Source organism: Homalodisca vitripennis, chromosome 4 (assembly GCF_021130785.1).
Source record: "Homalodisca vitripennis isolate AUS2020 chromosome 4, UT_GWSS_2.1, whole genome shotgun sequence".
Taxonomy (NCBI): Eukaryota; Metazoa; Arthropoda; class Insecta; order Hemiptera; family Cicadellidae; genus Homalodisca; species Homalodisca vitripennis.
This window is the reverse complement of record NC_060210.1, coordinates 52,343,235-52,415,323: the sequence shown is the minus strand read 5'-3', so window position 1 is coordinate 52,415,323 and position 72,089 is coordinate 52,343,235. Positions and strand designations below refer to the sequence as shown.

Here is a 72,089-nt window from a genome sequence, read left to right as displayed (position 1 = left end):
ATTGTTTATTCAAATTTTAAGAAATTGGAGAAGATTTAATAAATAAAGTTTGTTGTTAATGAGAAGAATTGTTTGCTGTATTGAGACAATTGCATAATAGCAGTTATCTGTTTTTAAAACTGCTTGCAATATGAAGATGGCTTGAGAGAATTGTGGTATCCGAACCAGAAGTTATTTTTGTAGTGGGTGGGGGGGGAGTCCTTTTGTAGAAATGAATAGCTATGAATGTGTGGAGTAGGAAAATATACATCCAAATATATTTTGTGTGGGAGTTTTAAACTTGGTATAGTACCCCTTTGGTTACACTGCTGATAAAGTCAAATAAAACTCTTGTCCTAAACATACATTTTCTTGAATTATTTTTGATATAGATAATCAAAGTTCACATAGGCCAAATTAATAAAAAACCCTTTGCCTTTTGTTTCCAGAAACCCATCCTTTGTTCCTATCCCACTCCGTATAACTTATCCCTGATCACGTGTGAGTATATTTTGCTGCTTCTACCTGGCTTTATCGGCTATTTTTTGGGTAACTACTGAAAACTCAGCTAAAGTTTAGTTGCACAATCTTCAATGCTTGTATGGTATGAATGTCAGATAGTTTGTATTTTTTTCTAATAGTTATGAATAAATAATGAATACTGTTAAAAAAAAACTTCAAATATTCTATTATAACGTCAGACTAGTGAATAAAATTATGAAAATTGGATTAAAAAAAATTGTACTATGTTAAAGGGGTTGGGAAAATTAAAAAACTTTTACCTGGGGATTAAAGATAAAATATCATTTTAATATTCAATTGGCAATTTAAAAAACTGATGAACAAGTTACTACCAAAAAAATCCTTATTTGAAAATAACAACCCCAAAGGTTTAAATTTGGAAAAAAGGGTTTACAATTTATTGCCAGTTATCAATGCTTGTTGGCAAGCTTGTCTTTTTGTCATAGGATCATTACAAAAAAACCCCTTTTTTTTTTGTCATTACATTAGCATTTGTTACAATCCAATAATTGGATGCTTTGTGATGTGTATAGTGTAAAAAACCCCCTTCATTGGTCGATCAAAGTGAGATTACAAACTCATAAATCAAGAAAATTTTGAATCCCCAAATAAAAATACATATTTGTTTTGATCGTAGTATTTTTACTATTTTTTAAAAATTGAATATCCCTTTCATGCTTCATTTCCTTCACGTACACATAAACTGAGCTAGAAACCCCGATATCCATTTTTCGGGATATCTGCAAACTTAGCCTATTACATAAAAATAGTTTTTGTAAACATGTTTAAAAAGAAATGATTTCCATAAAGAAAGTACAAATTTGACTATCCCTGGCAAAATTATTTAAGAAAGAAGTAAATACAATTTTTTGTAAAAAAAAATGATGAACTCTATAATTTATTGCTTTAATTTTTAGTCGTATTTTGTTTTATTATAATTTGAGACTGATTTAATAGACACATTTAATTTCTAATACATTTTTGGGAATAAATTTAAACAAATTTATTAATTTTTTTTATGAATAAATACACGTAATATTTTATTTAAAGGATTGAAAAAATTTAGAATTTGGCCTGATTTTTCTTCATACACATAACAAATTAGGGATTCTACATTTAAAGCAATGTTTTTGTGCTATAAGGCTTCCTAATGCTTTTTTTACTAATGATGATGAAAATTTAATGACTACAGTGTATTTTTTAAAACTGACACAATAGTTATATCTCAAACGGGCAAATGCCTTTTTTTTGGGCCCTTTAGGAGGTTTTAAAAACATGGCTATTTAAAAGGTGTCTGTATCGATTTCAGCACAAGCTTGGTTTCCCCTATTTCCAAACCCCGAAAAATTAGTTGAAACAAATTTTTGTAACTTTCTATTAAGAAAATTTTTAACTCCCAGGTACTGTGATTCTATTTGAAGACGTTAGAAAAATTGTTGTTTTTTGAAAGAAGCCTAAGAAAAACCATTTTAACTTTACCTAATATTCATTTGTAAAAGTCAAACATCCCAACCCTTTTTACAAAGATAGAATGTTTCTTGTATTTAACAAATTTAACAGTGAAATTATTGCTTCATTCAATTTTTTGAGTTCATCTTTAAAACAACTCAGTTTCTTGCTATATTTTAATACAATTTTTTTCAGTTATTAGGGGGGATATTGGGATAACCTACATTTTTGAACTCGATACAATAATCAAGTTAAGTAAGAATGAAACTTTTAGTGGGATTAACAGTAATTCCTTTGATGGTAAAGTCCAAAATAAAAACTAATATTAAAGCGTGTACACATACTTTTATTGTTAAATACTTTTTCCCCAAAAAAGTTCATTAAAACGTAAAATTAGGATTTTTTACCTATGCATAGGACGTAAATAATTATTTATTTATTATAATTTGCAACACCATGTTGGGGAAAACTTAAAAAAAAAAAAAATGTATTTATCCAAATTATTTCTTGGGTTTTATCACTCGTTAATAATCTGTTTATGGGGTATTTTCAGCTTTTTTTAAACCAGACTTGCCAAATATCAGTATGAAACTCAACTTTCTCTTTCCACTTTCTTTAACCATTGTGTGATATATATCTGTACTTTTATCAAAATTATTGTAAATTTTTGCATATAATTTTTATTATGTATAATTTTTATAATTGATTTAAGAAGCTCAAACATCTACCAGAAACTTATTTTTAAACATTCTGCAAGATGTTTTTCAATTTTATTAACTCTTTAATTTTCCATTTTGACTAAAAAGCACTGTCATATTTGCCTTGAAAGTTTTTAGAAATTAATATTATTCTATATTTTTTGGGTAAAATTTATTTTAACTGTGCATTATAATAATATTAAAAAAAAACGATGTGTTTTTTAAACCTTTTAAAAATTTATAATCAATGCAGTAAAATATAGGGGAAAAAAAGAAATCACCATAAATTTTTGCAATTTAACAACACTTGAACTATGTAGCTTTATTGAGTTATTGTCCACTTTTATATAATTATTTTGTTTTTATCCTCAACCCTGATGATGTAAGATTTTAATGAGATTTTTCAGAGTTGGCTATTGTGAAAAAACCCGAAAAATTTTTTTTTCTAAAAACAAAAATTAAACCCCATGCACTTACACCCTTATTTTTTTTTGTACGTTATTGGGCGTTTTATTTTAAAGATACTTCAAATACATCCAATAATTTTTAGTTTTTTGAAATGTATATTTTTTGAATAAAAAATGAAATACAGTAGGTTTGAGGTTTTTCCTGAAAAACATTTAAAAAATTTAAAAAACTAAAAAATGTTGTAAGTATTAAATTTTATCTTAAAATTAAACACTTTTTATATTCCCTACAACTAAAAATAATGTATTTTGAAAAGGTTGAAAAATAATGAGGAATAACATTTTTCTTGGGGGCAAAAAACCAAGGAGACAGCAGTTCCCAACTCTTAACTTTTATAAGTATTTTGTTTCTTGTTCTAAATTAAATTTAAAGACTTCATTATAAAATGTTTTTTTATTTTGGTTTATTTAAAATATAAAAAAAAATATTTTTGTCAAAGTTCATGACAAGGGTTATTTCCCGGGTTTGTTTTATTTGCCTAGAATTTTCAATAATGGAAAAAAAATCGAAATATTTTTTTTAAAAACTTTACTGTCTAAGTATAATAAAATGTTGTAGGCTTCAAAATTTTTCACCAAAAAATTAATTTGATATTTTTCCGTTACACCAATTGGCCCAAAATATTAATTTAACCCTAACAATTAACCCTTTCCGTCCCAGCGTCCTTTTCCGGACTTCGAAAACAACCAAAAATCCCAGGTCCGGTTTTTCCGGACGTTCGTAAAACCCCCGCAAAAAAACCCCGGGCGTCCGTTTTTCCGGACGTTACGAAAAAATTTTTTTTACATGTTTTTTTAAACTCAAATTTTTTATATAAATTATATAAAATGATCAAATAAATATACGTTATAAAAACATCGATCATTACGCTATTTTTTATTATTGCACAACAACTTATTTACTTCTTTCTCTTTTTTGCGTCTCAACTGTTTGACTTTTGTCAGCGATTTTTTTGGGGTTTTCATTCCAGCGTTTTTAGTTGTTGTTGAGAGGTTTTTTGTGTTTTGTTATGAATTTTTGTTTTTGTGTGTAAAAGGAATTGAAATGAAACTTGTGGTCACCAATTATGAAAACAATTAGTAATTGTATATTTGATGACGACTAAATGACTTGTTTGAAATAGTGGTAGTTCTTCTGATATCAGGGATGATTCAGATGCTGATCCTCATTGGAATCCAATCAGCCAGCACTTCATAAAATTTAGTTTTGCCTAATGTACCTAAAAGGCCACTATACCTCTTTTGGGGTAGTAGTAGTGATCTGAGGGGACATGAAAGGGATTGAACTTACAACACCTAACCTAAGACGCCCAAGAAGGCAAGATATTCCAGTCCCTAACCCTAATTCAGGACTCAGATAATGATGTACAAGGGTCCAATTAAATAAGATAATGATCCAGGGTGTATCCCTAATTTTAGTTTTCAAGAAATCCCGGGAGTAAAACTTTGCCCACCTCGCAACTAAAATGCAACTTCTTTTTTCAAACTTTTTTTTACCTTTACAATTGCTTAAAAGAATTGTCAATACACAAACCTAATGCTCAAAATGTTAACCCTGCCAAAATCCAACAAAACCCCAAACAGTCCAAATGCAAAACCCTGGCTAAAAGTTACAGTTGATAAAATTCGGGCCTTTATACTGTTTTAATCAACAGGGTGTCACACAAAAACCTAATTGCTGTTGGTGGACAACCCTAATCAAAGCACACCATGGTTTTTGGGAAACAATTTACAAGAAATAGGTTTCAGGGTATCTTAAGTTATTTTCATTGGTTGATACTTTAAATTTGCCCAAAACCAGAGACCCCAATTATGACCCATGTTCAAGATTTCAACCCCGATAACCACATGAAAACAGTTTCAAGACACCATTTTACACCTAAAAATTTTGTCTATTTTATGAGAGTATTTTTCCCAAAAATCACACAACCATGATGCAGTACATTCCGATAAGCCCACAGATTTGGGGTGAAACTATGGGTGATTTGCGATGCCAGACACATTTTTTTTAAGCTTTTTAGTTTATAAGGGGGGAAAGACTCTGACAGGCAACAGATACGTAAAATGGCCTAGCTACACAGTTGGATGAAGCCTTTTAAGCTAGGGAAAATACTTTAATAAGGGGGTATCACATTTTTGTTGATAATTTCTTTACATCCATCCACTTCTAAAAATTGTAGCTAACGCACTTTTTTTACTGGACTATCCAAATAATAAAAAGGTATTCCTGATGGACTAAAAACATCCTTAGGGAGGGGAAAAAAAATACACAGACAAAAAATATCTAATGCAAGGTTTTCAAAAAAAAATTTAAAAATTTTAAATTTTTTTTTATAAAAATTTTCCAAAAAAACCTTTATAAAAATTTTTTAAATTTAACCCCTTTTAAAAAATACATTTTAAAAACCCCAACCCTTAAAAAAATTTTTAAATTTTATACCCCAAAACCCCCCCCCAAATACAAACCTGGCCCAGATTTGGACAGGAAAATTAAAGGGAAATTTTTTTTTTGGGGAAAAACAAACCCCAAAAAAAAGTTTTGGGGGTTTAATTTTTTGCAAAAAATTTGAAAAAAAACCATTTTAAATTTTTTTTTAAAAATTTTAAAAATTATGCTAAGTTTTTATAAAAACCTTTTTAAAAAAATTTCCCCCTTTTTAAAAAAGGAAAAAAAAAAAGAGAAAAAATTTGGGGAAAAAAAAGAAAAAAAGTAAAAAAAGGTTTTTCCCCCCTGGGGGGAAAATTTGAAAAAAAGAAAATAAAAAAGGGGAAAAAAAAGAAAATTTTTTAAAAAAAAAAAAGGGTTAAAATTTTTTAAAAAAAAAATAATTTTTTATTAAATAAAAAAATTTTTGGGGTTAATTTTTAATTTTCAAAAACCCAAATTCTTAAAAAAACAAAAAACAAAAAACCCGGGTTTTAAATAATTTTAAAAAAAAATTTTAAAAAAAAAACCCGGGGTTTCCATAAAAGAAAAGTAAAAAAAAAAAAAAAAAGGGGGGAAAACCAAAAAAAAAAAAAAAATTTTTTAAAAAAAAAAATGTTTGGGAAAAAAAAAAAGGGGGGGAATTTTTTTTTTTTAAAAAAAAATTTTTCCCAAAAAATTTTTTTTTCCCAAATTTTTTTTAAAAAATTTTTTGAAGGGTTTTTTTTTATTTTTTTTTAGGGGGAAAATTAATTTTTTTTTTTAAAAAAACTTTTTTAAAATTTCCAATATTTTTTTTGTTAAAAAGGGTTTGGGAAAATTTTGTTTTTTTAAAAAAACCCAAAATTTTTTTTTAAAAAAAAAATTTTAAAAATTTTAATTTTTTTTAAGTTTTTTTTAAAAAAAAGGGGGTTTTTTTTAAAAATTATTTTAAATTTTTTAAAAAAAAAAAACAAAAAAAAATTAAAAAATTTTTTTTAAAAAAAAAATTTTTTTTTTTTTAAAAAAATTTAATTTTAAAAAAATAAATTTTTTTTTTTTTATAAAAAAAATTTTTTTTTTTTTAAAAAAAAAAAAATTTTTTAAAAATTTTTTTTGGGCATTTTAAAAAATTTTTTTTTTTTAAAAAAAAAAAATTTTTGGGGTAAATTTTAACCCCCCGGGGGGGAAAAAAAAAATTAAAAAAAAAAACCCCCAAAAAAAAATTTTTAAAACCCCAAAAATTTTTCCCCGGGAAAAAAATTTAAAATTTAAAAATTTGGAAAAGGGAAAATTCATTTCCGGGGGGGAAAAGGGTTTTTTTGGGAAAAAAAAAAAGGGGGGTGATTTTAAAAATTTTTTTTTAAAAAAATTTTTAAAATTTAAAAAAATTTATTTTTTTTTTTAAAAAAATTTTTGTTTTTTAAAAATTTTATTTTTTTTTAAAATTTAATTTTAATTTTTTGAAAATTTGGATTTTTTAAAATTTTTTTTTTTTTTTTAAAAAACTTTTTTTAATTTTTTTTTTCCTTTTTTTTTGTTTTTGGTTTTTGTTTTTTTTTAAAAAAATTTTTGTTTTTTCTTTTTTTGAAAAATTTTTTTTTCCAAATTTTAGGGTTTTTTATTAAATTTTATTAAAAATTTAAAAATTTAAAAAAAATTTTAAAAAAAGGAAACATTTTTTAAAGGGACTTTTTTTTTTTTAAAAATTTTTAAAAAAAACTTTTTTAATTTTTTTTTTTTTTATTTCAAAATTAAAATTTCTTAATAAATTTTTTTTTTTTTTTTTTTTTTTTTCCCCTTTTTTTTAAATTTTTTTTAAAAAAATTTTTTTTTTTAATTATTTTAAAATTATTTTAAAAATTTTTTAAAAAATTTTTTATTTTTTTTTAATTTTTAAATTTTTTTAAAAAATTTTTTAACTTTTTGTTTTTTTTTTTTAAAAATTCATATAAAAAATTTTTCTATGGGGGTAAATAAAAAAATTTTAAAAATTTTTATTAAAAAAAATTTTAATTTTAAAATCTTTAAAATTTTTTTTAAAAAAAAAAAAAATTTTTAATTTTTAAAAAAAAAAAAATTTTGGGGAATTTTAAAAATTAAAATTCTTTTAAAATTTGATTTTATTTAAAATTCCAAACAAAAAATTTTTTAAAAAAAACTTTTTTTTTTTTTTTAATTTAAAAATAACTTAAAAAAAATTTTTTAAAAATTTTTTTTAAACAAAATTTTTAAAAAATATGTTTTTTAAAACTTGAACCTTTAAAAAATTTAAAATGAAAAAAAACTTACCAATTTTTTAAAAAATTTTGCCAAAAAGGTAAAAAAAAAATTTTTATTAAAACGGGGAAAAAAACCCTTTTTGGGAAAACCGGGTAAAAAAAAAAATTTTTTTATGCCCCCCCCCCCCCCCCCCCCCCCCCCCCCCCCCCCCCCAAAAAACTGGGTTTAAAAAAATTTTTTTAAAACTTTAAAAAAAAATAATTTTTTTTATTCCAATTTTTGAAAAAATTTTTTTTTTCCCTTTTTTTTAAAAAGGGTTTTAAAAAGGGGGAAAAAATTTTAAAAAAAATTTAAAAAATTTAAATTAAAATTTTTTTCCTTTTTTAAAATTTTTTAATATTTTTTGGGAAAAACTTTTTTAAAAAATTTTTAAAGGCTGAACACCTTTTGCATTAAAAAAAAACCCCCCCTTTTTTTTTAAAAATTTTTTTAAAAAAATTTTTTTTTAAAAAAAACGGGTTTTTTACCCAAAAAAAAAGGGAAAATTTTCCCAAACCCCAAAAAAAAAAAGGGAAAAAACCCCCCAAAAAAAGGGTCACAAAAAGGGGTGACCCTCCAAAACTAAAGTTTTTCCGGCCCCCGGGGAAAAAATTTTTTTTTTGGGGGTTTTTTAAAATGTTTTTTAAATTGAAACCTAAAGTTTTTTTTACAAAAAAATTCCCCCAAAAATAATAAAAAAAAATTTAAAAAAAAAGGGGTTTTTTTAAATTTTGGGCCCCCTCTCCGAAAATTTAAAAAAGGAAAATTTTTTATTAAAAAAAACCAAAAAAAAAATTTTTAAAAAAAAATTTAAAAAAAAAAAATTTAAAAAAAAAATTTTTTTTTTTTAAAAAAGGTTGAAAAAATTTTTAAAAAATTAAAGCAAAAATTTAAATTTTTTTAAAAAAATTTTTGGCCAAATTTTGGAAAAAAAAAATTTTTAAAAAAATTAAAAAAAAAAATTTTTAAAAAACCCCCCTTTAAATTAAAAAATGAAAAAAAAAAATTATTTTTTTTTGGGGTTTTTTGGGAAAAAAAAAATTTTTTTATTTTTTAAATTTTAAAAAAAAATTTTTTAAAAAAAAAAAATTTTTCAAAATTTTAATTTTAAAATATAAAAATTATTTTAAAATATTTTTTATTTTAAAAAAACTATTAAAAATTTTTATTTATAAAAAATATTTTATTTAACAAAGCAAGTTTTAAAAATTTTTTTTTTGAAAAAAAAATTTTAAAATTTTCTTAAAAAAAAAAAAATTTTAAATTTAAAATTTTTTTAAATTTAAAAATTTTGTTTTTTTGGGGAAAAAGAATTTTAAAAGGGAGAAAAAAATTAAAAATTTAAAAATTTTTTATTTTTAAATTTAACGAAAATTAAATTTTAAAATTTTTAAAAAAAAAAAATTTTGGGTCTTTTTTGAAAAAAGAAATTTAAATTTTATTAAAGAGAAAAAAAAAAGGGATTTTTTAATTTAAAAATAATTTTTTTTAAAAAAAAAAGGGGAAATTTTTTTTAAAAAAAAGGGAAAATAAGTTTTTTAAAAATTTGAAATTTAAAGGGGTTTTAAAAATTTTTTTTAAAAAAAAATAATTTTTTAAAAAAATTTTAAAATTTTTTTTAAAAATGTTTTAATTTTTTTTTTTAAAATTTTGGGTAAAAAATAAAAAAAAAAAAAAAGGGAAGTTTTAAAAAAAAAAAATTGGGTTTAAGATTTTGGGTTTTTATTAAAACCCTTTAAAAAATTTTTTTTTAAATGTTTTTAAAGACTGTTTTTTTTTAAATTTTTTTAAATAATTTTTGAATTTTTTGAAAAAAAAAAATTTTTCCCTTTTTTTTAAAAAAATTTTAAATTTTTTCCCCAAATTTTTTTTCTTTTTTTAAAAAATTTTTTTTTTAAAAATAAAAATTAAAATTTTTAAACCCCTTTATAAAACAAAAAAAAAAAGGGTTTGGAAATTTTTTTTTGGGTTTTAAGGCTAAAAAAATTTTAATTTTTTTTTTGGGGTTTTTCTTTTCCCCCAAAATTTTTTTTTTCAAAAAAAACCCTTTTTAAAATTTAAAAAGGGGGAAATTTAAAGATTTTTTTCCCCTTTTTTTTTTAAAATTAATTTTTTTTTTTTTTTTAAAAATTTTTAAATTTTTAAATTTTAAGTTTTAAACCCCTTTTGGGGAAAAAATTTAATGGTTTTTTTAAAAAAACCCTTTTTACCCCAAAAAAATTTCCTTTAATTTTAAAAAAAAATTTTTTTTTTTAATTTTAAAAAAAAAAAAATTTTTTTAATTTTTTCAAAAATTTAAAAATTTTTTTTTAATTTTTAAAAATTTCATAAAATTAAAACAAATAGTTATTTTTTTTAAAAAAACAAAAAAAAAAATTTTTTTTGAAAACAAAAAAATTTTTTTAAAAATTTTTAAATTTTAAAAAAAAAGGGAATAATTTAATTAAAAACATTTTTTCAAAAAATTTTTGGGTTTTAAAAAAAATTTGAAAAAAAATAAATATTTTTTTTAAACAAAAAAAATTAAATTTTTAAAAAAACAAAAATTAAAAAAAAAGTAATTTATGAGAAAAAAATAAAATAAAATTAAAAAATTTTTTTTAAAAAAAAAATTTTTAAAAATTTTTAACAAAAGGACAATAAACCTTTTAAAACTAAAAAATGTTTAAAATTTAAAAAAAAAGGGGGGGAAATTAAAAAAAAACCGGGGGGGAAAAAAAATAAATTTTAAAAATTTTTTAAAAGAAATTTAATAAAATTTAATTTTTTTTTGTTAAACAAACCGGTAATTAAAAAATTCAAAAAAAAAAAACAAAGGGGGTTTTTCCCAAAAAAATAAATTTAAATTTAAAATTAAAAAAAACTTTTTAAAAATTAAGAAAATACGGGGGAAACAATTTTAAGAAATTTTAAAAAAATTCCTATTTTTTTGGAAAAATTTTTTTTTTAAAATTTGGGGGAAAAATTTTTAAATTTCCCAAAAATTAAGGAAAAAGGGGGAAAAAATTTTTAAAGTTAACTTTTTTTTTTCCCAAAAGGTTTTTCCCCCCAAATTTGGTTTTGGCCACTTTTGCTATTTACCCCCTTTAAAAAAAAAAATTTTTTTGGGGGGAAATTATTTTTTTTCTAAAATAAAATTTGGATTTTTTACCCGCCCAATGTCCCAAAAATTTTAAATTTTTGGGGGTTTTTGAAAAAACACCCCATTTCATTTTTTTTTTTTTTTAAAAAATTTTTTTTTAAATATTTTGTTTTTGGGGGGAAAGGGGGGGGATTTTTTTAAAAAAGGGGGTTTTTTAAAAACCCAAAAAAGGGTTTTCCCTTTTTAAATTTTTTAAAAACCCTTTTTTTTCCCCCTTTTTTTTTTAAAAAAAAGGGTTTTTTTTTAAAAAATTTGGGGGAAAAACAAAAATGGGGGGGGCCCAAAAAAATGGGGAAAGGAATTTTTTTAATTAAAGGGGGGGGGGAAAAAACAATTTTTAAAAAATTTGAAAAATTAAAAATTTTTTTAAACAAATATTATTAAAAACAGGAAAAAGGGAAAAGTTTCATGCCGGAGAAAAAAAAATTTTTTTTTTTTTTTTTTTTTTTGTTTTTTGGCCCGATTTTGTTTTTTTTTTTTTTTTTTTTTTTTTTTTTTTTTTTTTTTTTTTAAAATTTTTTTTTTTTTTTTTTTTTTTTTTTTTTTTTTTTTGTTTTAAAATTTTTTTTTTTTTTTTTTTTTTTTTTTATTTTTTTTTTAAATTTTTTTTTTTTTTTTTTTTTTTAAAAATTTTTTTTTTTTTTTTTTTTTTTTTTTTTTTTTTTTTTTTTAAAATTTTTTTTTAAACCCTTTTTTTTTTTTTTTTTTTTTTTTTTTTTTATTTTTTTTTTTTTTTTTGTTTTTTTTTTTGTTTTGTTTTTTTTTTTTTTTTTAAAAAATTTTTTTTTTTTAAAAAAAAAATTTTGGGGGGGGAAAAAGAAAAAAAACCCCCAAAATTTCTTTTTTTCCCCCCTTTTAAAATGAATTTTAAAAAAATTTTTTCAAAAATTTTAAAAAAAAAATTAAGTTTTGGGGAAAAAAATTTAATTTTTAAAAATTTCAAAAAAATTTTTTTCTTTTTTTAAAAATGTTTTAAAAAAGGGTCTTGAAATTAGTGCCAATAACAAAATCCCAGTCACCATAGGGTAATCCAACAAAAATTAAAGTCATTACTACAAGTAAAATCCTTATTAGTATTTTGTAAATCAATATAAGTTACAATTCAAGTGAATTATGGAGATAAAAATGTTGCAGAACTAGGTTGTTAGGTTCAAACAATTCATCAAAGAGAAACAATGACTAAAAAGGTTGTAAAGAAAACATTTATTTTAACACTTTTTGTCTTTGCTTGAAAGTTGGGTTGGTCTATTTGAACTGTGAGACTGTACAGTTTTGGAAAATTGAATCCCAAAGGGTTGATAATAGTAAAAGTTCAATAAGGTCATCTGTTTATCATAGTCCATAAAAAAGTTTTATCAATTTTGTCATAGTTATAGTATTAATATGGTTTGTTTCTTTTTCACTTTAACTGTCTGCTGCTTTCATTTGCTTAAATTGTGTTTGTAATCATTTTATCTAATGAAGCCATGCAGTTGTGAATGTATCATCATTATTTTGTCACACCCAATAATCAGGCATCTTCTTCTCTGTTGTAAAAAGGTTTAAACTGCACCCATACCGATGAAGCTGTCAGATACTATTCAAAGTCTTACAAGGGAACTGACAATAAAGCCACAGAAACTGATCAATGGCAAAATATGAAGACTTTAATTTGCTGTTTGCAGTTGTGTTGTTGAGTTCTTAAACAATATGAAAATCCATGCATTATTTACAAAAACATTGTTCTCTTGTGTTCAAACTTTTTTTTTTGAATACGTTTAGTGATGTAAGGCTCAGTGTGCTTTAGCAGTTCTTTTCCCATGTACATTGTTAATATGTCATTAAAATATATTTACTAATATATTGTTCCTTGTTAGTTTTTAACTTGTACCATTAGTTTTAGTTACATAATGAAATTATGTATTATACAGTGCTTCTTAAATAAATATACTATACGCAGTTGTAATAGTTCAATAAAGCTATTGAATGTTGTATCATTTTTGTTTGGTGTTTTGTGCAAATGTGGTCTTTGAGATTGTTTTATAAGTATTGTTACCCATTTTTATTAGTTTGCCATTATTGCCAGTAAATTAGTTTTAAAAACCCGTTATTAAAGTGGATACAAATATTTTACTTTTGTATGCATTAAGTTTGTTAAATTGTGATTGTGTTTAAATTAATTGTCACATGAAAGTCATTAAGTTCTTTACAAAAGTTCACTTACATTGAATATGTGATTAATTTTTCTTAGAATTTCTATTAAAGATCAAAATTATTGTTGTTGGTTCAAAATAATTTATTAAATTGATATTGTATGTTTTTGTGTATTATTGTTTGGCTGTATTAACTTTCTTGTACAAGCCAATTTTATGGTTAGTTTGTATAATAGATGCTCTATAATGTATTAATAAATCATATTTTTTTTATGAATGTTACAAATAGTTGATATGAGAAATCTATGGTATAAGATTCCAGTCAATTAGTTTTCGTTACTGTCAGATTATCTGCATCTGTGTTGTGAGGGCCACATTCCTTTGGAAAATATTAACTCTTTACTGAAGATATATATACATATTTATTTGTTCTTTTAAATTTATATAGTACTTTTAGCTGACACTCATCGTCTTCCATACAATGAAAACATTAAAACATTTAATTTAAAAAAGAATGCTTTAATTGTCATACAGCAAACATGGTATTGATATCAAAGAAATATCAACAGAAAAATGGAAAAATATGCACCTACTAGATGTGAGTAGTCTGTTTGCAATTTTTTCTCTAAATTACTGAATTTTTTTATACAAGGCCATAAAGTTATGTTTTACAAATATATTAGCTTTTTTGTAAATATGCATTCATTATAGACCATAAGGCTTGTAAGATATTAATTAATATTAGACTACCAATTAGACTTCAGGCATAAATGCAACAAACATTTTTACTGTAAACTTTGGAGTAAAATTATATGTTGTACAACATTTCTTAAGTAGTAGATCTAAGTAGTAAGTAAAAGCTTTACTTGGATTGAGTATTAATTTTATTTCCTTGTGCAGATTTATATAAAACATAGTGGACAGTAATTCAGTATAGGACAACAAAATATTTAAATTAAGTTGTCTAAAGTTCTAAAAACATTTTAACATGTTAGGCATACACTTACTTCCATTTTCAACAAACACTAAAACATTCTCATATAATATGTTATATTCACCATAAATTTAATTTCTATCCTAACATTTGTATATATTTACATGTTGTCAACATATTCATATGCTTGAAATACTACTTGAAATTTTGTTTTAAAACTTTATTTATTAAAAATTATATAATGTGAATGTGGCCTTTAAAGTAAAAGAATTAATTAATTAATAACATTTTGAGATAAAATATAGTTTTTCCATTTGTATGGTTATGTTATGAATCTGGATTATAATCTGGTGTAGTAAAGAATCGTCTTAATATTTTGTAAGGTATCTTCAATTGTACATTTTGTATTTATTGTTAATACTGTTGTTTGTAATGTGTGTGTATAATATTTTTGTTTGTGTTGGTTTCATTATTTTGTATTTAGGATTATAAATAGTTGTGTAAAAGTGAGATTCATTTCAAAATCCAATATACAAACAAAGAAGATGACATTTTAACCCTTTGGTTATTGATGGCCGAGTGTTAATGAGAATGGTAAATTTGTAAATCAGTCTAATCCTCATATCCCAGTGCACTGAGCCAAGAATTGTAATATGTTGTGTAAATAGAGTGAGGGGGTCTGTACAGTACAGTATGTACACTTAGTTAGGATCAAGTGATTTTTCTTAAAATAGAAAATATATATTTTTCACATTGAAAGAAAATTGAAATATTTATTTATCCTTGTAAATCTTTGTACAGGTAACTTTTATAAAGTGTAGAATGCAGTGCAGATGTGTATTGTGGCTTTTTGAATAATTATGAATACTATGATCTCAAAATAAGTGAAAATGATGAGTAATAAACCTCTGCAAAACAGAACCGGTGATTTATTTCTGTTACATTTGTAAAATATTTATCAAATAAATTTGTTGTTTTCAATTGCCTTTGTTTTATTTGTGTTTTCATACCTTAATTTCATTATTTGTGTTTTCATACCTTAATTTCATAATTTGTATCTTTTCTACATGTATCACCTCAGCTTAAAAAAGTTATTACAACGCATGAACTGGTTCAAATTGTTAATATAATTGTTTTAGTATTTTTAATAGTCAGACCAAGTTCTAGATATTTAACATTTTATTATTTTTATATGTAAATATGCCAATAAATGTATATACAAAGAATTATATAATAATTATTTAAAGTTATTTTGTTTTAAATTATTGATTAATGGTGGTATATGATGTGATACAAAAGAAAAGATATTAATTTTAGCAATTGTGGTGGATGGTATCATCTAAATGTTTTCATACAACAGCCTTTCATTAAACTTGGGGCATTGACTTACATAACCATTAATAAACGATAGTCAGGTTGAAGGCCATCGATTCAAAATCATGTAACGGTCACAAGATCACATCACTTGTTTGTTTCCTCAAATTGTGCTCACAGAAATAATGGTTTGTTAAAGTTAGTGAGTGACCTATCCATATTTGTCAAAGGAAGCCAATTTCAAGTACATTACCGCACACTTTCATAGTTTTGTTCATTAAATTAAATTCTGGAAAAAATTTAAATAAATAATATACTGAATGAATTAAATGGTTTGAACTTGTAACTGCTTCAATCTATAATAAAAGTTAGATAATATTATAATTACTATTTGTTCATGTCAATACAAGGTAGAAGTATGTCACACCATGTGACGTAACAGGCTTTGCCGAGGTTGCAGATTTTTAAATCTATAGCTCATTTCATTTTCTGGATGTCCTGTGAATAGATAGACAGACAATCATAAAAAGAAGTTGACATGAAAATGATGCATCATAGATCTCACTCTTGTAAAAATTAAGTTTTATGCAAAAATTTTAAGTTTACGTATAAAATCTTCTCAGCAAAACTTGCCACATGATAACTTCAGGTCTTGGTTCATTAAATTGGGTTTGATATCAATGTTTAAATAATTTATGTTTTACCACCAAATCACATTAAAATGATGTTGGATGTGTTGAGAGTTAGACTACATGTGTTAATATTCATGATTACCCGTAAGACCAATATAAAACTATTCGCTAACGATGAAACAAATCCCATAGAGTGACATACATGATAATCAAACTCAATATTCTTCATGTATGAATGAAGGATAGTTAATAGTAGTCTGATCATACAAATCTTGTACCGTAATTTGTGGGCCTAAATTCTTCAACATTTTTGCCTCTTACAAGTTTTTGAGATATTTAGCTTGAAAAAATAAAAAATGGCCACCATTTTAAAAATGAAATGTTGCTCAAAAATAAAACGTTTAAGGAAATAATTGTTTTTGAACTATCGAGACCATTCATACCAAGTTTCATGATTTTACTGTAAGTAACTTTTGAGGTATTCATTTTTTTTTTAAATCACATGCAAACAGATTGAAAACTAAGCTAGATTAGACCATATGTTCACATGATATTATTTGTTTGTTTTGACCTTTGGAATAACCTGAAGTTGGCTGCCCACATATGGGACACCCTGTGTGCAGGGACAGATACCAGTGTGTGCAGATCTCGGGTGTCATGTCGAGGAGAAATAAACTGGTTCATGGAGTCCCACAGGGATCTATTCTTGGGGCCGGTTCTTTTTCTTCTTTATGTAAATCGAATAAATTCATCGATCCAAAATGGAAAGATGATTCAATATGCCGATGATACGACTCTCTGCATAAAATCAACTTCGAAAGAAAATCTTGAAATTGAATCCTTCATTGCTGTCAATTGCTGCATTCAAAATTTTTCTGAGATCAAACTTAAGAACAAACAGTACAAAATCTAATGTCATCAACTTTTGTCTCCGACAAAATGAAGATGTATGCCACCCGGCAGTTTTTGTAGAGAATGAGCTCTTGGAGAATACTGACTCTACCAAGTTCCTAGGGATGTACCTCGACAAAGGTCTAACCTGGAACAATCATGTGGACTATATCTGTGCTCGTGTTACTTCAGGTATCTACGTCCTGCGTAACCTTGCCAACTATTGTTCACAAAAAGTCTTAAGAATGGCTTATTTTGGCCTGATTTATCCATAACTGACATATGGTTTAAGACTTTGGGGCAGCTGTGCCAAATACAATCTAGTAAGAGTATTCAGGACTACAAAAAAAAGCTGTCAGAATAATTTTCCAATTAAACATCAGAGAGTCGTGCAGGGATGCTTTCAGGGAGCTCGGATTTGCTGACTCTGCCCTGCCTCTATATATTGGAGGTTGCCCTGTATTGTCGATCGAAATGTGTTCTTATTCGGGGTAGTGACATTCACTCTTACGAAACTAGAGGCAGGGAGAGTTACCGTGCAGAACAGCATAGGACGGTGGCTTTCGAACGCTTGCCGTCACAGGCTGGAGTCAAATTTCTCAATCGGCTCCCTGAGGGTCTTATACAATCGGATAATTTAAACCAGTTTAAAGCTCTTCTGAAGCGCCTACTGGTGTCGAATGCGTTTTATTCTGTCGAAGAGTTCATGGCTGGCTGCTGGGAGAATTAGAATAACAATTTACAGAATCAAAATTTACATAAAAATTAATTAGTAGAGCCCCGAGTCTCATGTTGAATGAATGTTGGCGTGAAAGGACAAGAGATGTATGTTTGAATGAGTATTGTAAGTATGAATGTGTATAGTAGGGATTTTTACAAATACTTAAACCTGACTTTTGCAATGCAATGTATTATTGCCAAAATGCAATAAAAGAATTATTATTATTATTATTATTATGTAATTATGCTTTAGCTCACGGTTCCAACAGCACAGTAGAAGTGCAGTTACAAAGAACTGATGAGTGATGACCCTTCAATTAGCAGTCCAGTGTGCTAAGTATTGAGTTAGTATAGTCCACAAAACTTGAAAATTTTAATTTCATCCTTTTTAAGTACTGCAGAATTGCTTTTTTTCTTCAACTGCAAAATATGGTTATTTGTAATTGCTAAAAAAAGACCATTATACCATCGAGCAACGTGAAAAATACTACATTATTATAAATTAAAGGATTTAAGAAGAAAGTTTAAAGAATATTTTTTACATCACTTACAATTATTGGAGAATTGGGCTTAGAATTCTGTATAAATCATATATTTTTGAATGTGATAATATTATCGGAGAACACCATCAGCATCTATATAAATACAATACCAATAATCACATGATACTAGTAAAGATTTAATATTTGTCAGAAAAGACTGGCAATCTTTTTACTTATCTTATTCATTGGTGTACCAGGGGCGTTTGTAAGTAATCTAAATAAATAATTTTTGAATCCTACAGTTTATTGAGATATTTTAGTGTTACATAGGTTTTTACAATATTTGTTATGTCACTACTGTTTTAAAGAAAAGTTATTTTAATTTTGATCGCTACTCCTTAAATTTTATTATAATTTTCCTATTGGTAATAGAGGAGATTGTGATTTCGACTATCAGCAAAGTTTAATTTATTATCTTCATAAATCATGCCATCAATATTTGAGCGTAATCTATTGAACCAGTTTGAATTAGCACCTAATAGAACCTAAGTACAAAATCAGCTTTATTTAGAATTTTAATGTTGATTATTTAATGGCTTTGAAGTCACTCAATGTATATACAGACACAATTTCATCTGACATCTCAATTTCAAGATTTTATTGGGACCTTTACATGTTTCTATAGGATACAATTACAGAATCTTTAGAAACTAGTACAGAACTATATACTTGTACATTAGGGTGGTCCACATTTATATACGAAAAATAAAAAGTTTGAAATATGTATCTCCACATTGCTGCCTTTGTTCCAATATGCATGCTGAATCACCAGAAAAAAATTGGGTCCAATCGGAGGTCCCTATGAATTTAAAGTTCTAATATTGAATTTCAATTGGTATAAATTAACCTTTTAAAGGTTACATTTAAGGGGAGCACTTCGTAAAAAATCTCAAAAATTACAAAATTTTTTTTTTTTTTTTTTTTATTAAAGTTTGGAATTTCCCGATAACAATGGTTGGTATTAAATTTTTTTTATGATGACTAGAAGTGTCCGAAATATTTTTTTTTAAATAGGCCTGCAGGCAGTTTCGGGCCTGTAGCAGTCACACTTTTGAATGGTGCTGTTATAGTACTACTTCGTTGCAGTCATGTTCATGATTTGGTTGGCAGTGACAGTTTGTTATGTCAACAACTTACACTAACCAACAAAACATCTGTTTTATAACCATTGCTTATAACCTAGGTAGCATACATGTTTTGGTTACTGACATTTCTGTTTTAGAGAGTGAAAATTACGTAAATGATTATGGTTTTTTGTGAGTTTAGTGGAGAGTTCTGAGTATTTTTTTGTTATAAGTGTAGTGAATTTTATAATGCCACGTTCAAAGCCTGCTTTCAAGAAACGCGTTTTCAAAGGAAATCAACATAACCCTCCAAACTAGTCCTAGGCCTAGTTTCTCAGGATCAAGTAACAATCGAGGTACCAATACTCCAAATGTGGATAGGCCAAGACCTCAAAGTGCATCTTCTAAGAAGGTCAGTCCTTTTTTGAAACAGTACCAATTGAATGAAAATGATGAGTCTGAAAACTGTATAGTTAATATAGGATTGTTGAATGAGGCTCTTAGTAACGTTTCAGTGTGTAAAAATTGCCATGGCCAACTTGTTTACAAAGTAAAACACATTGTAGGCCTAGCATCAAAAATTATAGTCAGCTGTTCTGATTGTGAAAAACATATTACTGTGACAAACTCTGAATTAGTCAGGCCTAACACTAATCAGAATGAAGCAAAGTCTGATAGGCCTAACACATTTTATGACCTAAATCTTCGTTTTGGTTTATGCTATGCGTAACATAGGCAAAGGTAGAGTGGCTGTGGAGAAAATTTGCGCTTTTATGAATCTTACACCTCCGCTCTTTGTAGATATCATGAACATGAGCATTACTTGGGTTCAATTGCTGAGTTAGTGTGTAAGAAGTCAATGCAAAGTGCTGTGCAAGAAGCTGTATCGGATAATGATGGTTGCAGAGGACCTCGCTATAGCTGCTGATGGCTCATGGCAGAAGCGGGGGTCACCTTTCACTAAATGGAGTGGTATCAGTGACATCTTTATCAACCGGTAAGGTCCTAGACATCGAGATTTTATCTAAATATTGCAGATGCACTAATAGACTAAACAACACGCATGGTGATGGCTGTATCGCAAACTTTGAAGGTTCTAGTGGAGCCATGGAAGTTGCTGGAGCAGTCGCAATTTTTCAGCGCTCGCAGGCATTGTATGAGGCTCGTTACCTTGAATACCTTGGTGATGGAGACAGCAAGGCGTACTCCAGTGTATGCGAAGCCAAGCCCTATGGTGATACTGCCATAACAAAGATAGAATGCATAGGCCATGTCCAGAAACGGATGGGATCGAGATTAAAAAAATCTAAAAGCTAAGACTAAAACACTCACTCCCTGACGGCTCACGACTTGGCGGCAAGAACAAGCTAACAGATTCTGCCATTATTCAGCTCCAAAAAATACTTACGGGATTGGCAATTAGACGCAACACAAACTCTGTTGAAGACATGAAAAAAGCCATTTGGGCAGAGTTTTTCCATGTGATGTCTTCTAATGAAAGGCCTCAACATGGACTATGTCCAGATGATGAAGAAACCTGGTGTAAGTACCGCAAAGCCGTAAAATCCAATGAAAACTATGATCATGGCAGCCATTTTCACTTGCCTGAAAACCTAATGACATTTATTAAACCTATTTTTCAAGATCTAGCCAATCCAACTCTACTGGGCAAATGTACTAAAGGGAAAAACTCAAAATCCCAATGAGTCCCTCAACAATGTCATTTGGACCTACATACCTAAAAGAACATTTGTGGAGATTAAAACTTTGAAATTTGGCATATATGAAGCTGTTACAGCTTTTAATGATGGCTACATTGGCAAATGCAAAGTATTTCAAGAAATAGGGAGTGTCACCAGGGCAGCATTTTATTACAGCAATGAAAAAGCTTGACCGGCGGCGAATTTGGAAGGCAGAGAAAGCTCAAGAAGATATAGAGAAAAAAATTAGACAGAAGAAAAAACTTACTAAAAAGAAGTCTGGAGGATGAAAATTGATGAGGAGCAGGAAGGAGATCAGCCAGCCTATGCACCTGGAATGTACTGAAAAAGGTAATAAAGCAGTATTTTTTCCGTTTTTTGTGTTTTTCCGAAAGTTGCGGGTTTTCAATACAAAAGTACATTTTTCTCAAAAAACTACAAATGGTAGGAATATGAAATTTTTTTGTATGTTTGTAGCACTGTTTTTACATATGTGGAACCACTAAAAACATCACATTTCACTGAGTTCAATATTTATATACATACATATACACATATTTATATAGGTTTTTGACAAGCGTTTAAAACAAAAAATATATAACTTTTAGGGTATATGCCAAAAAAAATTTTTTTTTTTGGTTCCACGTGTTCCCCTAGAAGCCCTCTTTAAATGAAAAAAAGAATTATGAAGATACCTCAAGTAGTTCTTGAGATAAGTGTACCTATGTTAACATTACGAAGATAGGGCGAAGTGCTCCCCTTAAGCTATTCAGCTAACAATTGCAAACAACTTGCTTTTAATAGGTTTAATTAGTTGCACCAATTTCACATAATTTATATTCATTAACTTTCACTTGTGAAGATCCATTATTCTTACACTGAGATGGTAAATTACTCACAGACATTGCGGGGGGCACTAAAAAAAGTTGACAGAGTGGCTATTCTTGTTACTGGATACGGGGTCGAAAAACTGATAGAAGTCACAAAGATTGGTCATGGGACTGGACAGGAACAAGCTACAGTTTGTCTAATCACTCTGGATGATGGGAAACTGAGAAAAAATGTGCGTGCTTTAGTATTTGACACAACAGCTACCAATACAGGGTTGAAGAGTGGCGTATGTGCCATTCTTGAAGACAGTTTAAATTCTAGTCTTGTATGGATTCGATGCAGACACCATATACTTATAATTGTGCTCTCGTCCATTTTTTAGTACAGCTTTTGGAGTTATTGAGGGCCCTGATGTTGCCATACTTAAGCGTTTCAAGAAATATTTGCCTCAGATTGACAAGGAAATATTTTCGCCCAGTAGTAATGATTTGTTTGAAGCCAATGACTAAACAAAAAATCTCAGAAAAGATATGATGGACTGTTATAGTGCTATTTTAGAGGCCCCAAATCGAACAAAGCAGCCTCGAGATGACTACCTAGAGCTTCTATAGTTGTTTAATGTTTTTTTTAGTGATACAAGCTTGGAATCAAAAATAAGTTCTGCGGCCCAGGTGGTTTGCACAATACACGTTGGATGGCTAAGGTTATTTATTGTTTCAAAATATATTTATTTAAGGATCAGTTTACCCTTACATCTAAATAAAAGAAGGGAGTCACTGAGGTAAGCTTGTTTGCAGCACTAATTTATGGACGACATTGGAACAAGGCGCCCAAAGCTGAGAAGACAGTTATGAATGACATACTTCTTTTAAAGCAAGTTTGAAGCATATCCTAACTGTATTATTAGAAATGTCACTTTAGCACTGTGCCAGAATTGGCAACAAAGAAACATTTCAAAGCTCGATTAAGAGATCTTTTAATGTTGAATACGTTTTATTCCCTTCCAAACCGCTAGGATCAATAAAACTCTATTTTTTAATTCTGTTGCCGAAATGAATAACATTTTTGTGTTAACTATTGTTAAAAAATGTTTTAATCAAAGTAAAATTGGTCAAAACTGATGTTTTTAAAACTTCAACTTATATTAGAATAATTGTTTTGGAACAAGTTTTATTACCGACACATGCAATACAGGTGTAAAAATAGTCTACTGCAATAAAGAAAATTTAAATTTGGTTTTTATTTCATAACCATACAAACCTATCATTATGGTCGCTGATTATGACCCTCTGGAGCAATAATTGGGTCATTTCGGACAGAGTTCAACAGCTCATTAGCAATGGTAATGTGCTGCTGTTTTTGGTAAAAATTGCTCAATTTCGATACGAATTTCGCGGGGATCCGTTTCATGCCCAAATCATTGATAAAATCTAATGGCACGAGCCAATTGATATGTTTAGGTCTTTGGTAACTGCTCTAAAGGTGATTCGACAGTTGGTCAATACTAATTTCTTCACTTCATCAATTTTTTCATCTGTTCTCGATGTGCTCGGGCGCCTGGGACACGCTGTTTGTGGTTTACATCTTCTTGACCCTCTGAGAACGTTTTGTACCACCGATAAACGTTGCTTCGGCCCAAGGTAACTTCTCCATAAGCCACAGTCAACATTCAGAATTCATCCGCGCACTTCATTTAGTTTTTAAAACAAAATTTGTTACAGATTCTTTGATCCCTTTTTTTCGAATAGGAACAAATCGACGACAAGAATTGATACGTCAACAATTAACTGAACATTCAAGACGGCTGAACTTGAAGGCATACGTCAAGAGGCATGTGTACCAACATAATGCCACAAAAAAAATTAAAAACAAAATACATAATCCGCGGAAATCAAAAAGTCGCAATATTTTTTGAACAGACCTCATATAAGGATGGAAGCGCACAACTGGTGAGGCCAAGGCCTAACTAGGTTTGGAGTAGCCACAATGGTAAAAAGAGTAAGTAAATCAAATATTGTATTCACACTCAAAATTCTGATAACTAATATGCTTTAAAATTTATGTTCATTTTACAAGTTTCTTGTTGTTTCTTTGTTTAAAATTATATATCAATAATGGGTGATTTGAAAGGATATTACAAAAATATATAATACTATGTTTAAAAATTAAAATCCTTCCTTTTCCCCAGATGTAAAAAAATTCTGACAAGTTAAGCATACCGTACTATACAAATATATATTTTTTTGTCAAAATTTCTTGTGCTCAGAATCCTTAAAGATTAAAGTGTTAAGTTAAACTAGTAAATACATCAAGCTTCAACCTTTTCTGAAGCTAAAAAGAGACTAAACAAATTTGTATTTACTTTTTATCAGTTTGGATCAATCAATAATCTGAACAGCAGCAATAATAATAAATAATATCTAAACTTTAAAATTGATTTATTATTCTCATATATCCAGTCTCACATAGCCTATGGCATTTGTGTATATGGAACAACAAAAATGGAAAACCTCACGGAAATATTGAAAGTCCAAAAAAGAGCAGTCAGAGTCATGTTACATCTGAATTTTAATGATTCTGTCAAAGAAAAGTTCAAAGAATTAAAAATATTGACTGTTTATGGGCTATTTATTTATGAGTGCATAATGTTCCTAAGATACAACCCACTAAGGGATCAACATTATTTTATTCACTCGTACAATACACGACACAAAAATGAGTCTAATTTTCCAAGTTACCGTCTGGAGTTCTACAAAAAAAAAACAACATTTGCAGGAAATAAATTTTTGAAAAAGTTACCAGAAGAAATTAAAAAAGAGGACAATTGTAATATATTTAAGAAAAAGTTAAAAGCATTTTTGACAGGTTTAGCTTTGTACTCTATAGAGGAATTTGAAAAGGGTATTTTTTAATAATAACAATTGATTTTTAGATTTAGTTTTGGATGTAGTCTTTATTTTATATTATTGAAACTTGACACTATTCTAATGTAAGAAATGTACTATATGTTTTTGAATAAAGAATATTTGACTATTGACTATGAAAGGAAAGTGGCCGAGGTGGGTAATTTTATGCAAGACCATGAAAGTTGTTTAGTTTTACACATAACCTATTAATATTTGGAGAATATACGTTTGTCTGCTATGTGTAATAAAAAATTTTAATGAATCATTACAATATTGCCATATAGTCAGTCATGTTATGGAGTGATTTTTTGTTAATTGTACATTGTGGTTTATTCATATAAATTCAATTTCACTTTCTTGTTCATTATAGACTCCATTCCTCCTTTTAAAAATAACATTCTGTTTGCAACTTTTTACACTAACCTCCTACATCTTAAAAAAGATTTACAGTAATGCTTTCTTTAATGAAACAATATATCCATAAGGGTTTTTGAATTAAGAATTAATTCTTTAAAAGAAAGTACAGCAAAAATATATCAACTATCATAATGTTATTAAAATTTAATTTTTTAATTGTTACTTTAAAATGCATGTAAACCAGCAAATGTGATACAACATCTCTTTTAAGTGTTTTTACTATGAGTAGATTTTTATTACAGTAGTTATAAGAGGGATTCAAGGCCTTTTAAGTTCCAAGAACGTAATTTATTGGATTCCCATCTCTAAATTTTAATTATGACTTTTATAATGAATAAATGAATGTCTTGTCCAATGCAAACTTGTTGAAGAGATGAGATCAGTGAGTGACCTTGACCCTGCAGCTGGTATGGTGGGGAGGACATAGGTGGGGGAATCTTAGGTAGTTGTCCTGTCCACAAGCACATCTCTTGCTTATTGTAAAGATCATGTTTAAACTCTTAATCTTGCTGGTTGTGACACAACTTGGTTTTGGACAACAAATAGCCAAACAAAGTAAGTAGTTATTTTATAAATGTGCTATTTTAAGTGTATTGCAAAATAGTTAGATTTTGATTCATTCATTATTAGGATACTGTAATAATTATATGAAGTGTTACAAATAATAATATTGACAATAAACTAAAATTTTTATCAAACAATTTATTTGAATCCAAAATTATAATATTTTAAATATTGATTGATTTGATTTTAAATTTTGATTAAGTTGAAATGATGTGATTTATTTGAATGTTAACTTGAGCACTCTTCCATTAAAGACATACATTTTATTCCATGCCAAAGTTAAAACTGTAAACCTATAAGTATTTATTTATCTTAAAGTTATCTTATTATACAATGGCTTTTGCATTAGACACTGCAAAAATGTTCTAACTCTAAATCTTAGCAAATTTTCACTTCAATTTTGAATATAATGTTCATAACAAATTAAATGAAACAAAGGAGAATAAGATTGTTTGTTCTCATTCGCCAATGGATTTGTACTGAAATGTCAACAGAATGTGAAGAATACAAAGCCCTGGCCAGAGCTCACCAAGATTCTTTGCAATGCAAGGTCTTCAGTGATGACAAGACTGGAGTCATGATACAGGCTCATGAATTTCCTGCAACGGTACGTTTTTTGCACTCAGGTACTAAGTTATGTTGGCACTTCATGTAAATACCAGTACATTTGTGAAATACCATATCCAATCAACCCAGGGGAGAAACCAAGTCAATCTAAATTTATAGTAAAATATTTAATGTCAATGAATGTATATAACAGTATAAATTATTAAATTATATAAAATTATTAAAAATGTGTTTCACTCATATAAACAAATACTAACTGTATGATGAAATTCAGTGTAAAATAAAGGCTAATGTATTTCCAAACTAGTGCCACGGTTCTGTAGATATCCTCCATGAGTCTGTTTAAAACATGTTTTCACTACAAAAAGGACGATTTTGTATATTATTCTGAATTTTTGTTTTACCAAATTGCCATAAAATGTTATACAGATTGTGGTGTTATGAAGCAGCTAAAGTAAATATTATATTTATTTATTGTCTAAAACTTGACATTTTAGACAATAAATTTATTTAAATGTTGGAATTTATTTAATTCCAACATTTGATGTTACCTGAGAGTACTTAATAGCTAATATTACAGAACTTATACAAAGACAATATTTATTATTTAGTACTTTGAAGGATGGCAGAGCAGAGACTGATTTTTTTATGTGAGGGATGAGTCTTGGACACTGTACTTAGTCTTAAAAGGACCTTTCAGCCTTCCTTTCCAAACCAATTATATTTGTGGGCTCCTGTTCTCTAATATTCTTTGGGCTCAAGGAAAGCTCATAGGCACCTTTTCCTTGTTTTACAAACAGCAGGACAATTTAGCCATATGTTCTCCGCTGCATCTGCCTTTCCACAGAGTTTGTATTCATAGGTCGGGCTGGTTTAACCTCCCCTTCATAATAACTGAATAAAATATACAACATTTCAATTTTATAAATCAATTCATCCTCGAGATAGCACCAAGTTATAGGCTTTGCTAATGCACAGCCAAATCCTATGGAAGTACATGCACCATTATCCACTCACATAGAAATGTAGTTTCATGCAAAACTGCAAGTACATAGGTCAGTTAGCTCTCGAGGTACCGTGCAGACAGACAGAACAACAAAAATTAATTTTTTTCCAGCTCCTTAAGTGACGGGCTTCACTAACGCTCAGACGATTATATTTTTGTTCAGTTACAGGTTTGTGCCTCTGGGGCTGTTAAAATTATTGTTGGTCCCTAGAGGGTTAAAAGAGCACATGTACTTCAATAATAATAATATAATATAATAAAAAATTGCTCAAATAAAAAGATTTTTGAAAATTGCAATTAAAAATAACTGATCAGGGATGGATCATATTGTTAGGTCCTGGACAAAGGGCTGTGGGCAACTGAGCAGATCATAGCAGTGGCCATTTAGAAGCTGTGGCTGCCTCTGGTATTGCTCTAAAACACTTTATTCAAATTTTATTAACACAGTAACATTTTTGTATTATGTTCAATTCTTCCTTATCATGCAATATGTGAATTAAGCAAGACAACTACCAGTATAACATGCAGGCCAATTCAAAACCAAATGATTTAAAAAAAATACAGTTACCAAGATATGTAGCAAAAACTATTTATGAAAAGTACAAAACAAAGGGACAAAAAACACATAAGACAAAGACCAATCACAAGCTAATGAGTTAGGTTAAGAACATTAACAAAAAAGGAAAACCATAAGTGATTGGCAAAACAAGAAAAACAAAAACACATTAGGTCAATACCAGATAACCTAATACATATACTCTAGCGGATATTATAAAATCCCAATAACAATAATAAGACTGTCCAACAATGTGTTAATAAAAAGATTTGAAATTGAAATACTAATAAGACATGTAATATACATAGTAAATTCAGATTGAATTTAGTTAGCATTAATTGTCGCAATAGTCAGTATTGTGTGCTATAGGATATTTATTACTATTATTTGTAATTTATATGCATGTAGATTATTTTTATTTTGTAACATAGTATGAAGGAAAGTAAAAAGCGTAAACTTGAAGATGTGTTATTTAAGCGTTGATACTAGACGCTTCACTGAGATTGTTGACTATCTCTCTCTGTCCTCATGGAGTACAAGACGACTCGTGTTAGGAGCCAATTGCTTTACAGTACTCAGACTGCAACATATAAGTGACAAGGTCATTGAATCTTAGCCAATGACACTACTATTTCTTCTCTCCATCTTTTGTGCTATAAGGTAGGGTAAGTTGAGCTGTTAGTAAATCAAGTTCTACCTCTTACGAGTTGCACCAGGGTCCAGATAGATGCGTCTGGTCATAAAGAGCAAAACTTGAATTTTATAGCAATCAGTATTGATTAGCAGGGACAAGTATTCTTTGCAAACTATTGTACTTGTCCCTCAATTGCAGATGGATGCTATATCACACAGGTGAAGCAGTCAAACCAGGCAGGATCTCCTGGTGGGCCAATGATTGGTGGATCCATTGGCAGCCAGGGGTACAGTCCTGGTGGCTGGTATGAATCAGATCGGACACAGGATTGCTTAAACCCAAAAAGCAGGATATCTTAGGGAGAAAATGCATTTTATACTATTGCAAAAAGTCTGAAGGCAATGAATTTCCCAGTCTTATGTGAGGAGGTTGAGGATTATTTTTTCTAGAAACAGTAATATTAGAGGTCATAGTAATATAGGAAAACACTTTCATAATAATAAATAATACTCATTTAACTTCTAAATTACAGCTTTCTATGCTTCTCCCATTCAAGTAGTAAAACGTCAGTATATCCATTTTTCAAGCTCTTGTGATATGCCTTTCTTCAGGTATGTATATGATTAAGGCCATTTAAGGCAAATTATGCTTTGGCTCTTTTCACAAATGTTTGTATCACTTGACCTCTTGCTGTTGGAGTTAAAGATCTAGAACTAGTTGGCTGTAATAGCTATTCACTCTGCAGCTGGCGATCTGCGTCAAGCACATATAAGTGAATATTGATATATAGATGATAGTTACATTAACAAGTAGTTTATTTTTGTAATTCATCAATCATGAAATATTTGTACAGTGTTTGTTTATGAAAATTCTACCTGTTAGAATGATCTATACATCTGTAATAGGGGATGTTGGGGTTTGTGGCCCCCTCTGGTGAGGTGGTGTATCTGTGCGATGCCACACTCATCAGTGACGACACTCTGCTTGCAGCTGGCCACTGTCTGAAGCAGAAGAACTTGTGAGTACCTCTATATAACTACTTAAGTTTTTAACAGTTTCCATTTAATCACGATACCTTATACAACATACTTCGTCATAAATAAGAACAACCACCACGTAACATTTGGTTGGGATTAGACTCATACAACAAGAATGGACTAAGTACAAAGTTAGTGTTGTCCATATCTGACAAGAGCATTGCTTAAATCAGTTTAAATTTGGTATACTATGACACCAAACATTATTTTTAGTCTACTTCAGTAAAAAGAGCTGTAGTGGTAGATTAAAATAAATATACAAATAAAAATTTGAAAGCTGATTAAATATTTTAATTATCTCAACCAGAAATAATATAATTAAAATTGACTTACATGGCTTAGATAAACTACCAATAACAAACCAGTTATTCCAATACAAAAAAATTAAAAACTAGTCTTTCAGGTCCACACTTTTCCTACATGTCCCTTCAAATGATTTTTGTGTTTAATTATCTGTATATCCCAAACATTAAATCCAGTGTTTGTTACATTCTGGTAACACAGTGAGTCCACTTTGTCCAAGTCTAATGTTACATTATCAACCATATTTATACAATAGTTATAAAAATTTTACTGGTATCATAGGAATGTTAGCAACACTTCTTTGTTACAATCACGTAATCTTAAATTATATAATATGAAACATATCTGTTAAGTGATTACTCTTTATATTTATTTTATTTACATCTGTTCTTCAGTGGCAGACCAAAATGGGCTCGTTTGGGAGCGACACATGAAACTCTTGGCGTTGAGGTACAAGTGAAATCAGCTGAATGCCATGCCCAATATTACCCAGGCCATGATATAGCTATTATAAAGCTCCAAGAAAAGCTCAATTCGTCCTTTATCCCAGCTTGCTTGGACACAGAAGGGGTTCTGGAAGGAACACGCGGAGTTGGTGTGGGACGACCCATTGGTAGCGCTTATATTTCCTGTGAGTAGCATCAATTTACTTCTGACTCCTATTATTTATAACTTACCGTAGAACACATCTCTTAAATTAATTCTTAAACCAAATCTTTCAAACTACAACAACTTGTGGTATTGACTTTTAACCTTTTGCACTCATTTTATCTTTAACCTTTTGAAGAGTGCGAGCATGCCGGCACGTCCACTGTTGCCTGAAACAAAGGAGTGCGCCATTGTCTAACCCCAAAAGAATAGAGAAAACAAAGTGATCCGATTTTCATTATTTCTTTAATTATGCTTTATTCCTTCAAATAAGATCAAAATATATAAAACTGACTGAAAATTGTTATCAATGTCAAAACTCTTAAGTTTTTATGGTACGATAAATTTCAAAGTATGGGTCTATGCATTATAGGAAATACCCAGAAAATAGGATGTCATGCACTCCATTGAAAGGTCACTAGAAAGCAGCTTCATTCAGTCACAGGTGCTTACACTGCTCATGTGCCAAGAATAGTTTCAACTTTTATGGATAGAATAAGCCAAGCGCCTTAAACTGAATTTAATAAGACAACTAACTCTATTGTGACGGCACGCCCGCATTCTTTTGGGATCACTGCCTAATACTTGTCAGTAGGTTAATATATTTTGACATCATAACGGACCTTGATAAGCCACACATTCTGGTTTTCTCAAAATGTTTATCTCGGGTCTTAGCCAATAAAGACTTGTTTACTCCTCAGGTCATAATGCCATGTGTTGATATGTGGTGGCTATCTTTGTATTCTGCTACACCTTGCTTGTCCTATCAATATTTTGATAATTTTGCTCTCTCCTTACAAGAGGATTGTGGACATTTGGTATTGATGCAATTTTGTATTGTTACTGATACTTTTTTGTATTTATTCTTATTTTATGATGTTTGTTTTTAAGTACGAGGCGTGTTCAGAAAGTAAGTACTGTTTCATTCTACTGCCGCCATAGCGCTGCAGTGTTCCGAAAATGCACACTAGTAATTCTTATTCACTGGCTATCAACTCACACCATTTTAGTTGTTCTACATTGTGTTTTCAGTTTTCTCTGAATGTTTAAAATTTTTAAGACAATTAGTGATCCTGCCGATTGTGAGATTCATTTTGTAATAAGATTTTTGATCACAAGGAATATGAAATCGGCTGAAATTTATCGTCGACTTCGAGATGTGTATAGGGAAGACGTGATGAATGAAGGAATGGTGAAAAAGTGGGTTAGAATGTTCAATGACAGTCGAAAAAATGTGCATGATGAGAATTGAAGCGGTCGGGCTTCTCTCGTCACCAATGATCTGGTAAGGGCAGTTGTCGAAAAAATCCAAGAGTACAAACGTTTCACTATGACAACACTATCTGACGATTTCCAACAAATTTCACGCACTCTTATTTACGAAATTGTTACGAACTGCTTAGGTTATTGCAAGTTGGGTTCCCGATGGGTTCTAAAAATGCTCACTGACGTGCACAAAACTAAGAGATTGTACTTTGACTTTTCTCACACGGTACAGTGATGATAGTGAGGATTTTTTAAATAAAATTGTGACAGGTGATGAAACTTGAGATCGTCATGTAGCACTGAAATCCAAACAGCAGTCAATGAAGTGGTGACACACGCAATTCCCGAAGAAACAAAAATTCAAGACGACAATGTTTGCATAAAAAATTATGTGCATTGTCTTTTGCGATCGGAAAGGTGTTTTTGATGATTGATTTTCTCCCAACAGGTGAAACCATTAATACGGCAAGTTATGCAAAACCTTAAGAAGAAGTGAAAACTGCCCTAGAGTCGTGGCTACATTCGTTGGCGGGAACCTTCTACGAAGAGGGTATAGACAAACTGATAACCCGCTACGACAAGTGTTTTAACATCGGTGGAAACTGTGTTGAAAAATAGTATAAGTTCCTCTTTCTAGTTTTATTACTATTGGTACATATCTAAATATAATACTTTGCTATATAAAAAATAGGTTATTTCTGAAATCTAAATAGTGTGGCAGTTAACTGAACTCCTTCCCTCTTGTATTATAGGCATGCATCTGTTGCTCTACACCTCTACGTTGCTTGTCAGAAAATAAAATTATTTCATTAATGTAATGTCCATAAACAATAAAAATATAGAAATTTAAAAAATGTGATTTGACTGATTATTCTACTTGCTTTCTATTGTGATACCAATATTTTATCCAAATTATTCTTTGTTGTCTCTCAATACACACAAATACTAAAAGTAATGTATGATGCAATGTGTTCATGATAAATAATTTTCAATACTGTTTTGTCAAAAAGATGTGACATTGTTCTCAGAGAATATAGACCAGAGGTCATTTTGCGATCTACCATATTTATATGTGTATCCCAGCTGATGCACTCATCTATTGTAAGACCTAGAAATTTATTTAGTTTTGTCTGACCCACAAGCTCCTCATTAGTTAACACACTTTGTTTAATCACAATCTACTAGTCTTTAATATATAAACTGTTACATTATATTAATTGAGATCATTAATAAGTTTTCAATTTCCAGTAATGCCAGGATTTCTATTTCATTTAACTAAATTAATTTCATCTGCATATAAACATGCTTTAATTATTTCAAGTAGTGCTATAGTTTTTTTTTGGTAGATCCATAATGTAGCACACAAATAACAATGGACCTTATATAGAACTTTGCACAAATTAAAATTTGTTGAGCTCAGATTTAGATTTTTACTTCACAATTATTACAGCCTATGATTGTCATTTCTATATATTGAAATCTGTCTTCAATATAAGACTGAAAACATTTATTTGCAATCAATGTTAACTTCTAATTTAGCAACTTTATGAATTAATATTTTGGAATGAACTCGCTCAAAAGCTTTAATCAGGCCCATAAATAGTCAAAGTCAAAGTCAAAGTCAAATACTTTATTGCCATTGATCATTACAATGAAATAGGCACAGTCACATTTATACATTAAAAACAGGCTATTAAATAAGATACATAAATAAGACATTTCATGAATGAACAATTAGACAGATAAATAGGCTACTTATGCTTAAAAGATAAGGCAAACATCAGTTTGTAAAAACTCCTCTACAGAATAAAATGGATTATTCTGTAACCAGGTGGTCAATTTGTGCTTAAAATTAGATAATGGAGTGTCATGAGCCGAAACGTGTAATTTGTTAAAAAATTTGACACAATTTACCTGATGTGAGGAGCCTGTTTTTGATAGGCGATGCTGCGGCAAGTCAAGCTTATGGCTGAATCTAGTCAAATGGCAATGAAAATGCTGCCTAGTGAAAAATAATAAATGTAAGTTAGTTTTAGTGTAGATAAGGATATGGTAGATGTACAAATTGATCACTGTAAGAATTTTAGCTTGGATGAACAAAGGTCGGCAGTGTTCAAGATACTTGGCTCCACACAGTGTTCTGACGACTTTCTTTTGTATGATGAGAATATCCGATACACCAGAAGAAATGACCCAAAGAATTAGACCATAAGATAAGTGTGATTGAAACAGTGCAAAATAGGAAGACCTCAGATGTTCTATTGATATTAAAGCTCTTAATTTCCATAGTAAATAGCTGACTCTCGAGATTTTTATACACACATTATTTACATGCTGAGCCCAGGTCAATTTCGAATCAATAACAAAGCCTAACAACTTTACAGGATGAGGCTTTTCTTTAGATGTTAAACTCAGCAACAGATTTTGAGTTTTTTCTGGATTGCAATGTAATTTGTTGGAGGTGAAACCAATTTAATGCTCCGGTTTGAGCATTTTCAATCTCTGTTTGAAGAACGTCCAGATATCGTTACTCGAGAAAAGAGACGTGTCATCCGCATAGATAACTGAGTTTACATTTAAGTTCACTGACAGGGTCATTAATTATTACAGTAAAAAAGAAAGGTCCCAATACAGACCCCTGTGGGGACTCCAATTGTTACCTCTTTCATTGAAGAATTACACCCCTTAATAGATACAAACTGCTTTCTATCCGATAGATAAGAGGTAATAATCTGACAAGCACTCTCAGATATACCATAATATTTGAGTTTTTGAATGATTGAATCATAAGGGGACACAATCAAAAGCTTTGCGTAAAATCTAAGAGAGATAGAGCCGTTGATTCCCTCCTCTCGAAGGCCACAAGGATATGACTAACAACCTCCAACACCGCTGAAGTTGTGGACCTGCCTGGCCGAAAACCAAATTGTGATTCAGACAGGAGATTGAAATATTCAAAATACAAAAAAAGCTGTTGGTGCATGATGGTTTCCAAAATTTTAGAGAAAATGGGGACAATAGAAACTGGACGATAACTTTGCGGCTTGTCCTTGTCACCTTTTTTGTAAATCGGAATAACTTTTGACACTTTTAAAGAGTCAGGGAAAAAACCCGCCTCCAGACATTTATTGAAGGACAATAGCCAATGGCCTTTTGATTTCATGGATGGTTTACTTGATTATATTGTTAGATAACCAGTAATAGTCCCATACTTTTGGAATTTGAGAGTTTAGAAACCATTTTAACTAAATCATCTGGTTTAATTTCTTTCCACTGAAATGAGTTAGGAGGAACAGGAATATTACCCAATAAATCCATGAAAGGAGAATTATTCTGTGGCAGATTGTTTGAGAGCTCAGTGACTGAATCAAGGAAAAAACTGGTTAGTAAGTTCAGGATCTAAGTAAATATCTTTGGAAGAAGCAGAAGATTTTTCCAAATTGATTATTTCCCAAGCAGCCTTACAACTGTTAGTTGATGTCTCTATATACTGCTCATAAGCTTGCCTTTTTGGCGGTGGTCAGATTTGACCTGTAAGTTCTTTTAGAAGCTAAATACACTTGTAGGCTACAGGTGTCTGCTCTGACCCCCTATCTCTAAGGCATTTATAAACATTAAAAAAATTTAACATAACATTTCTATCTTCTGCCAATTTATCATTATACCAGTTGATTTTCCTATTACTATTAATATTCTTCTTTTTACTTTTACTGATTAGTGGAGAGCTAAAGTGCCACAAGTCTACATATTTCTTAAAAAAATTATTAAAAAGTTGTTCTACCCCTAAGTTCAATAACATATTTTTCATCCAATTCATTCCATTTTTTCCTCCTTCAAAAAACATAATAAATTTATTTATTTGTGCCGCATTTTGTTTTCTAAACTCAAATTTAATACTACCCATATTCTCTTTTGAATTTTTATTCTCCAATTGTCTTACATAAATATTAATCATGCTAGATTTATGATCGGCAAATTGATACTCCATATTGCAATTTTTTATACAAGTCCTCTGAGAAATTGACCAGAATATTATCTATACATGCCTTTGCATGGGTTGGAGACTTGACAGTACAGTTTAAATTTAGAGATCTGAGTAAATTAGAGAAACTGATAGAAATATTTTGATCAATCAACGCCATTTCGATGTTGAAGTCACCACAGACTGTCACCAGGCTGTTTTTTTTAAAGATTGATTTTCATTGCCAATTCAAAATTGTCAAAAAAAACTTTGAGATTGCCCTGAGGAGACCTATAAAGACTTACAAGGATGATATTCTGTTCAATCAGCCTGACACCACACAACTCAATATCTAACTCCGCATTATACTGACTAAAAATCTAAAAACTTCAAACTTTATACTACTTTTTAAGAAAATCCCCCGACCCCCCATTCTTTTTTTCTCTTCTACAATAGAAGCTTGCAGGCAAATATCCACTGGGCACAAAACAAGTCAATTTCATTTTTCTGTCATCCAGTGCTCCGAAAACACAAATTGCATCTATCTTATGACTTTCGCCCACATGTTCAAGCTCAAGTAGCTTGTTACGTATGCATTGTACATTAGCCTGCAATATTCTTATAAATTTCCTACAGTTAGCTTTACTTTTGAAAGGAATGTCATTATTGTTATCCGACACCCTCATATCTTTACCAGACTTCTGATAACCAAGGCCTTGGTTACCTCTACAAACAGTTCACACTTTGTGAATAAAGGCTTGTCTCTATGGTGGTGCAGCTGGGATCTGTCAGTAGACAGTTTCCCAAAGAGGCCGGCATTTCCTTTTCCCCAATCCATGAGTGGCTCAGAGCCTGAAGTGAAGGCTGTAGCACAGATACCATCAGCAGCGTTTGAGTTAGGTGACCTCTCATCAGTTTTGCTGGCACATTACTTCTTGTGGAGCAGTTTCCCTGGGGTCGTGGACACTTCTATCTTCTTGGTCTCATCCAATGCCTCCCAAATTTGTCCTGCAAGCCAGTGCTTCCCTCTTACATTTAAGTGCATGCCATGCTGAGTATGCACGTGTCTGTCTGCTCTACTAAGCTTAACCAGATAAACATTGGGGAACTCTTGACTAATAGTTTTCTAGCTTTTTATTAAATTGTCTAACCTCTTCATTAACACATGACCAAGTTTGTAAGTCGTGCCTAAAGGGTAAGTCCATTAAGACTACTCTAGAATTATTATATTTTACAATTGTTTCTTTAATTGCATTAATTGCATTTTGTGCTTTCATTTCGGGAAAACATCATTAGACCCACATGCAATGGCCAGCACATCATCAGGACCCAGTTCTTCACCATCAATGTTGTATATGCCAATTACACTTTTTCCTTTGCCTATTGCTTCTACAATCTCCTCTATGAGGCTCACTGCTGCAGTGATGGTTGATTTTCCTGGATAAAATCCATGTTGAGAGTCAATAAAATGTGGTTATTCTTCAGATATTTAACCAATCTGCTGTAAACAGCTTTCTCAAAAACTGTTGTGATTGCAGGTAACAGTGATACTGTACAGTAGTTAGATTTGTCACTTTCACAACCTTTCTTATAAATTGGTATGACCTTAGCAAGTGTTATAGGATTTGGAAAAGAACCTGTTATAAAAGAAGAATTTATCAATTGTGCCAGAACATTTTAAAATTTTAAAGTGAAATGTTGTCGCCTTTTTAACGACTACTTTTCAAACGCCATAGTTAAAAAGGAAACAATAGATCATTTACAATTAAACATAAATAAACAAGAAGCAAAATCCATATCAAATGTACAACTGAAACCTGAATTTCACTTAGAAATGGTAACACGAGATGAAAAATTAAAAGATTAGAGATTCATTAAAAGCAAAAATCGGCTGGTTATGATGATTTGGGTAGGGTCCAATAAGCGGACCCGGTTTTTTATATCGAAATTGGCAAACGATATTACTTAATCATAACCATCGATATAATCAATCGATACTGATGAATTATTTTTAACAACTTAAATAATCTATATGAACAGCTGTAAACACTTTCAAATAATACAAGGTAATATTTTAAATTTCACGTAACATTGTGTATTAAAATGGCCGTCAATCTTAGGAAGCTTCACGAAATTGCTTTAAAAGACGATAAAATATGTTTTTTATGGCTTCAGGATGTTGGGTTAATACCTAAGAATCCATAAAAGACGATAAAATATGTTTTTTATGGCTTCAGGATATTGGGTTAGTACCTAAGAATCCATTATGTGATATTTGTGGAAAGGTAACAAATGTAACTGTCAGAGGAGCTAACATGGTCGTCTTCAGATGCAAAAAAAGAAGGTAATGGTGGACACAACTTTAGTAAAAACGTTTTCGTTCTGTTTCATTTAGTTAAAGTTATGAGTTTCCCTGATTTTGGTTATGTTCATTTATTATTTGTTATCATTAAATTCACATTTTAATTTAAACATATGATTGTTATTACTTTTATATCGATTGATAGTCTATGATTCGATATGCGAATATTAGGTATCGATGATTATATATTCTTCGATATAAAAAACCGGGTCCGCTTATTGGACCCTACCCAAATCATCATAACCAGCCGATTTTTGCTTTTAATGAATCTCTAATCTTTTAATTTTTCATCTCGTGTTACCATTTCTAAGTGAAATTCAGGTTTCAGTTGTACATTTGATATGGATTTTGCTTCTTGTTTATTTATGTTTAATTGTAAATGATCTATTGTTTCCTTTTTAACTATGGCGTTTGAAAAGTAGTCGTTAAAAAGGCGACAACCTGTTTTTGGATTTGTGTTTTATGTAATTCTATACTAATACTATATTTTTAACATCAGGCTCAGGTTTATTATTGACTCTGTTGTTTGTAATAGACCAAATTGTTTTAGGTATGTTATTTAACTCATTATTTTCCCTTTAAAATATTCTTTTTATGCATTTTGTTTTTATGCATTCTTCTTTACTCTTACTTCTACATTTTTTTATTTAAAATATCGCTTTGTTTCATGTATAGTATGTATAAAAATATCTCCTTTTATAGATCTTGCTTCTATACTTAATCCCTGAATAATTCCTTTTTTCTGTTTTAATTCAAAACTAATCCAATTTTGAACTTTTTGTTGTATGTTTTATTAAATATTGGGATAGCTGTATTAAAACATTGTTTAAACAAATTGTTAAAAACATCATATTTACAATCTACTAAGGCATAAAAAATGTCTGCCCCGTCTTCCTGTGCTAAACTCATTTGAAATGTTGTTCCTGGAAAAGCTTTGAAAAACCAGAGTTATAGGTCTCTGCTCCCCAGTCTCATTTTTATTTTGAACTCTATCACATGCCCACCGTGGTCTGAAAGAAAAGTTATAATATAAAAGAATATAATTGATTTTTATTTTATTTCCTCAATTGCTGTTTTAGACTCCTTAGTAATTCTAATAGGAATGTGTGCTAAGCATCTTTTTTTGTTTGAAGTTTGTTTTTGACGATGAGAGGTTTGTGAAGGAAACAGGATTTTTTCCGGACATTTGCCATTGTTCAGTGATTTTATTGTATCACTGAACAATGGCAAATATCTTTTTTTAGCACAAAAAGTATATTTTTTTAGCACAAACAGTATATTTTTTTAGCACAAAAAGAATATTTTTTAGCACATTTAAATTAAAATCTCCTGGAACTATTATAATTTTACAATTTTTCAACAATTCATCAATTGTTGAGCTTAGCTTCACAAAAACAACAAAGAATCCGAACTGGGAGATCAATAAACACCTACAATGATAAAATCATAATTACCTATGTGATACTTTACTGAATGAAAATATCTTTATTTACAATCTTTGAGATTATAAATAGTGTCATAAATACATTAACATTAGGGGAAGAATTTTTGCAGAAACTCTTCTAGCGTGTAGAATGGGCATTTTATAAGCCATTCATGTAGAGCGGTCTTCAATTCCTTTCCTTTTTTGGACAACAGGTGAGATGGTACCCGGTTGTAGAGCTTCACACCCATGTACGAAGGTTTCCGCTCGTAAAGCCTCAGACGATGTGCTGGAAGGTTGTAGAGTTCAGCATTTGTGGTATTGCAGTGGTGTAAAGCATTGTTTCTTGGAAGATTCTCCCCACAGCATACATTATTACTTCTTGAATGTAAAATGAAATGAGAGTGAGAATCTTCAGAGACTTGAATGCCTCTCTACAGCCTTCAAGAGGTTGGAGACCAGCCAGTGTCCTAATAAACTTTTTTGTATGATTAGTATTTGTTGAAGATTTGTAGCAGTAGTTCCGCCCCAAGCAGCTAGACCATAACGCAGGTGGGATTCAAACAGAGAAAAGTAGGTTATTTTTGCAGTTTCTGAGCTACTGTGAGAAAGAATTTGGTTAACCACAAAGTGCTCGGTGTTGAGTTTTTTGCTAAGGTTTTCTACATGTTTGATCCAATTTAGGTCGTATCTATTGTTACGCCAAGAAATTTCAGCTGCCCTTCTATACTGACATCAGGAATGTCTGGGACTTCTAGTGCTCTTCTTCCAAAAGCAATCTGATTAGTCTTTGATGGGTTTACTACAAGATCATTTCCATAGCAATACTGGATGGCCATGTTGAGTGCTATATAAGTTGAGACAGCAAGACTATCTGCAGATTGTTGGTTCAGGATTAGGGTGGTGTCGTCAGGCATACATAAGAGGTGTGCAATGATTTCCTAGATGTTGGGGAAGGTCATTAGTGAAAAGTATGAAAATGACTGGTCCTAATACGGAACCTTGTAGCACACCTCTCAGCACTGGAAGAGCTTTTGTAAGTCAGACCTGATTGCCTTAGTAATGCCGTTTGACGAGTGGTTGAGCTCAACTAGTTGTGTACGGTCCTTTAAATAGCTACCAAACCGATCATTTACTGTCTCTTTTATCCCAAGCAGTTCTAGTTTCTTCAGAATGATGTTGTGACTGAGGCAGTCGAATGCTTTGCTTAAATCAAGAAACAAGGCTGTGGTCAATTTTCCTTCTTCAATGCTATCTGTGACGGAATCAATTAGTTTGATCAATGCTGTGGTAGTTGATTTCCCTTTTGTAAATCCATGTTGGTTTTTATTTAGCAGGTTGTGCTGCGCGCAGTGATCAAGGAGTCTTTGGAGTACGATTCTTTCACATGCTTTTGAGAATGTTGGAATTAGTGAAATTGGTTTATAATTGTTCACATCATGTTTGCAACCAGTTTTACATTTGGGGAAGACTTTGGAAATTTTTATTTTTGAGGGAAACTTTCCTTTATTAAAAGATTTGTTGAATATGGTAACCAATGGTAGAGCCAGTTCATCAGCACAGAGTTTTAGTACTTTGGAAGAGATTTCATCAATACCTGCTGAGTTTTTTTATTTAAGTTTCCTGATGTGTCTTTAATCCTCTTTGATGCTTGTTTTGGTTATTGTTTCCATTAATGTTGTTTCATGTGGTTCAACTGGTTCCAATGGTTTCCTCTGGGATTTTTTAAAGTGTTTTTTCTGCCACATTGACAAAAAATGAATTCAGATAGTTGGCGATTTGTTGAGGGTTGTGTGAAAGTTGTCCATTTATGTTTAGTGTTATGTCGTCTGTAGAGCTCTTATTTTTGTTACGGGCATTGTTTACTATTTTCCACAAGGCTTTTGTTTGTTGTCAGCTTGTTCTATGAAATTAGCGGAGGCATGTTGTCTCAATAGTTTTAAACATTGGTCATAGGATTTCTTCACGTCTGCAGCGGCTTTTTATGTTGGGTTCCCTGTTGTTTCAAACTGCTGTTGTAGTCTTAGAAATATTTCTTTCAACATGCAGGCTTCTTCATCCGTAAAGAGTTTGAGTTTTAGAGTCTCTTTTTAGGTTTCTTTAATTTTCTGGGGCAGGATGTGTCCAAAGCCATTGTCACTGTCCTCATAAAAATGTTGTAGAATTCTTCAGCAGTGTCAACTTGTTCCATGTCGTGCCAGTTTTCCTGTTGAAGTAGGAATTTCTGAAGTAGGAACTGCACAGCTTTCAAAAATTCTATTTTCACACATATTGTCAAGAAATTTACTTGCTAATTTTTAAAATTTTATTTGGTTTTGTGTCAAACTGGTACTGTATATTCTTACAAACAAGTAGTATTTTCATAAACTTATTTTACTAATAAGCTTTCTAGTCTTCTTTTTCATTATAAAAAGACTTGTGGAAGTGAATGGGATATGCTAAATTCCCACTAAAAAAATTTTAATCTTCGAAGGTTCCTCCAGATTTTAAACAAATTACCGCTTAGAAAAAAGTTTGGTAAGTGTTAATGGTCGCTGTTTGTTTCAGTACGAGAGAAATGTCCGATCAAGTCTCATCTGGAAGTAAAACCAGGCAACGAGTGTGTGGAAACATTTCCCCACCAGAACATCAGCACAGAGGCCACCCTCTGCACTAAAGATCCTGCTAGTGGCCCAGGAGATTGCCTGGTTAGTCTGTTAAAAGCTTTCATGATTAACCCTCCTGCTCCTCTTTATATCTCTCAACCTGCTTGTGACCAGTATCCGGCCCATTAACAGACATTACAAAATATATGTGTAGCTGCTAGAATTGATTCTGAAATGCTTTATATTTTACACCACTGTAAAGAGGTTGTAAGCTACCTCTACGACACAGTTTCCAGATAATATACTATTTTGAGTTCTTATTTCAGAGTAAAACGATTGGCAGTTAAAGGGTTAAACACATGAATAAACAGTTAGGCCAATTATCTGTTTATTTATTTGGTAAAATAATCAAAGCAATTTTGTATTGAAGTAATTAACTGTAAAAAATACATTATTTATTTTAAATAGTCTTTATGTTGATTTTGAACCGTTTTAGATTAATATACTAAAATTCAACTGCTTTAACTTTATATTATAAAATAAATTTAAAAAAGTAAAGCATGGTAAGGGTGAAAACACATTTTTTATTATAATGTGAATACTAATATAGTTAGAAGAAATTCAAATACAAAAACTATCTAGTTTGAAATGACAAAACAATTATGTTCAGTATGTTATATGTTATCACTTTAGACATTTAACATATCAAGTTCAAGTCCAAGTCGCTGTGACTGTGGGGGGGTGGATCCCCCACATCTTTCAAGGCCTCTGCCGGTTAGGCTTTTGCCTTGTGTCTCAAGGGTCAGAGCCCTAGTAGCTTTCACTACCTGTCAGTGATTTAACATATATGATAATTTACAATTTTTAAAATTTGAATAACGACTGTAAAGAAAACTTCTTTAAAAACATTATCATGTTGCATACAAAAATAACCCTGAGTTTATTCTAAAAGTAAATATGAAAATACATTTTGTAATCATTACAACTGCTTTCATTGTGGTGTAAGAGCTTACAATTAACAGGTTTTTTACCAAAATTTTGTAATGAAAAAACATTATTTCTATTGAAGTGTTTGGCTTACTAGACTACATTGATGTTTATGTATGTTAGAATTTGAAAATCTTGAGAGTTAAACCCTGGACCAAGTATTTTGGCTCAATCTGTACGCATACGTAAAATTAATGAAAACATTTAAAAACTGTTTTCAAGGGCAGATATAAAATCACTTTGATATGATTATCCATTCTCTAACAATCTAATTTGAGACACCTTAACAAACCACTCCATTATAAAAGTAGAAAATGCTGTTTCTATACAGTTTCTGGGTAATTAAACCCTATTTATAGAAGTTTTGGTCAACATTTTCAAAAATATTGTATCTTTTAATATGTTACACGTAATTTTTTTAATCAGTGTCAGTCTAGACTCTTGACACAGAATACAAAGTTGACCCTCAAATTCAAATCCTCAAGAGCAGGCCGTGGAAATAGTGAAATGATCGTGGTTTTCACATCATAAGAACAATGTTAAACCTCAAACACTTTTACATCATTATTATTCGTTGTGATGGAAAATATCTCATTTTAAAGATATGATTAATCTAAACACTCATTTTAGTTATTCTTGTACATTATATATTTTTTTTAAATATTCAAACAACAAAATACAACAAGTTTTCGGAATAAACAATAAACATATAGACAAAAATAAAAAGCGTTTAGATGTGTATTAATTGTATTTTAAAAATAAGACATTTATACTCCTACAATTAAAAATATGAACGTAACAATATTTGAGGTTTACTTATGTCATTACAAGATGGATAACAGTGCAGTCGGCTCATGCTATTATGTAATTACATAACTCCCCCCTCCCTCCTACAATCATAAGTCCCACTACAAGTTTGCGGAGAATATGTATGCAACTTAATATCCCAAAAACTTGTGTGTTGCGAACTTTACACTTAAATATTGTATCCATTTCATATAAAAAAGTGCAACATCTTCAGCTGGGAGACAATGCTGCGCGTCTGCAATTCTGTGAATGGATTAAAACGCATCATTGTATTGTTTCAAGAATACTTTTTACTGTTGAAGCTACATTTACTTGTGATGGTGTTATAACACCAGGAATTTCTATCAGTGGTCAGATGAGAATCCTCGTGCTGCAACGGTCAATAAGTTTTAGTGCAGATTTTCAGTCAATGTGTGGTGTGGTATTGTAGATGATGAATTAATTGGCCCTTTCATATTAGAGAACCGACTTGTTGCAGAAATATACATGGAATTTTTACGTAATGCATTGTTTACTTCTCTGAAAAATACACCACTTTTGACACGAATGAATATGCATTTTCAACATGACGGCACTCTTCTGTATACTGCTTATCGAGCTAGAAAATTTTAAAATGAACACTTTGCAGGCAAATTGATTTGGTGATGGAGGATTTATTAATTGGCCGCCAAGGTCTCCAGACCTTATCCTACTAGACTATTGCATATGGAGCTGGATGAAAAATGAAGTTCACAAAATGAAAGTTACATATACAAGATGAACTGACTATTCAAATTTTTGATATTCCTAGCATCATAACAAAAAAAGACAGATGTTCTTGCAAGTGACACAAAATATTAGGAAGCGTGTTAAGAAGTGTGTAGACTATGTGATAGCAGAATTTTCGAACCTTATTTACAATGTAATGAAATTAGTTATGTTTATTTAGGTATCATAATGGTAAATTAAATTTGTATCAGCTTTAAATAATTGTTTTAAATGGTTTATTATGATAATAAAGTATTGTTACTTTTTTGTAGGTTATTACTAGTTCCATTAAATTTGAATTGATTAATTTAGAATTTGTTTGCTATTGACTTTATTTACATAAATTTTCTCATAAATTAAATTCTCTAAAATTTTTGTTCACGGACATTATGTTTGTTACTCATTTTATGAAATGATAGCGCCTATAACGTAAAAAACGTTTTTATGTAAATGTTGTTTTTTAGCAAATTATTTTACAAACTAAAAGACTTACAGTTCTGGGATCTAAGTTATTCAATTTTTCAGACCAAATGTTTGTCTTAATTACTGTTCTAATGGTTTCAGTCCAATTTCATTTAATCCTCTTATTGAAAATCCTCTTATTTAATCACCGGTTAAAATCTATTCCTTTTCTTCCAGACCACCCTGTATATCTGATAAGACTTGCTTACCTGTATCAGTAAACACTAATTGAGTAAATTCTAATGCTTCCTTTTCCTAAAGATACAGTATAATTAATAGTGTCTAGACTGAAGATAATGTATGTTGTAGAGTGGACCTCTGTACGTTTCAAGAGGACCTTGTGTGCACACTATCGCTGGCTTGGCATCGTTTGGCAGACCTTGTTACAATGAGACATCCACTGGTCGTACCCCATCAGTCTACACCCGGGTGTCTCACTACATACCCTGGATAGAATCTCTGACTTGGCCCACAACCCCTCCTACTGATTGAGCACAATGTTAAAATGTTGCTTAAACATCTGTTATCATTATATTATAAACTGCAATTAATATTGTGGTTATCACTAATCATACAATACAATAATATAAAAATAAATTAGGAACCAATATATGTGTTTTACTTCTTCCTTTCTGGTTCATTTTAAAATGTACAATAATACTGTAAATTTAAAATTGAGATACTTTTAATGCAATGTTTTTAAAACAATCTTTTAATCCCTCACAAAAGATCACCGATATTCATAAATTTACATTTTTTAATTGATTAAAAAATAAAACTAATTAGGATCCGACAGGGCCTTAATAAAATCATATTGTTGTCTATGGGACAAGTCTAGAAAGGTCCTGGAATATTTAAATTTTCTACATGGGGTTTTCCAAGGAAAAACGCTATTGATTTTTGTATCAAAGTGTCAAGGAGCAGTCCTTCTGACGTCTGTTTGACCATGTGTGTGATACCTCTTGTTATAAAGATCCTAGAGACTTGAAACGTGTAGATTCCTCTTGGTCCAAGGATAAAGGACCCTGCCCTATTGATTTTGAGGGTCAAAGGGCAGTCTGTCCGTCTATGCAATAAATCTTGATAGAAAGATTCTAGAGACTTGAAACATAGGTTTCTCTTGGTTCAAGGAAAAGCTGTGTTGGTTTTAGGGTAAAATAAATAAAAGGGTTATCTGTATGTATGTTATCTTTTCCGTTACATTTTGTTAGGTCATTCGATATTCTGTTGTATTGGTTTATTAATAGTGAATTGATAAATGGGACAAAGCCAGTGCAGGTGAGGGTATCAAGATTTATTCCCCCAGAACTATTTCATTAGTTAGTCATTTCAACTGGACCCAAATAAATTGGAAATCTATTTAATTATTGGTCCTCTGCTACCATAAGTACAACTTGAGCTCATAGCAATACTTTTAACAAAGGCACACTCCTGTTGCGTTGGGCTCGAGAGTGCATTTGCAAACTACTACTGCTCACAGAGTTAGATACAAATATAACTCTTACCTTAACAAGCTATTTCCACTGGTCTAGATAACCTTAACTAGAGTTGTATTATACATTTTTGATTAAATAAATAAACTGAATGAAGGAAGCCCATAATACTGGACCTATCCTCTTGCCCAGGATTAAGCCCTTGCGGAATAGAACAAAACAAGGAGATGTCTATGTCAAGTAGACCATGAAATAATGGAGACGGCTTACAATGATGATGATTAGTAAATTTAAAATACCAAAATAAAAGTTTTATTAGTGATTTAAGGCGGTTTTTAGAATACTCATGAGTATTTCATTCATTTCCTTTCATTCTAATGTACGATGTCTTTAAACTATTTTATTATTAGTACTATAATTTTGATACTTGAGTTTTTTATGGTATGAAGTATTTAATCCTGAACAATTTATCACCTTACTTTAGGGCAGGGTCGGGTAATTATTTGTTAATGTGATAAACGGCCATGTCCAAACCAGGACTCAAATCTGAGTCCTTGAAGTGTCACCAACCAACTATATAAGCAGGGACAACAAACACAATGGTTTTTTTGTGATTGTGTTATGTAAAATTTGTCATATTAATATAAAAAAAGTTAAAATATTATTTTCCTTGGGAGGTAGTACGTTACATTTACATTGCCTAATGTTTAGGGCTCTTATTAAAACAAAATTACTCAACCATAAAATGTGTACATTTTAAAAACAGTGTTTTAATAAATTAATTGGTAATGTGAGCTCTGTATTAAAAGAACATTTGTGTTATTATTCTATCCTTACTAATAAATATCTACAGAAAATTGAAGAGGTGAGTGATAATTCTAAATGCAAGCCACAAGGACCGTTTATGAACTGAAACAAACATATAAGTTAACCTACACATAACATTTAATAGAATTGAATATGATAAAACTTGTGTATCAATAAAATTACAAACATTTGAATTTAAGACATTAAATTTAATTTACAATTTAAGCGATACCAAATAATACAGAAGATTTAGGGCATATATTGTATTGATCTATAACAAATCGTGCAACCAACGTGAGGACTGTTTTAAACAACATATTTTAACCTAGTGACCTACATATTTGATAAACATAAAATTGCAACTACCAATGAGTGACTTTTTCAATTAGACCTATAGTCATTCCTTAACTGTACAAAAAAATGTTGGATCTTCAAAGTATTGCGCTACCAACCTGCGACTCATTATTTAAATAACCTGACTTACAACACATGACACACTCAACGTGGGCCTAGGCGTAAATACACCCATCTACAAATTTGAACTTCAACATATTCTACAAAATTTAACAATCCACATCATTTAGCACCACCAAACTGTGGTATTTTTTGTTTGTACAATAAATATTGACTTACTGTAATTGGGACTACCTTATTACGTAAGGCTTGACAGATTTATACATTAATTTGACTGTTCACACCACCTCCTTCCATTCTACAATAATTAATCTAAACCTCGACAATTAGATGAAGAAATGTTAAGAGTACAGCACAATGATTGGATTTTGAAATGTAGATTTTGTACTAAAAATCAAGCCATTCATCTCTTTCTTTTACATTATTATTATTTCACAACAGTAAAAACTATTTAATACTCCTGCAATAAAAAACTTTCTCTCACCCCTACTGCTCAAGCAGCGAAGGTTCACGGTAAAGAAGCGTGAGCTTCGTTGTCGGGATAGCCCTGTACTTGTCATTTCGATACACTTGCACTGTATTTAGATAGATGAAATATTTTTTTTTTTTGCTACTGTATTGATTTTAACATAAATGTTGCTACTCTTTAATTGTCTCGCAACCATTTGAACTTAGTCTCACTGATTAATAGATCTTGGAAATTATAGAACTTATAGATTTATATGTTGTCTGATTGGTGAACATGAAACTACTCTGATGTCTTTGACACTGGCTTCTTGTATTGTTAATTCTCAGTTTAGTTCTTACGAGGGTCAGTCAAATATAAACAGGACTTTTATTACTATATTGTTTTTCGCAGCGACCGTTCACTTCATACGAGTCTCAAATCTAGTGGTGGTGGTGTCCTCATTGCTACCAAGGAACACTTGCATGTGAATGTTATTATTACCTCTGTTGTAGACATTGAATCTGTTTTTCTTCGTGTTGGGTCCCTTAATCCTGTATTGATTGGAGGAACTTATATCCCTCCCCAGCAAAAACTCCGTAGTCTATAGTAAATTCTGTGATGCTGTTGATGAAGTGATGTCAGTTTGTTCTAATCCCCATTCTATAACTCTTCGCCAGTGACTTTAACTTACCGGATGTGAATTGGACTGCTCCTGATCTTGTTGCTGTTGGTAGGAGTTCGAAGTGCCTTATTGACATGGCACTCGCTTTTCAGCTGTCACAGGTTAACACTATCAAGAATGGGCGTGGAGTTATTCTGGACTTGCTCTTTAGTTCCAACCATTCACTTAATTGTATCTCCCGCTCTCGATTCTATATTACCACAGGAATCTGCCCATCCTGCTTTATCCTGTGAAATCCCGATAGTCAAGATATCGTCTAAACATACGGGTTTCAATTCGAGACTTTCGACGCTGCAACATTGAGAAGATCTTCAATGAACCTTACCATGCATTGGGTCCTGTTTCCTTCCATTTTCCGGATGTCATTGAGTCTTTCAACAACTTTGTCAATACCGTTCATGGAATCGTAGTAAGGAATACACCTTTAAAGAAAACCGGTAAATCAAGATTCCCTTGCTGGTTCTCACCGGAGTTGAAGGACTTAGTAATTGGAAAGAAAATTTGTCACAAAAGGTTCAAATCTACTTCCAGCCCTAATGACTACATCGAATTTAGTCGTCTTAGAGATCTTTGCAAAGAGTTAAGCTCTCAGTGTTTCAGTAACTATATCGATTATGTTAATGGTATGATCCCTCTTAACATCAGAGCTTTTTTGGAGTTTCGTTGACAGTGTCAAGGGTTCAACGGAATCTGCGGACACCTACTACCTGGATAACAGCTCGGCGTCGTCGCCAGAAGGCATCTGTAACCTTTTCGCCGAGCATTTTTCTTCCGTTTATAACTCGTCTCCAGGTCCCATTCCTCAATACCATTATCTTTCGGAGATTAATATTTCTTCTTGTGTTCTCACTGAGGGTGACGTAGAGCGTAAAACTTGCTTCTCTTGACCCTTTCAAGGGAACCCGGTCCTGATGAGATACCACCGATGGTTTTGAAGCATTGTAGTGCCCTACATGCACCTCAACTTACTGTGCTTTTCAATAAAAACTTCTGGAGCAGGGAATCTTTCCTGATAGCCTGAAGTCCAGTTAACGTGGTTCCTATTCCACAAATCATCTTACACTGACTAATGTTCGTAACTATCGGCCCATTGTTATTCAGCCTGCCCTGGGCAAGATTTTTGAGTCTCTCGTACTTGATCACATTAGTTTTGCCTTCAGGAGTACTCTTATTCATGAGCAGCCACGGCTTCACACCTGGTAGGTCTACAGTCACCATCTCGTTCTGTATCAAGACTACATTTTTATCTTCTTTTCAAAACCACAGTCAAGTCGACAGTGTTTATATCGACTTCTCGAAGGCTTTTGACACGGTCAGTCATGCACAATCTCTTTGGCTAAGATGGAGGCTTATGGTGTTTTGGGCAGCCTTCTTCAGTGGTTCCGTTCATATCTTTCAAATCGGTCCATGACTGCAAAAATTTTTTCTGGTGCCACCTCCCGACCTTTTCTTGCTACCTCTGGCGTACCACAGGGTTCCCACTTGGGTCCCTTTTTATTCACTTTATTTATCAATGACATCATTGACTGTATCGATGTTGAATGTTTTATTGTTTGCTGATGACATAAAAAAATATTCACATCCGTTTCAACCCTGCAGGATTGCTTAAAACTTCAACGTTGCCTTCTTGGATTGGATGATTGGTGTGTGCAGAACAATCTTAAGTTGAATATTGCTAAATGCGCAGTCATCACCTTTCACCGTTTCCTCCGCTCCTATACTGTTTGATTACATACTCAATAACTCTGCTCTCATTCGTTAAAACTTCTATTAGAGATCTTGGAATCGTAATCTCCCACAGTCTTGGCCCTGAATCCCACATTGATGCCATCAACCACTAAAGCCTCTCGTAATCTGGGATTTCTGATCAGAAACTTCAAGAAGCGGACTGAGTGTTGCAGCTATGAAGTTTTATCTTTACTGCTCTGGTGAGGTCAGTGCTTGAATATGGCAGCGTTTGTCTGGTCGCCCTATCAGGTTTGGTCATATCCAGCAGCTCTAAGGTGTGTCCAGGATCGCTTTCTTGCGGGTGGTTGGAGTCAAATGTGGATTTGAATGCAGAATGGTTGCCATTGGAGAGGATTTGGGGATTTCCTTGGGTTTGAACTCGCTTGTGAAGCGTAGACAACTTTTAGATGTGGTTTTTCTCCATAAACTAATTAACGGAGACGTGAATTGTCCAGAACTGCTCAGGCGGATCGACTTCCGAGTGCCTCATCAGACCAGGTCCCTTCACACTTTCTGCTGTCATGTCTACTCAACCAATTATGTACATCACAGCACTATCCCGCGAGGACTTCACAGACTTGGAAACCTCGTCTCCTCCCAGCATGACTTTTTCAGTGATAGTGTTATGCACCTGAAAAAACATTTTCTTTTGTTGTAGACATTGACACCTGGCTCATAGTAATATGTGTATATATTTCTTTCTTTCTATTTTTTTCCTCTACTCTTTTATACATTTGATTCTTTTTTTTCCCCTTTTATTGTAAATAAATTATTCCTATGTAGTATATGTGTAAGTGCAGATGGATGTATAATTGATTGTATAATTACTGTTACTATTTATTATTGTTGCTATGCTATTATTGTTATTTTCTATATAGTCTATTTTATATGTTATTGTTATGTTGTAGCAATTTATTTTGGCATTGTTAATAATTTATAATGTGGATCATTTTCATTAGCTTATTGTTGGATATAAGAATATCTTATTGTTTTTTCCATGTACTATATGGTGTTACCGTAAATAAATAAATAAATACCCAACGTCCAGGTTGTAGCAGGTAAGCCATGTTGCAGTAGTGGTAGGGGGCAGCCTGGGGGAGGGGGAAAGCTGCAACAATGCGTTCTCAGTGCTGTTTTGTTTGTCATTGTAGCCATGTCTGAACAAGAGGGGTTGTACCTGCAGTTGCGCAACGAATTTTATTAAGTTCTTGACAAACGAAGGTGTTAAACCAAGTGAAATTTTTGTTTTAGACTGACAACTCAGTTTGGGGGATAAGACTTTATCACGTTCTCAAGTGTACGATTGGGTTAAAAAGTTCAAAGGCGGACGTGAAACAGTTGAAAATGAAAGTCACAATAGGCGTCCAAGGACCAGTTTGACTAATGAGAACATTTGTGCTGTTCCGTGAACTTCTTGAAAATGATCGACGCTTAACGATAAAGATGAAATTGCCAGTGAAGATGGAAATTAGTCATGGTAGTGTGCATTCCATCGTCACAGAGCATCTGGGTTTACGGAAAATTTGTGCAAGATGGGTCCCTCGGCTTCTGACTCTCGATCAAAAACAAACCCGGAGAGACATTTGCCAAAGGCTTTTGAATCGGCTTGAGAGAGAGGGGAATGGTTTTTTAAATCGCATAATAACCTGTGATGAAACGTGGGTCCATCACTACACTCCTGAATCCAAAATGGCGTCAATGGTAGTGGCGAAGGAAAGACGAAAACTCGCCCTGTGAAAGCCAAAACACGGTTGTCTGCTGGGAAGTTCTTGCCACCATCTTTTTTTGACTGCAAAGGCGTTTTGCTTATTGACTTTTTACACGAACGTCGTACTGTGAACGCTGATTATTACTGTCAACTTCTTGAGCAAGCAAAAGCAGCCTTTCGGAACAAAAGGCGTAATCAGCCAATCAGAGATGTCATTTTGCTTCATGACAATGCTAGGCCTCACACAGCTGCCTTGACCAAGAGAAATTACGCCAAATTCATTGGGAAACATTGGAACATCCTCCCTACAGCCCAGATTTGTCTCCATTGTGACTTTCACCTCTTTGGTCCTCTCAAAGAAGACACTTGGTGGAAACCGTTTTGAAAGTGATGAGGAAGTACAGGAATTTGTGTGCAATTGGTTCAAGACACAACCTCAAATCTTTTATGAAGAAGGGATCCATAAGCTATCCTCACGCTGGGAAAAGTGTGTGAGAGTTGAGGGAGACTATGTAGAAAAGCAGTAACATGTAATCATTGTATTGTTTTAGCTTTAATAAACGTATAAGTTAAAAGTCTTGTTTATATTTGACTGACCCTCGTATTTATTTTTATTCATGTTATGACAGTAATTTCTGATAATTTCTGAGAAAATCAATGGATGAAGACATTGGCAATTTATCAACCAAATCACAAAAGTAACACAGTAATTTTATTTAGAATTTGTTTTATAGTATATTGTTTAAAGCTTAGAAAATATTAAATTTTTTATCAGTTTTGACATAAATAACATTGTTACTAAAGAACCAAACAAAGAAAATCTATAGTTACCTTTTATCAAATTCAATCAAAACTAAAACATTTATGTCAATTTACAAAAGTTCTCTAAAAATTCACCAAAACTCTTCTACAGTGTAATGAATTGTGATAACTTGTTTGAAACAGATAGCTTACAGAAGCAGTACCAAGTATCTCTTTTCCCAGTAACCTTCTACTCAATATACTAAAAGATAGTGGAATTGTTATACACTTCTGACATCATCTGCTAAGTTTCCTGTAACTAACCGATACAATTATATTGTACCTTTGTGATACTATAACCTTGATATTATAAACATTGACTTTCGATGTATCCATATTGCTTGATAAAATGTTTAGTGTATAATCTCAAAGTTGTTATTACTAAAGAGGTATAGTAACGATAAATACATAATACTGATGACAGATAATAATGGTAAATAATGTTGTCATTCTTTAAAATTTTATTATCAATGTTTAATAATAGCCAAAATAAACAATTTCTTACAAAAGGGAAATAATATAAATTTTACAGTAAAAATAGCATTTAATTCAAGTTATAATAACTACAGTATATATTTGTTTTGTAAATTATTTGTTATCTTTCATTTAATATATGAACAAAGGAAAATGGGATGAAATAACTCATAAAGGGTAAATTTAATTAAGATCATTTAACTGCTTAATGGTGGGATGTTGGATTCATTTAACAATGGATGTGGGAACAATTTGGTACAATAAAATGGCATAGTAATATGAAATCAAAAAAGTAACCAAGTAACTTTCAATCATGAAAAATAATGCATTCAAATATTACAAACTAGAAAAATTAAAAATAAAGAATACATTTTGTGTAGTAAAATTGATTATGGTTTTACCCTTACACTTGTATCGCTTACAACAAGAACAATAATTAAACATGAAATACAAAACCACTACATTTTTTAATAATAACTTAAATAAATTAAAGATTAACACAACTGTAAGTCTAATAGACCTTGTTCAAAGTGATATAGATGACAAATCACAATTTTTTAACACATAATAAGTACTCTACATTTTAAGTGTGCAACCTAGGAAAGAATTCTTTAAAAAAAATAAGTATCCACATTCCAATACACTACATTGCAAAGAACAATAGTACACTAAATAGTTAAAGTCATTAAGATTACCAAAAATTGCTTGGAACTCAAATTTATCATTTTAAATAAGTTTTTAATTAAATCATACAAAGTCTTAAAACCCACTTGTTAAATATAGTCCAACAGCCTAGACATAGTAGAACATAGTTATAGTGTTACTTGGTGTTTTAATCATTTTTAACAGTATTGCCTTACTAAACTAACGTAATTGATTTATCAATAAAAAATTGAATAAAACAAGAATTAATATTATAAAGAATTAACACTCAATACATTCATTATTTCATTCAATGGTAGTAAGTCTTAATGTAAACTGCATCACATTTTAAAACTAAAACTGTTCATTAAAAACTTTAAATTGTTTAAAGTGTGCACAATAATTGTTGGGTACAATATATTAATAAACATAAAGTAACTGAAAAATGAAATATTAAAAAGTTCTAATAATAGTAAAATAAAAGTTTGAAAAAAAACTCTATAATGAATAGCCTATTTTGTATACATTATTACGATGAAATCCAGCAATCTGAAGTATTATACATTTGTGTACTCTCAGAGCTGTTAAGTGTGAATAACAGGATGTGACAGTATGAGTAACTACTTGTGGAATGATTCATTGTAGAGATATATGTTCTTATTTCTTCATATTGGGTGTGAAACGAGTTCTTTTGGTAGCAGGACAATTTTTCACACTTGGCTGTTTTATGACAGTTGGTTTGGATGAAACTTCCAAAGGAGGCGACACAAGTTTTTTAATTTCGCCAGGGTCTTTCCTAAAACAAAGATATGCAGGACTTTAAAAATGTGAAAGGTTTGTTTTCAATAATCTTGGACAAATTTGTTCAACTAAACAGTAGCCATTTAACCCTTCGCATACCACTAATAAATCCATTAACATTCCTATAACATCAAGACAAGTAAAAAAATGTTGTTTCTTTAAGTTCAAAGCTAATTTTTATTATAACTAAATTATAAAAGGTAAAAGCAAAAAAAAGCATGAAATAGGGTGTTTGAGTTAAAATTAGCATATTTATTGATAAAAATAAAAAAGATTTATTTATAAAACTATTCATTTCAAATAAATTAAAACTTCATTGTAAAAAGTAATTAAACTGAAAAGATTAATTACATATAACTAAAAAACAAGATAAATATTTCAAACTAATCACAACACTATGACACAATGAACAATAATAACGAGATACGTAGTAGACGCACGCACGTGACAACCGAGAAATCAAGTAATACCTAATATTTTAGAAGAAGATGGAAATTAATCGGATACATGCATAGAGGATAAAAATATTGACAAGGTTTTTCAGACCCCAACTTAACAACCAATTTCTTTTAGGGAAATTTTACATGAGAATGTTTTCTCTGCATCTGAACATTCAAGATAAACCTGAAGGTACAACGTAGTATTATATTTGTAAGTAATAACACTAATACAAGGCCATGTTCAGAAAGTAAGTACTGTTTCATTCTACTGCCGCCATAGCGCTGCAATCAGTGTTCCACACATGCGCCTTAGTCGTCTTTGTTCACTGGCTATCAACTCATGCCATTTTAGTTGTTCTACGTTGTTTTTTCAGTGTTCTCTGAAAGTTTTAAAATTGTCAAGACAATTAGTGATCGCGCCGATTGTGAGATTCGTTCTGTAATAAGATTTTTGAACACAAGGAATGTGAAACCGCCTGAAATTTATCAACAACTTCGAGATGTTTACGGGGAAGACGTGATGAGTGAAGGAATAGTGAGAAAGTGGGTTAGAATGTTCAATGGCAGTCAAACAAATGTGCATGATGAAAATCGGAGTGGTCGGCCTTCTCTCGTAACTGATGATCTGGTAAGGGCAGTTGAAGAAAAAATCCAAGATTAACAGATGTTTCACTATGATAACACTATCTGATGATTTCCAACAAATTTCACTTTTGTATGAAACTGTTACGGACCACTTAGGTTATCACAAGCTGTGTTCACGATGAGTTCCAAAAATGCTCAGTGACGTGCACAAAACCAAGCACTCAGAAGTGCTTTGACTTTTCTCACACAGTACAGTGATGATGGTGAGGATTTTTTAAACAAAATTGTGACAAGTGATGAAACTTGGGTCCGACATGTTACACCGAAATCCAAACAGCAGTCAATGGAGTGGCAACACACGCAATCTCCGAAGAAACAAAAATTCAAGATGACAATGTTTGCACAAAAAATTATGTGCAATGTCTTTTGGGATCGGAAAGGTGTTTTGCTGATTGATTTTTATCCCAATAGGTGAAACCATTAATGCGGCAAGGTATTGCGAAACCTTACGAAAACTAAGGCGGGCAATTAAAAAAAAAATGGAGAGGAATGCTCAGTAATGGAATTGTGTTGCTCCATGACTATGCTCGGCCCCATACCGCTGGTGACACTAAAACATTGGTTCGACAATTTTGTTAGGAGCAGTTAAATCACTCGTCCTACAGCCCGGACTTGGCACCATCAGACTACCACTTGTTCCTGCACATGAACCACGAACTGGGCTGCCAACGCTTTGAAGTTGGCGGGAACCTTCTACGAAGAGGGTATAGACAATTGATCACCTGCTATGATAAGTGTTTGAACATTGGTGGAAATTGTCAAAAAATAGTTTAAGGTTTGGGCTTTCATGTAAAAAATAAAATTCTATTAAACAAAATTGTTTTGCTTGTTTTTTTAAAACAAAAATGGTACTTACTTTCTGAACATGCTTGGCACATACTTTGTATTATACTATTATTTCTTTGGAGCAGTTTCAAAACACAAAACTATTCTTTGTAGATGATTCCTGCAACTGAACATGTCATGTGAAATTGAGAAACTATGGAAGTTTACCGCTGCAGAGAACTGCTTTCTTCCCACAGTTGCGATTTGTTGCTTTGTGGTGCAGTTGCGGTGCAATGGTTCTTTGCAACCATTGCAGAGAAATTCCGGTTTTACCTATGCCTAGTACAGAATTGCCAACATCTAAATAACACAGTTCTAAATACATAAGTTATGGTTGGTCGATCAACACAGCATGGAATTTTACGATCAAGTTTTTACTTCGTAAAATGACATGTCGGTCCGATTGGCTAACAATTAATGTATACATATATATACACATATATATACAAACTGTTGGAATAGTTATCATAACTATCCCTTTTATATATGAAACATAAATAGTATCAACATCATGAACAATGAAGTTTGGCACCACATGGTGAAGTGTCCAAATTGCCTTGGCACCTAACGTGTTAATGCATGAGAATGGCCATGATGAGTACTTCTGCCATTGACTAGCAAATTCTGTGACTGGTCTTAATAACTAACTTCAGTGAGACGTATGGATTGAATTGTAGAGTAAATGATGTCTTGTAAGAAAAATGACTTATTTCATGCCCACTTGGCACTTTGTCAGTCACCAGTGTGTACAATATATCTCATTATTTGTGTCACCTTTTTAATATCTCTCTGTGTTAAGATTAAGAGGATTATCCCCGTAATCTGGTAAAGGTAAGTCTGCTCAACCTATCCTATCAAAATTCTCAAGCTACAAAAAATAATCTTTTTGCTCTCTTTAATCATAAAAATAACAGAGATGTTGAGGACTTTTAAACATAATTTCCTTCCTGTCCTTGAAATGCCACAAGGATGCCAGCCTACACATACCCTTTTGGAGTGAATGACAGAGCATGTTTTATTCAAGAATACTAGTAATTGTAGTACTTACAATTTTTTGAGAGCACTGTTGATAATGGTGGTAGGGTATTTAATGATAAGAGGGCTTGTGCTGACCAGCAAGCGGCAACCCTGTAATGCTTTCATCGCCTTCCCAGCGGAAGTGCTCTCCATGTAGTTGATAAATGCATAACATTTTGGCTGTATCACCAACCTCATGTTTTTGATTTTGCCAAACCTGCAAATTAAAACAGGTCACATCACAGTCGTGCAGGACAACTTAAAATATTCTATTGATGCTGTCATTACAGTATAATTTCCCAAAGACACTTCTTGAGGCCATTTCTCAGCCTTCTTCCTTAAGTGCTATTACCACTAATTTAACTTCTTATTATTTATATCACTATTAAATCCTAAGCAGCATATGTTACACAGTTATTGCAGGATTGGATAGACAAAATTGTTTTAACTTTAGGAAATGAATATTATAGATGTAATATTGTATCAGTTTACTGCTGAATATGTCAGAAATAATGCAAATGTTATATGAAAATTCTGATTCTGCAATTAGAAGTAAGGATGTGCTGTCAATGATATATTATGCCTTCCTCATCACACTTCACATTAACTACATCTAACTTACACATTAATGTTACAATAATATAATGGAACAATAATAGCAGTAGCACAATTGATAGCCTATATTTTAAAAACAAAAGAAAATACAAAGGATAGTGAAAAAAGAAAGAAAGAAAGAAACACTTCTTTATTGAGACGAAATTAGGAAATTAGTGAAAACATAGAGTAATAGGATTGTACATCCATGAAATTTTAACTTATATTCACTTTGAAAAAAATGCTTTGCCAGACCATCTCAGGTTTCAGCATAATTATAATACAAGAAATGGCCTTCATTTTAATGATATCCATCCCATCGCTTAGCTCTTTTTCAAAAAAGTCCTCTATATAAAGTGCGGGGTTGAAGCTTGTACAATGGTTTACCTGGCATATAAGGAAATGAACCAAAAAGAGTTCAAAGAAAAATCTTTGAAAAATGAACTATTGAACACAGCATTTTATTCATTACAAGAATATTTTGAAAGTGAATTTGTATCTTGGTATTTTTGAGGATAAGTATATTTATTTTCTCTGTAATTGTAAGATTGATACTAATTGACCTTATTAATTTTTTTTATAAGGTTTGACGATGCACCTGTTTTTAAAAACTATGTGTAAAATGTACAAAGGATATTGTGAAAAAAGAAAGAAAGAAAATAAAGTATGTCTAATGTGAAAACATATCTTAAAACACAATTTATATTTTAATTAAATATTTTGTAAATATAACATTGCAAAAACTTGTGCAAGGCCAAACAAATTAAAACTTAATATTAAAAACACTCAAAACATACTATTTTCCTTTAAACTTGGCCATGAGTCTGCCACATGCAATTATCAGGGGGTCACAATGCAGTCAAATTTCAATTGAGATAACAATGTAGAGTCAATTGCAGAGTTTCTAAAGGAATTTTATGCTTCAGCGATTAAGTGAGAGAATCAAAATTGATTTTATAAAGAATTTATAATATGTCCATGTTCATAGCTATCTTTCTTATGGGGCACCACTCTGTACCGTTTTACTGGCACATGAGGGGTTAGCTTTGAAATTTAAACTTTTGTGAAGGTTCAAAAAAGTAAAAGAAAATCTTCTGAAATAAATAAAGTTTAAACTAAAATAAAACTTCTTCTTAAAAATAATTACTGGAATTAAAATTAAAATAAAAACTTCTTGATGAATTTTAAATTTAAACTTGTAATGTATATGTCACTCCAAAAATGTACAAAGTTCTTACAGCTTGTCTTTTATTCAATTTTCAAAATTCAAAACTTTCACACTCTAATCTGATCTGGCAATTTTTCACTTTAATTTATCAACAAAATTCAATTTTATTTTGTTACTAATTTTCTTTACTTTACTTTAAATATTACTTCTTTTCAGTGTTAAAAATTTTTATTATAAAAATTCTTCAGTGTTAGAGAATTAAAATTTCTTCAGTGTTAGAGAATTAAAAATATTGCTGAAAGCAACCGCAGGTTCGATGACGATTAGCAAAAGATTAACTCTAAGCACTTTCAAAGTCTACTCGTTACTATAACTTCCGATCAACTGAGACGGGAGGTACGGCACGTCTACCTCACCCCACCTCTCAATTTCGTTATCAGACACTGCACTCTGTGATGTGCGCCTCGCTGATAGCAGCCTCTTTTGTACAGTCCAGTCCTTATCATTCTTCTGGGCCTACTCCTTCCACCGGTAATCCAGTTACCCCAGCATTACAATTTAATAGAATCGGTACAACTCATTAGTCTCACGTATATTTGTGCTGCAGTAAAGACCTATGTGAATCATGTATGGAGCCAGGCATAGTGGACACGGTTTTACAACAACAGTTTAATTACATTTTACAATGAAATTTTATAAAAAATATTTATATTTAAAATAAATAGTTCTTTTTTTATTATTATCAATAAATACGCTAATTTTAAGTAAATTGTCCTGTTTTATACTTTTTTTGCTTTTGCCTTTTATAATTTAGATACATAGATTAGTGGATTTATTAGTGGCATGCAAAGGGTTAAAACTGTTGTTACTTCTGTTCACAAAATTAATTACTAAACTTTAAAAATATACTCACTTGGCAAATAAGTTATACATTTCCTGATAAGTGATATCCTTATCAAAATTGCAAACAAACAGTGAACAGCACTTCAGTGGGTTGGATGGGCTGCAAACAAAGAAAATTCAGATTATTAAAACACTAAAAATTACCTAATAACACAAAAAGTAGAATACACTATTATTTTAAAGAGCTTTGCAGAGGTCTAGAGAAATAGCTGAATTTTAAGGAAATGCACATATTTTATTTGAAAAAATGTGGTTATATAATTATTTGTATTACTTATTGTCTGAGTGTTACCAAAATCAATCACTTGAGGGGCTGAAAAGTATTCATTTCGGTTTGTTGTGAGCACAATATCTTGATAACGAACTGACATAGAAACTTAAAATTTTGTATGGAGCTTCATTTCTATATAAACAACATCAAGTTCAATGATAGTGCATGTCACTTCAGGGGATTTGGCTGACTGTTAGTGAACATTTTTATACTGGTCTTATGTGTAACCACGATGGCAATGAGAAAATCACAGTATAAATAAATCTGTTAAACAAACTGAGCACAATCATATGCCTTTTGTATATGTAACATACACAGCCTGTAAATTACTTCAAGAAAAATTTAATCTGTAGATTTTTGCAAGAAACTTTATTTTATATATAGACTGAGTTTTTTATTGTATTTGTCCATCCATAGGATTTGACTGAATATCATTGAAAGACTTTCACCCGTAAGCTGGTACAATTTCTGATTTGTTCAGGACTTGAAAGTTTGCACGCAACCTCAGGAAACGCTATTACACAACATATGGTGTGGTGTACTCCTTGCAATATGTATTGTACAGCTAGAACTTAAAAACAGAAAAAACACCTCTAATCTTTGTAAAAACATACTCATATATAAACCTAAATAGATTCTTATATATTACAAGCAATATGCTTGTTTATAGCTACACAAAGTGTGATATATAAACAAAAACTAGCAATTGCCTGTTTGATTTCTGTTGATCAGCTGATGTCTGTGTAAAGATGAGTATACGCAGATATGGACAGAGAAAATAAGACATTTTAGTCAAATATTATTTACAATTATTATTATTAATAATACTAATATTAATATTATTTTCTTACTGTAGTTATCTATATGCAGTTCTGATACACAAAGAATGAGAAAAAGTGTTTGCAATTCTCTGTTTTCTGCCAAACAGCCACCATCCATGAATTTATGCAGTGGACATGAGGCGAAGTAGAAAATAGAAATAAACAATGTATACAAAGACACAAAATAAACAAAATTATTTAACATGAAAAGGATAGACTTACTCCTTGCATAGTTTGTGATTCTTATTAACAGTGATGGTTCCTTTAGCACCTTCACTTTCTTCATCCTCATTATCTTCTTCATCTCCATTATCTTCTTCATCCTCATCTTCTTCATCCTCATCATCTTCTTCTTCATCAAACTCTTCCGATTCATCATCATCTGAGTAATATAAATCTTTAACTGTCTCCTTATCATTATCTAAGGAAGTAAGAATTGTTATAGCTTCATTTATCTGTAAAATAAATTTTAAAAACTATTATTTCAAGATCAGGTATGAGTAGTTTAAAATATACCACAATGATGGTTTGCACAATAAAAACCCCTTAAATAAATAAGTTATTGACTAAAACTCAAGGTTTTAAGTCCTAGAGAGCTGAAATATTAAATATAACACTAATCTTAGAACCTTTAAAATATATATGTGTAATAAAAAATAGAGACTACATTGTTTTTTGTGTATAATAATTAAACAGCAGGCCTTTTAAAAAAATTGTTTGATGGTTGCTTTCCATTTAGGTTTTTTTTTAATAATAAATTTTTTACAACTGTTACACTACTTTTCTAAATAAATACTACTTAAATTTAAGCAATTAGTTCTCATATTTGGTAACAAGATTTTCAATACTTGATAAATATAATTCTGCTATCTGTGCATACAACACGTTAACGGTGAACAGTTGAGGAAACAAGTGCAACAACTTTCTTAACATTTAGAAAGAAATGGAAATATCTAAACAACTGAACCAAAATATCTGTTCAAGTAAACATCATATATTCCTCAATGTTTTCTTTGACACTTTTTCAAAAGTAACCAAACCACTATGCACTTAAACTGGCCTCTTTGCCCTTCATTATGAAATTTGTTATGACTTTTATATAACAACACAACCATTTAACCACTGCTCTATAATTTATAATGTGTTTCTGCATATACTGAACACAATTCACGATCAATTTCCTTGGATTGCATTCTTTTACCCCAAGAAACCAGATAGCACTGTAGTTGAGAGTGGTAACTATTTAAGATCTGTTGTATTTTTCTTCTCTTTCCTTTTTTTATATTTTGAAATACCTGTGACTAATATACTAATATCAAGTTACAAGTTTTTATGCAAAAAAGGCCTAAACTACACAGTTTTTATATTCAGTCAAACACAGTCCAACAATAACCGTTAGAAGCAATGTCAGTAATGTTGATCGGTGCTCATGGCCTAAGTGGTTGCTCACAGTGTTTTTAAGATAAAAGCTGGTGGTACCACTGCTTAGTGCAGACCACATACACCTATAGGTAAACCGCTTACAAAAAGACCCTGGATTATTTGAGTTCACGCAGGGTGGGGGGGTAAATACCCCTTCAACGCTGTGATGCCGCCCTCTCCCTGTATCCCCACCACTTCTCTGCATTTGTTCTATTAGATCATCTGATTGATCCGGCTCAGTCGGTCTCGTTCACTGCTGCGATTCGTTCAGTTGAACCGGTCAGTACAGAGTTACTGAGCCTTCCCGCTAGAGCGTGTTATACCGGTCATCGTGTTGACCGAACAAAATGAACGAATGAACGACTGGTTGTAATGACCTAGTGAACGAAAGGATCTGCTGGTAAAAAAGTGTTCGAATAGAGGAAGAAACAGTATATCGTACAGTGAATGGATAGGTATATAACAATAAATGTATTATTTCAGGAATCTAGTAAATGCAAATATCTATTAAAACTGATTTAAAAAATGTAATTGTAAGTTAACAGGTACATTACTAAATATTTTAAATGTTAATACTTATAATCAAAGGACTTGGTTGATTGATATACCTTTGATTTATAATAAGTAAGCTTATTCCCTACAAATGTTTTAAATAAATTACTAAAACTTAAACATACACGCTGCTCATTTGAAAATAATTTCCTTTTATACACAACAAGATATTTTATGTCCAACTGTTTAACTTACCACCACTTTTCATTATAATACCCAGACTCCCTAATCCCCACGTTGAGTTATACGATTACGGTTTTATTCTTAATCGGTTAGCAGTGAACGAAAGTAACGACAAAACAATTTTGAGGATCTAGTGTAACCTAATGCATAAACTCTATATTTTTAGTTAGTTCCATATGATGTTAAGCTATTTTTCATGGATAAGATTTTTTTAAATGAACTTAATAATAATATTGTAAGTTTTAAGGATCATTAAATATAATATATCTGGTTTGAAAAAATATCAAATTTATTCAGTTGGCAGGAAAAAGTGAACGAAACGTTCTAGGTGAACGGATCTTTTGAAACACTCTTCGAATTGAACGACTAATGGCCACTGCCACTGCACGGCTAACCTCAAAACAAAGTGCAAGCTTCCTGGAAACATTTATGGCTACATTAATCTGTTCAATTAACATTTTACACTTAGACTGTTACATTTGTATATGCCTACAAAAAAAATATAATATAGTTATAAAACAGGTAAAGTAGCAGCAGTGTAAAGAAAACTGTGAGAGTGATACACGATCCACACAGCTGATAAACAGATACAAGAAGGTGCTGATCCCACTCCCCACCCCAACTCCCCACCGGAGGGGGCCCCTCCTGCGCAGTACTGCTCAGAAATTTGTTTCTGCGCAAGTTTCTTTACAAGTGGTTGACCTATAGCTCAATTGGTAGTGCCTATGTCCCTTTGTTTTGTTGCCGTGTTGGTGTTTTCTCTATAAGGAAATACGTCAGAGTTTGACGCTGATGTGTGTGTAGGCCAGCAATTTGGAATTGCCAGTCACCAGAATATTGCAATAAACATGCGAAACTAGAAACCTAGGAAGATTTGTGCAATATCATGAATCCTAGGTTTGAGGGCTTGAATCATCATTGATTGCTTCCACAATGTATTTTTGAACAAGATCTCCAATCTATCTCTTTCTACTCTGAAACAATTGCGAATGAAGACATAAACGTCATTATGAAGAATGCAAGATAAATGTCAATAAAGTCCTCCAAAAAGTACCAACAGATGGGTTGTTTTGACTTTTCCAAAAATGGTACCTGTTATTCTCAGACTGTTTCTTGGTGGTCATCAGCAACTTGCACAGATGGACCCACTCTCCAAGACTCACAATCCAGGTACAAATATTACTTTCCTGTGAATTATATTACCCCTCCTATTTTCCAGTTACCTTCCTCCATTTCACATGTTATACCCTTCACATCCCAATGTATTTATAAATTTCTAACACTGCACAAGCTGTAACATAACATAAACTATTAACAATATATTGGTGCTATGTGCAGAAGACGTGATAATGTGTCCAGAAGCTTTAAGTGGCAAATACCACCTGATTTTAGAATAATAATACAAATGGAATTTGTTTCACTTACCAAATATACATCTTTGAATGGAAACACAATAATAAATTCATCAAACATTTTTCTACTATATACAGAACGTTTCTTCTAAGTGAGTTAACTCACAAAACAGTCTTGAATACACAAAAGCTGGTATTTTTGGATAAGCCTTGCACTGGTATGTTGAAACCTTTCTTCATCCAATGAGAGAACACATTTTACACTTTTTTATTGCTCTGATTCCTTTGTCATTCAAAGGCCTTTGTAGGTAGCTCTGTATGGCCCTAGAAGGTTTTTTCAAGATATCCAATCTAAAGTCCAGCTTTGTCATTTTCTTACCAATTACAAACTTGTTACACAAACTAAAAGCATTGAGGATATCCATTTATAAAATGTGGATCAGCAGCTTTTTGTGCAATCGCATGTCTTTCGCTCACACCGATAATAACTCATGAGCTGATCCTTCCTATAGATTCCACTTATATAACTATTATATTCTATTATAGGTAAGGTCTTCATTCTTTCGTTACTCTATTGGTTCACATACAGATTCGGTCAATTTCATATTGGTTACATATACAAACAACCTCTCTTACATCCTTCCACTTTCCTACCATTACACACACTATCATAATATTTTGCCATCGTTTAGCCTTTCTTAAGTGTTTTAGTTACCACATCTTTTGATCCACCTACTTTGTCCGATCGTAGGGTTCCTGTTATGTATGGTTTAGTTCTCTGCAAGAGATTTTTTTCAGAGAAATGTAGAAATTGTCAGCAAAATTTGAATACCCTTTTCCGAGCCATGGTTCCATCAAGGATAACATTACTTTTTCGGTATGTCCTCCAGAAAAAATGTCCATGGCACCTGTATACACAGCAAACTTCATTACCAGTCCATTTAGTTCAGCAAGAATGTATAGCTTTGCTCCATATTTATGTTGTTTATTCTTAATGTACTGATGAAACTTAAGCCTACCTCTAAATAGAATCATAGACTCATCCAATCACAACTCTTTACTGGGCCAGTACATAAACAACATTTTGCTATTGAAATAGTCAACAGCAGATTTTTTTAATAGTAAATAAACATCATTTACATAGCAGCAAACATGAAAACATCTTAAAATCAACATAAATCGCTCTCTTGACATGTACTCACCAAAAAATGTTTGAAATAACTTGTATGTATTCCAATAATGTTATAGTAGTTGTAGTAAACAGACAATTCTAGTATGGAACAAAAGACCAAGGAATATGTTAAATTCCTCCAAAGTCAGATTTTTCTATTGACATATTCGTGACATATTGTTTTGTTCAGATAAGAACACCACTTCTGCGTAACTATTGGTTTCTTTGATGAAACTCATCATCAATAACTAAACCAATCTATTGTTTATGTGGCTAGAACCAGGTATAACAATATTGTTTATCACGGTAATTCTAAGCAATATATGGGTCAACCTCGATTTTTTCTCCATATTACAATATAATGTTCCAATAGTCAATTAGAAAAGGAAATGACTAGAATTTCTTGCCGGAAAGCAGTTATAGGGAGCGGGCAACCGCCAGACGGTCATATATTGCTTTAGAGTTACCTATTAGTGATCAGGGGTACTGACGTGATCTGGGCTTCAAATTTGGAACTACTCGAGTTAATTTTTTTTCTAAAAAAGCAAGCAGCGCGAAGCGGATGCGCAGCGGGCAGGCATCGTGCGTGATCCTTTTTTTTTATTAAACATTTCTGATAAATTGTTATTACATATTACAATATAATGTAGGTAATGTATGTAAAACAATTATAAACACATAATTACATGCTGGAAAGCAAAGTAAACCAATATAATCCGCCCAATACAAAATCTCCGTAAAAAATCTGGTAAAGGAATCTGTGTCATTCCTTTGGCATGAATCAATTCAGTATATACGAAGATCACGCACGATGCTTGCCCGCTGCGCAGCGCTTCGCGCTGCTTGCTCTTTTAGAAAAAAAAAATTAACTCGAGAGTAGTTCCAAATGTTGAAGCCCAGATCACGTCAGTGCCCCTGATCACTAATAGGTAATTCTCGCGGTTGTCTGCTCCCTATAAACTGCTTTCCAGCAAGAAATTCTAGTCATTTCCTTTTCTAATTGACTATTGGAACATTATATTGTAATATGAGTTGCCTGCTCCCTATAACTGCTATTCCGGCAAGAAATTCTAGTCATTTCCTTTTCTAATTGACTATTGGAACATTATATTGTAATATGAGAAAAATCGAGGTTTGACCCATATATTGCTTAGAATTACCGTTATCACTGGGCAGCAGGCGATGCATTACTGGGTTTGGCTGAAGTAATATCAAGGACAGAACTGTTCTCATGTATGGTATTATCTTACTCATCTTCATCTCTTAAATCCTTCCCACTCGGTCTAAAACTATTGCCACTACTAATAATCGTCAGATTGTAAGTCATAAAGAGCGTATCTATCGATTTCACTGATACTTGAAATTATCAGGATTGTGAAAATATGTTGGATCTTTGTCACTCATGTTAACCCTTTCCGGGCCAGGCGGCAATATATTGCCGCCATAGATCGTGTCTGAAAAGTGCCAGGCGGCAATATATTGCCGCCTTGATATTCGTAATTTTATTTAAAAAATACGACATCAAATGATTAAAGTTTTATGTTTTTTTATTCCCTGGTATATTTGTAGATATTTAATATGAATATAATTTTTATTTTGGAGGGTCTATGCATTTTTATTTCGTAATTGTCACGTGACATTATCAGGTGACTCGATCTATTGTTGTTAATTCTTTATGCTTTAGTGCAATCGTACCATTGTATGCTGGATTCTTCTTCATTATTTTATTTTGTGGTTGTAAATATTAGTAGTGTTACCTGCTTAGCTATTGTGTGTAGTAGTTACAATAACTAACAATTTGCGATCTCACGGGAGTGAAATTGTAAGTAGCATATTTGTAAATAGAAAAAGTGTAAATAAATTTCAAATAAAATATTGTGTAAATATTTCTTGGTAAATAGTGTTTTTAACTGTATTGAAACTGCTTATGGATCCTACAATCATCTGTTTACCCTTTAAGGTACATCCGTAATGTGTAAAAATTTTTTATTTTAAAGTTTTCTTGCAGTTTAAGAGTCAGTTGCTTTATCACTTGTTGCGAAGTACAATTATGCGTATTTATACAAAATGTGTCATAAAAAATTTATTTATGAGAGAAATAACACAAAATTTTGTATGGTTGTTCCTTTATAAAATGTACAATATAATAACATAGCTCTTCTACAGTAAAATTATTTTTCCTTTTTTAGTTATTTACGAAAAAAAATTAAAAAATTAATTTTTTTTTATGTAATCCATTAAAACATTATTTTTTTTAAATTTTAAATTACTTAAAACTACATCTTTATATTTTTTTGTTGATAGTATATATCTATACGAGTAATTTGGTGCAACTTTTAGGTCATTCTCTAATGTTTATGAAAAGTTATAAATTTTAATCTAAGAGACTGCAAAATCGCTCATTTTAGCCTTGGGGGGGTGGGGGGGGGGGGGGGTGGGGGGGGGGGGGGGTGGGGGGGGGGGGGGGTGGGGGGGGGGGGGGGTGGGGGGGGGGGGGGGTGGGGGGGGGGGGAGCATTAAAACAGTGCAACAAAGATGAATTCAGTGAATTGCCGGTTTATTTTCAACAACAGTTGATACCGTCTTCGATACTTTCCTTAAATGATACAGAATTCAAAGAACTTGTAAAGTCTTTTGCAGAAAAAACGTCTAATGGAGTGTTTTACTATCGGCAAAAAACTAAAAAAAGTAAGGGATTACATATTTAATATAATTTACGAAAGATATTGAAAAGAAAAGTAAAAAAATAAACAAACAGAGAGTTTTCATCGTTTTTTTTATGACATTTTTCCCATATTATACGTCCTTTCAAGATAATCAAGACTTAATTGATGAATTTCTTAGGAATTTTTGTGAGTATCAAGATTTATCAACACAATTCATTAAAGAGCATTATAGAATTTTTCTTATAGAATATAGCCACATTTTGTGTGAAACAAAACGTATTACTGTAGATAATATTCCATGTGATTCCTATGAAGAAAGACACCAACTATGGTTATCAAAACAGTACTATGACGTGGGGAGGGACTGCAAGTTTTAGAGTTAAGACTTTATTCTACAAAGTTAATTGTTATAATTTCTTTATCTTTAATAGTCTTCTTTCCAGTAACAACCAAGTGTAATTTTTCATTTTTGTTTAATTCTTTAATCTTTTTCTCATCCAAAAACAGTCAAAAATCTGTTCGGTAAGTGTACTTTACAATCTTCCAACTCGGCAATTATTGTAAACCCGAATTTATCTTTCATTTTCTCCAAATTCATGATTTTGTACTTCTTTTTTTCTTCTAATTCATTCAACTTCTTATATTCTTTAAACTTGCATTCACCAATATCATTTAACTCTTTCAAGAACTCCATTTAAATAGAAAAAATTCAAAGACGGAAAAAATGAAATTCGCTAACCTTCACTCGAGAAGTCGGGGAGAATGTGAGTAAAACCGCATTCTTTTCACGAGGTTCTTCGTTTAATTTCTCCAAATGTACTATAAAATCATCGAGGATTTCTGGTTCAAAATCATAAACAAATTCTACATCTAGATAATAAAAAAATACAGGTAATATCTTTTCATAATAAACGTGTGTATCGATACCTACAAACCTAATGTATTCTTTGAAAAGGAAAATAATTTTTTCAACGGTTCCAAGAGATAAGTAAAAATTTTTATTCTGTTTTCTAAATTCTGTAACAAATTGTGTTTGTTTTTTACCTCCATATTGCAATTTTGTAAGCAGATTATTCAAATGTGTTAGTTTATTTCGAAATTTCTTAGGTTTAGGTCTTTCATACAAAATTAAATTACAATCTCTACAAACTAAATATCTTTTATCAATAATTTCTCCTCTATTATAACACTTGTAACAGTTGGCATTATACTCTTCCATTTATACAAAAAGATTTTTTGTTATAAATGGAGATTATGGAACTAACTCTGCCGAGAAACAAATTTTTCAGCGCAAATGTTTATGTTTATATTTCAACTACCGAGATAAAAAGAAATGACTTTATTTTATTATTCAACTATTTAGGATATTTTGTCTATGATTACAAAGATTATTCCGGAAGAAATCGAGATTTTTCATCAGCGAAAGAGTATATTTTTGAAGTTTTAGAGGGAATGAAAGAGAATAATATGAACATCATTAACTACTGAATTTCTCTAATATCGTTCTTAATCACATCATAGGCTAAAAATTTCTCAGAAACCACAACCACATAACAAATCGCGTTTGTAACAGCTTTTTGAAAATCCATGTTGATAATTATATCGTTCTTTGAACCAGAAATATTTGTCATACTCTTTGTTGTATCAATGACATAAATAGGTCTATTCGCTAAAAATTCTTTAGGATTGTAATACATTTCCTTATTATTACAGTAAACTTTCTTAAAATCTTGATACATCTGATACATGATTCTGAAAAGACCTCCTGAAATGTTTAAATTTTGTAATTCATCTGGATAATAAGAAACCGTTCAATTTTACTCTGATATTTTTTACATCCAAACTATCAAACTTTGAAGGATTTTTTTCTTGATTATTCTGTCTATCTGTTTGAAAACCTATGATAACGAACTTGGGATTGAAGATATTTCTATAAATATTTGTAATATCGAACGAATAAGTTGTTCCGGAAATACCTTTTTGTTCAATACATTGCCAATCTAGAAAATTAAACATAATGTTTTGACTTTTTGTAATTTCATCAATCAACCTAATTTTACTCGTGGTTTTATAATCAATCATTGGAACTCTAATAAAAAAATCTGTAATTGTTATTTTTCCATCAACAGGCATAACATTTCCAGTTGCAGTCTTCAGAATCACATCATTGTCTTCTGCTCTTATAAAACTTAGATAAAATCCTCCTTTACAGATCGGAATAGTAACATTTTCAAAAAATCCTAATCCAAAATGAGATAAATTTCCAGCTGCTTCAAAAACAACACCAAATTTAAAATCTGATTCAAAGCCATTAGAAGTTTGAGAAATAACATCACTTTTTGAATACGAAATAGTTCCTTTAATTGTGCTTAATTGGCCACAGTTTTCGACTTCTTCTATCAATTTATTGTGTTTTCTTACTTCAATCTTAGAAAATAAAAACGGTTATAAAAATTATCGATTAATCTAACATTATCAGTTCCAAGATATGCTTGACCATCTTGTTTTGTTAAAGTTCCAGAAATATAAAACTGGAAGTTAGACGAGCAAAAATTATCTCCAAAATCAATATTAAACTCAGTTCTTTTATTCGGTTCATTCAAATGTTGTTTACTAATTGGATAGAAATTTTTAAACTCCGCCCTTTCAATATCACTAGCATATTTTCTGTAGTCCGCCATTTAATAAGAGAAAAATTTAGAAATTTTAAACATCATGTATAAGAAAGATATCATTTTTTCATCGATCTAATGTACGTTTTTATAAGAAAAGATATAAATTTTAGTAAAATAATTAAAAAGATTAGAGTCATTTTTAATGATCTACTTCGTCATATTCAGGATTCTCTTCCTTAAATTTTGCGATCTCGGTCACATATTTCAATAAAATTTGCACAGGATAGTAACCGCTATCTATAATATTGTTCCAATCAACTGTATCTTTATTTTCATCCAAAAACTTTATACTCAAGTGTTGATAGAGGCAAAGAACAGACATATGATCTTTTAATTGATAATGTATATTTTCTTGAATGAACTCTGATGATAAAGTTTTGATATTTAGCAATGTTATACCAATTCAATTTGTTTACGTATAATCTCATCATATCTTCGGATAATTCATATTTTTGAGAAATATCATCCCAATGTTCTTTTTTCAAATCTCTTTCGTGTTGCATTATAAAAAGATCGAAAGCACTG

At 31.0% G+C, this 72,089-nt stretch overlaps 2 protein-coding genes across 2 annotated transcripts; one reads left to right on the top strand and one right to left on the bottom strand.

The window, feature by feature from the left end:
* The first annotated feature begins 25,403 nt into the window (after window positions 1-25,403).
* Window positions 25,404-45,529, top strand: LOC124359315 (serine protease persephone-like). The gene is made up of 6 exons (XM_046811968.1): window positions 25,404-25,561; window positions 26,065-26,177; window positions 29,239-29,351; window positions 30,069-30,304; window positions 41,881-42,020; window positions 45,231-45,529. The coding sequence occupies exons 1-6, from the start codon at window positions 25,495-25,497 to the stop codon at window positions 45,411-45,413; spliced, it is 852 nt and encodes a 283-aa protein (XP_046667924.1). The 5' UTR covers window positions 25,404-25,494; the 3' UTR covers window positions 45,414-45,529.
* An 8,129-nt stretch (window positions 45,530-53,658) lies between these two features.
* On the bottom strand, window positions 53,659-65,188 carry LOC124359314 (nucleolin-like). The gene is made up of 5 exons (XM_046811967.1): window positions 65,126-65,188; window positions 61,766-61,998; window positions 60,462-60,551; window positions 57,818-58,003; window positions 53,659-54,854 (listed from the first exon to the last, which is right to left on the bottom strand). The coding sequence occupies exons 1-5, from the start codon at window positions 65,171-65,173 to the stop codon at window positions 54,716-54,718; spliced, it is 696 nt and encodes a 231-aa protein (XP_046667923.1). The 5' UTR covers window positions 65,174-65,188; the 3' UTR covers window positions 53,659-54,715.
* Window positions 65,189-72,089: the final 6,901 nt, after the last annotated feature.

Bases quoted from the DNA above. Each gene is read 5' to 3' on its own strand.
- LOC124359315 (XM_046811968.1), top strand. From the start codon at position 25,495: ATGTTTAAACTCTTAATCTTGCTGGTTGTGACACAACTTGGTTTTGGA. The intron at 29,352-30,068 runs GTGAGTACCTCT...TCTGTTCTTCAG, and splicing joins TGTCTGAAGCAGAAGAACTT to TGGCAGACCAAAATGGGCTC. The intron at 42,021-45,230 runs GTTAGTCTGTTA...TGTATGTTGTAG, and splicing joins GTGGCCCAGGAGATTGCCTG to AGTGGACCTCTGTACGTTTC.
- LOC124359314 (XM_046811967.1), bottom strand. From the start codon at position 65,173: ATGTTTGATGAATTTATTATTGTGTTTCCATTCAAAGATGTATATTTG. The intron at 61,999-65,125 runs GTAAGTGAAACA...TTTATTTTACAG, and splicing joins CATTCAAAGATGTATATTTG to ATAAATGAAGCTATAACAAT. The intron at 60,552-61,765 runs GTAAGTCTATCC...CTTTGTTTGCAG, and splicing joins AATCACAAACTATGCAAGGA to CCCATCCAACCCACTGAAGT.